The following is a 72,089-nucleotide window of genomic DNA, read 5'->3' as shown; positions in this document are numbered from 1 at the left end:
GAAAAATACACAATGACAGGCAAAACCTGTTTGTATATGCTTACAGGCTCTTAGGGATATCACTAACGTTAGCTAAGCTACAGTACTTTAGCACAGAGGTTCTGATGGATATCACTAACGTTAGCTAAGCTACTTTAGCACAGAGGTTCTGAGGGATATCATTAACATTAGCTAAGCTACTTTAGCACAAAGGGCCTGAGGGATATGAATTAGCAAAGCTCATTTAGCACACAGGTTCTGAGGGATATCACTTATATCACCTAAGCTTGTTTAGCATTTATCCTCTGTAGCTCTGTCCCCTATAAAATTATTATTATTATTATTTGGCTAGAAATGCAGAGAACTATTGAATGATAGCAGCTATATCTACAAGAATGTTTGCTGAAATGTTTCTACACTGAAGCAATTCAGCAAACAGTCAGCCAGCATTTCCAGATATAAATAAACTTAACAATATTTTTCTGAACTATGTAGATGTTTTATCATCAAGATTACACCTTAAATCACTAGCACTTTGTTTGAATGTGACCAGCTTTATACAACCAGAGATAGCCAAACTGATGAAAGTTTTTGGAAGATGGAATAAGATAAAAAAACAAAAACAAACAAACAAACAAAAAAAAAAATGTGGATTTCATACACCAAAGCAATGGGTTATGAATTGTGGCAAGTAATATGAAAATAAGACATCTTGTAAATCTATCTATGATCTCTTCTTTTATCAATTTTGTTTTATTTTATAAGAGTAAAGGTAAATACATTTCATAACCCACATCCAATGTCTTCATCTTAGGCATGACACAGTTCCAGTTTGGTAACATTCAAACATTCCTAAACATTCCAAAAGTAGCTGATTCATTACTTTATGCTGATTCAGTGTGTGATTCCCCAGTGACATTTTAGAATTCAGAGTATTTCAGGAGTGTCACATAACAAACTAGAACCTTTGAACAAACTTGTACAACATTTCTGTCCAATTTGTAGTTTTCCGCTGGGGTAATGATAGCTCTGGCCTACTTATTAGAAGTGTTTGAGTTCAAATTCCAGCACAGTGTCATAGTCAGGCCCTTAGCCTCGTATAATCACAGACCCTCTCTGACCCCAGCTTGCTAAAAAGCAAAAATTTCACTGTACTGCATTATTTATGTAATAATAAAACACCACAGTGCCATTACAACCCCATAGTTGATGATTTTCCAATAACATCACATCCCAAAGTGTTTTATTCTTCTTATACCACATCAAAAAAAAAAAACAACAAAAAAAAACACCATAGTATTTTATCAATTTATAGTTACATTTATTTTCTGCAACACAAATTATTTCTTTCTTTATATGGATTAGAATGAGCATAAATAGTCATTCTGTTATCTCTGATTGCTAGTGACTGTCAGGGGCAGGTGCCTGCATTGGAAACAAATCAGATCACTCCATCAGACCTAAATGCAGGGTTAGGATAACAAAATGGGGATTTAGTAAAAATAACAAAATCACAAATACATGGAAACACTATGGAAGTCTAGGTGACAGAAATACAAAATAGCAAACACAAAACAAAGAACAAAAAACAAGCAGCCGGAGACAAAACTCACACAAGACATAACACAGGTGAGGACACAAAACATAAACAAAAGCACTTAAACCCTGTCGGAACACACCCTGGTGTTATGACAGGGAATTGTCCAAGCCATCCATGTCAGACACTGGAGACTCCTTCCAAGAAAGCAAATCATCTAAGTTTATATGTAGTACCTGCAATGCAGGTTCCTATTTCTATTGTTCGAGCTACTGTTATAGAAATTGAATAAACACTTCCTGACTGAACAGAATTTAGAATTCAGCAGTTTTTGCTTATTTTATATGCTTTTAGACCTTCAGAACAGGTTTATTTTTCTTCCTAATATGTGTCAAAATTTCTGTTATAATGCTGTATTGTCTGGTATGAAATACCATTTCATGCATCAGTACTGATGTGATTTTCATCTGGTTAACCTTTTTTTGACTGGAATTTAATTCACAGGCCATGTCCATTAGTACCTTCAATGACTTTTCAGATAAACAATGTTTGCTACTTGTCCTTCTCTATTCCCATTAATATGTTTCCCCTATCGTATCATATTTCAAAGTGCTTTTGTTGCCATTTTAGTTTGTGATAGTATCTACATTTTTATTTTTTACATTTACAATTTGTAACGCAGTTGGTAATTTAATATCAGTTTACAAGGTACTTAACCTTTGTTTGACCTTTGCTGACATTATACTGAAACTGTCAGATATCAAACTCTAATATATAATGTGTTCAAAACAGGACTTTTACGCTTAAAGATTTCAAATTCGACCTCGAACCCATGAACTTGCTGGAGGAAATTTGTACAGGGGAAGAATGGGCAAAATTCCTGCCTGTTAAAGATTCCCCACTTGAAACAGATGCCAAAGACTACTCACAGACAGAGGATTCTCATGATTCAGACGATGATATCGGATCTCAGAATGCAGTCATGAAGTCGGAAGCAGGAGACAGAGAGCAGTCAGAGATCACTCCAAGTCCAGCCAGTATTACTGACAGTCAGGTGGACAGGGCAATCCAGGTCAGAGATGAAACATCAGATTCACCCATTTCTGCTCTTCACAAAACACCAATAAGACATGTTACAGAACCACAAAGGATATCTGACCAGCCAAAATATGAACCATTTAAAGGTGATGAAAATGACCTTGTGGTAACATATGTCTATGATAAAAACAGCCTGATGAAGGACAGGCCACTTGATTTGTCTGTTGTCAAGGTGAGGCACAGTGTAAATAGCTAAACATTTTCATGGATTAAAATTCAAACAATTATTGTAATTTATTGTAATTATTGCAATTATAGGAATTCACAATGAATTGTGTTCTTCACTAATCATCCCCTCTTTTGTCTTTTACATAGTCTTCAGGAGTACTTGATAATTCTGCTCTGAAGAGTCGAATCCAATTGAGCAAAAAAAGAAAACATCGACCACCAGGAAAGAGAAAAAAAGGTGACAAACTCAGAACTATGAATCAGTAGATGTGATATGCATCAACGTGTGTGTGTGTGTGTGTGTGTGTGTGTGTGTGTGTGTGTGTGTGTGTGTGTGTGTGTGTGTGTGTGTGTGTGTGTGACAAGAGCTTGGCATAATTGAACACTCAATTTCTGAATTTCTTTCTCTCTGCAGAGTCTTTTCAATCCCCTCCTTCTTTAAATGCTTCTTTCTTTGGCTCCTCCAAATTTTATACTTTACCATGTTCAGAATCCAGTGACTCCCTGACAAATGAATATTCCCAAATAGCTGTACATGGTAATGAGAAGGTAAGTGCATCCAGATCTTACCAGACTGTCTCTAATAAATAAAGAAACACAACTGGACCAGGAGCAATACTGAAATAATAATAATAATAATAATAATAATAATAATAATAATAATAATAATAATAATAATAATAATAACAATCATAATCATAATTTTTTACTTTTCCTAAAGGTACTTCTCCAAAGGATATCAGAAACGGCAGAATCTAACTGCAATGAAAATGACAGTGCAGAAGGGTTTGTGCTTTATAAAAATAATCAGCTATCAAACAAGGCAAAGTTGATGGATGCACCCCTTGATTTTTCTGCTGTCAAGGTGAGGAGTAAATTTTGTTGGAATGTCTCTTCATTTGCCTGCACGATAACATTTATTTGGGATGGGAATAGGTTGTATAGATTTATGAGAAAATTGACTGTACCAAATATTCACTAATTAGCAACATTTATCATGGGAAGAACCAAATCATAGTAGTAACACAGTGTAGGAAATACACTATTGTATGTATTTCTTCCTCTATTTTACAGTCTTTAGGTGTGCTAGATAACAGTGCACTGAAGGATCGAATCCAGTTGAACAAAAAAAGAAAACATCGACCACCAGGAAAAAGAAAAAATGGTGAGAAATGAGGTTAGAACAAAACAGTAAAAAGCAATGGGATAAAGGGTTTTAATAAAGGGGGAAGTTGATTGCAAAATGACCAATTAAATAAAATTCTCACTCTCTACATATTTCAGAAAATATCAAAATTAAGTTCCCCATTCTGAACTTTATTCGCCAACGCAATACTACTACAGAGTCCTTTCAGCCTTGCCCTTCTTCATATCCTTCTGTCTTCACCTCCTCGGCACTTCATAAGGATTCCAGCGATTCCCAAACACCTATTCCTGGTAATGAGAAGGTCAGTGTATTTAGATTTCTTCAACCTGGCAACTCGAATATGAAAGAAATAATTTTTTTATAGGTTAATTAATTAATTAATTAATAATTAAAGGTTAATGTGAATTCCAAGAGACTATTAAATTCCCAAAATGATTAAATTCCCAGTGACTATAAAGTCTGAGGATTTTCCCTCTCTAACATGCAGCTTTTTACAGATAATCAACTGATTATCAAATGACTATAGTCAGTATATTATAACGTGATCAGATATTCATAATTAATCTTGTATTTCTTCCTGTTCCTGACTCTGCAGCCAAAGACAAAGGACAAACTCTTGAAACCCAAGCTATGGAAGATAAAGATAAGGTAATTCAGAGAATGTAACAAGAACCAGACTCAAGCAGGTCCCCGCATACATGTGACCTGGAAAGGAACTGAAACCTACAGCAATATAAACTGTGGATATATCTATATATTTATATATATATATATAAATTTACATTAGGCCACATAAATTCGTCTTGGCAAATTGGATATCAATCCGCTCTTTCACTCCCGCTCAGAATGCAAATATATTTTACCTCATTTTCGGGGTAATTGAAATGGAACACGCTTTGGTGTGTGCGGTTTTCAGAATGCAATCAAAAAGAAGTCGAAAAAACATGTTACGACGGTTATGCTAAAAAAAACAGCATTTACTCTTTGCTGCATTTTCCCTGGTGGCAGCAGTGCATTTTAAGTCCCAACGAGACACCTGTGTGAAAGATCATTTATATAAATTATCACACACTTGGCTGATTTGGCTATGTAAGTCATTCATTCATTCATTCATTCATTCATTCATTTTCTACCGCTTATCCGAACTTCTCGGGTCACGGGGAGCCTGTGCCTATCTCAGGCGCCATCGGGCATCAAGGCAGGATACACCCTGGACGGAATGCCAACCCATCGCAGGGCACACACACACTCTCATACACTCACACACTCACACACTACGGACAATTTTCCAGAGATGCCAATCAACCTACTATGCATGTCTTTGGACCGGGGGAGGAAACCGGAGTACCCGGAGGAAACCCCCGAGGCACGGGGAGAACACTCAAACTCCACACACACAAGGCGGAGGTGGGAATTAAACCCCCAACCCTGGAGGTGTGAGGCGAATATGCTAACCACTAAGCCACCGTGCCCCCCATGTACTGTAAGTCATTTAAACATAAACAATTAAAAAAAATGCAGAATAAGTAAAACAAATCTATTTAAAAAATCAGCTTTAGCTTATTTTAAGACAAATGCTATCAGACTTTTAGAACATTGCAGAAATGTTATATTACATAAATCTTCCTGCTAAGCATCAACTCTTCTGTTAACAAACATTGTTTGTCTGACCATTGCATGCATCAGTGCTGATGTGCTGATTTTCATCTGGTTTATCCTTTTCGTTTTGACTGTAATTTAATCCACAATTAAGAAGGCATTTTCTTTATAACAATCCCCACTAATATTTAATTCTGGCTTCAAACTCTGGGCCACAGCTCTTACATGACTTAGATGTTTGTACAACACGACACCAAACTATTTCCTGAGGAAGACAGCTTTAACAGACTGTTTTATGTCTTTTGTGAACTTCCATTTTATTTGTATATCAAGTTTGATGAAACAGTGTCACAAAGTATTTTCAGAAATCCAGATATACAAGATTATGATCCATAATAAAAAAAATTGAGGTGATAATGACAAGGAAAAATTCCTGAGACTTCATGAGGAAGTAACCTAGAGAGGAACCAGACTCTAGTTTGGGTAACACTGGATAATATATGAGAAAGTATTCATTACAGTATACAGTTGTAGAAGAGTTCTTACATACACTTCTCCAATTTTTAAACAAAACAGAAACTACAAAGAGATACTGAACTACTGGAACTGGCTTCAAGAAAGTGTGTAGTTATTGTATTTATGCATGCATGTTGCACAAGTCCAGACTATCACCAATATGTCATGGTCATTAACTACTTTTGTGGTAAAGAGGATATTGTGTAAGCTCCTTTTTTGACCAAGCTGTTTCTTTAAATGCAGAATATGATCAAGATACGATCCATAATATGAAACGAGTGTAATAATATGTACAGTGATCATGTATATAATATATTACTCAACAAACAATGGCGATTTATTATCTAAAGACTAAAGCTCTATTTTGTGGTAAACCCGATCATTCTTGATCAAATTTCAATGCACAACATATTTTTGTTTAATATTTTATTGGAATTGTTCAGGAGATAAAAAAATTATTTACTGGACATGTACCATATATTTATATGTACAGTACAATTTTTCGCATCCCAATCAGAAAGAAATTCTATTCTATTCTATTCTATTCTATTAATTCTATTTCTTTCTCACAGCTACTGAGAGTGAAAAGCATTTGCATTGAGAATGTCAAAATCCTTCAGGACAACTGAATGAATTCTTCTCTTTTTAAATATCCTCAACTAATTTTAGGACGAAACATTTAAAATAAATCTGTGGTACTTTTTCATGCTACCAATATAGTTTATGTAGTAAAGTTATAATGCAGCTACTAAAATCTCAGGGATAAATTTTTGTCACTCATCATTCCACATGCAGCACCGTAGGAGTTATTTATGATCACTTCCAATACTCATGTATCTGGGAAACCAATAGGAGGCTAGTTGTTGGATATCTTCTTTACAATGTTGAGACACTGCAGCAGAAATGCACATAACATGAATGACATCTTTGTTTGCACTGCTAGCTGTTGGGACGAGAGCAACGGGAAAGCTTAAGGAAAACGTGCTCATCTACACTCTTAAGAGCCCATGGAATGAATGTCATGTACAACAATCATTACAAATATCACTTGGTATGACATTGTATAGCCTCAGAATTACTTTGATTGCAGAGCTGACAGGAAGGCAATGGCAACTGTACTTCAATGTGGTGAGAAGAAAAGCGTCTCAGATGCATCCCATAACATTTTGAAACTTGAGATGGATGGGCTTGGAACAGCAGAAGACCATATCAGATTTCATTCCTGTCAGCCAAAATCAGGAATCACGTTACAGCCACCATAGACTCGCCGTTTTCCAATCTGCAACTGTCTAGTTTGTGTCCAAAGGGACCTCAGATTACAGTTTCTTGGCTGGCAAATGGTCTCATGATGCTGTTTTCCTAGTCCAGCTGGTCAAAGGATCAATGTGTTGTACATTTTAAGATGCTTTCCAGCTCACCACAGATGTAAACAGTGGTTTATTCAGTGTATTACTTTCTGTCAGCTTGAACCAGTCAAGACATTCTAATATGTCTCTCTTTCCAGGCTTAGAACCACCATTATACAGTATATAAACTCTGGTAACTGTTGTACATGAAAAAATCCCAAGAGATGAGTTTTTTCTGAATTACAAAAAACAATTATGTTTGTTTTATTTAATACAAGGATACCTTTACATGTATATTAGTACACTTATTTATGAAATATCACTGCTTTGACTCATTGTGGTTGCATTGATATATTTACTAGTGCAGATTATTCAGATTACACATACTATAGATTACACAAGTGGTCAATCACATGTACTAAAACATCCAACTTTTAAACCACTGTCTTATTGCAAGTTGGATTTACAGCATTGAATTCCCACAGCTTACTAAGGTGTTTTACAATTTCTCAGTATTTCCCAAGATTCATATCCTTCAAGTACATTCTTTGAGCCATCTCTTTTTTTGGTCTTCAGCAGATCCATATCATAGTTGAACTAAGTTCTCCGGCATTAGGATAAGATTTTCCAAAATTTGTTCATCTTAAAATGATTTATTTAATTGATTTACAAAATATAGTGGAAATGATTGAATAGTGACATTAAACTTAACAAAAAAGATCACATGATTTAAGAGCACATGATGTTTTTTGCAACGACAAGCAGAAATACAGATTCAAGTTTTGCCTAATCACATTTCTGTAATAATCTGAGCCACAATGCTGTTTTTCTCTAAATCTTTCATGTGCTCAAAAGTCCTACTATTTTATGTAACAGTATGATTTTTTATACACATGCAACAGAATTTTTTGATTACCTAAAATGAGAGTTAGTACAACAATTTAACTCAGTATCAATAATACTTATGTTAACAGACTTTAATTAATTAATAGCTCATAATCAAGGCTTGAACTCTGTTTCAAATATTATTAAAGATTGTATTAGCATGATACCTATCACTAAATTGTTAAATAGTGGTACTACTTATGTAATTGTGGTTATTCAAATGTACGTCTACTCACAGTGCTACTTTATGCATTAAGTTACTTTGGTCTTCTATTGCTATAGGCCTGAAAATGACCATGCAGATATTACATCTGACACTGAAGCGTTTAAATATAAGGTATCCGAAAAGTAATAGGGCAATTACCAAGATGGGTAGCAGTTACACTATTTCAGTATTGTTGAATCTCATTGATGTTGAATTTTTAATTCTTATTAGTCAGAAGGTTTTGATTAATGTTCTTTAACAGCCGCTATTTTTTTTGATAGTATCAACATACACAATGACTTTCAAATTGGTTCATCTATGTAAATGGACTTAAAAATGTGTGTAATAGTCTCTAGTCAGATGTAAACCTGTGACTTTATGTTTTCCTCAGATATCAGAGAGAGAGAGAGAGAGCGCTACTGTAAGTGACAGCAGGAGAAATGATGTCATTTTCTAATTAAAAGAAATTTTAGTGTTGGTAAATTTCATCATTGATTATTTTCCTATGACATCATGCCTTGATTTAATTTATCCTTTTCAAATTCATTAGAAAAAAATTATCTTTTTTAAATGTTACGATTTCTCAGTAGACATACTCAGTTGTTGTACTCTAAAGTTTATTTTATATTGATGGTTATAACTATGGAAAACAGTTATTACCAGCATCAAACAGACAGGACCTTTACTGTGAATATCTGCTACATATTAAAAACTAAAAATATTTTTTATTTTTTCGACATTTTACACACACTGTATCAGTCGGAAATTTGAACATGACCTTACAATGTTTTTGTTTTAACCTCACATTTAAAATTTGTCTTCGGGAAAGTCAAGGGTATAATAAAGAATCTAAAATATAAGACGATTTTGTTTTGTTTAACAATCTTTGGTCACTGTCGAACTGTATATACTGTAAGTTGTTGCATAGGTTTAAACTGGCATATATAGTAAATCGTCGATCGTTAGTGTTAACATTTTTTTGTGTGTGAATGTGAAATCTCTGCTTAATTACTAATAGGACACCTCATATATTAAAATCAGTACTAGTATGTGACACCTTCCAGCTATTTACAGTGCATATTTGTGTTAAGCTACAAATGAAATTGTGCAGGGTGTTTAAGTTTTACTAGAAGTAGTTCTGAAGATGTTGCTAACCATACTGTCCGATGGAAAAAGCCCCTGAGTCATTAGAGAATTTGTCTTCTGGTCTGACTGACAGCTCGCTGAGCTCTCTGTTCCGGTAAATGCCGCTGTTGTAGGAGAGTGATTTTTGAATGTGTGCATCTGACACCTAGAGCAAAAGAAGAAAAACAGTAGCTGTTGATTTCATACAAAATAGGGGAAAAAATAGAACCTAATAGAAATCTCTAAAAGGAAAAAACACACCTCTTCAAATTTCCTTGCTTTGTACAAGTCAGCTCCTTTCAGGAAATTCAGAAGAATGATATCACAAAGAACAGCCCCCTAAAAACAGCATCCATTTAAAAGCATATAAATTGAAGTCAGTAATATATAAATACATCCCACATTTACATCCCACATCCCACAAAATGACATTAAAAATCTGTACAAATCATAACACAACTAAAAGATATTGTATAACTGCTAACGTTGTGTTCAGACACACATCTGTTTTCCAATGAACTAAAAAAACAGAAGCACCGTATGTTGGTTACCTAAATTGCTGTAATTTCCCCTCAGTCATCTACTGAAAGATCTCAGCAGTACGACATTTGACAAAAAAGCAGTGGTTGTCTAATAAATTCTTTGTTTTATTTCACCCTTACAACCAAACATTTGAGGTGGTGTTTAACACCTGAAAACTACATGCCAAGATTTTCCAGTAGTAACGATATTAGTGATCTAATTTCATTTTACAGCCTTGTTTGCATCAAATTAGTTGGTCCTGTTGCTAAAAGAAACTACATTTCCATTGCTGGTGCCCAGCTTTTTCAGGGTTATAGGCCCTGGAGATCTTGAAATCCAGTTTGATCCCATTTGGGCAGATGACCTGTAAAACCTAAAGGTCAAAACAGGAGACTTCTAAATATGTTTTTGTCCAAGATTAAATCTAGGAGGGTTACGTTAGTTTCTTTTGCATATGCTACAGGTGTCACAAGAGAATTTTACATACATGGATCAAGTTAAAAGCGCTTACTGAAGAGGAACAAATGAAATAAATATAACGTCATAGTATTCAACAGCCAGATTCATCGCAAAACATCAGTAAAGTCTAATAACATATCAGAAAATTTAATCCAGCAACAAAAGGTGAAAGGTGGAAAAAAACATTAATTTAATTATGAAAAATATTCATAATTAAAAAGTAACTGATTTATTGGACTACACAAATATGTACATTCAAATGAACACATACTTACCACACCCACAGAAGTGAAGGCAGCCACCATATTGATTAGAGTTGGGATCATATTAAATTTCCCAGCCTGTAAAGATGGCCGAAAGGTATGTGAACTGAAGGCTTATTCACACACACACACACACACACACACACACACACACACACACACACACACACACACACACACACACACACACACACACACACACACTCACCCAGAATTTATTTATCGAAACATTGAGCCAATTTCTTTGAAACTCACATCTCCATTGACCATCACATCAAAACGGATAGCGACTGCCTTCAGCAGAGTCCGGTACTCTGTCCCGTTCTCCATTTTAAAGTACTTTGCAAACCTTAAAGCAAAATTATTACAGAGTAAAATAAATGTCCAGCCACAAAGTTTCCATGAGACTAACTGTATCAATGAGACATGACCCAGATGACTGTACCATTTACAAGTGATTTTTGTAAAGGAAACTAAGGTGCATTCAATCTCAGTTTGTACACACCTAAAGTTGTACCCTGGTGACACACGGGTTTTCTCAGACATCGCATCCAGACGAGTAAAGGAGTATGCAGGCTTACATTCATCTTCTGATTTATCCAGATCACATAACCACGCTATCTTTATACCTATCACTCCACCCTAAGTGGGAGGGAGCGATGGTGGAAGGAAGGAAGGAAGGAAGGAAGGAAGGAAGGAAGGAAGGAAGGAAGGAAGGAAGGAAGGAAGGAAATAACAGTTAAAGGAGCAATTTGCATAAGGAGCAGATAACAATAAAACCTTTCCCTTTCCTCAACCAACCCCATGAGACTATGGTAATTTACACTGAGCATGTTTGCTGTTGTCTGTGATTGTACTTGGCACCCCTGCACCATTGGTCTGGTTTCAGACTTACTTGATTCTATCAAACCCAGGTGCCATTTTGCGCAGTAAGTCGCCTTGTCATTTCTGTGTCCCATAATGTTCCCTTGCCACTCATGGCAGACATGTGCCATGGAAACTTATGATGCTGTCATCAGTTAAAACCCAAGTACAGTTAAATTTACTTCCCAATCAAGTTTGAGTTGCATTCACACTCATGGGAATCTCATTTTAGTTCCAGTGCGATCAATCTCAGACCACCTTCTACAGGCAGTCTTGGGTTTGGGACTACAGAGCATGTCCTGGTCGATGTGGCAGCTTTCACAATTTTTTTTTTATGATTAAAACTAAACTGCGAGTGTGAAAACCCCTATATACTGTATGCCTCATGAGTTGCTTTTGGAGGAAAATAATATTAGTTTCACTGTATGCACTGTGGGTTTAAATAGAATATTGAAATGAAGAAACTAGTCAGTGGTGTAGTGTATATAAAAATCTGATCTTTTTCCATTATAGTTCTAGGAATGCTTTGAAAAGTAACAAACTGCACCTTTAAAGTTGAATACAGTGTACAATTGTATAAACATCAGCATGAATTGAAAGCAAACTGGGAAGAGAATGCAGACTCACTTCAAGAGCCAGTTTGGTGAAGTTCTGATGGCTAAAGCGGATCACATCTTTCACCTTGAATATAGGGCAGTAACTGTTTCGGTTAAAGTCAAAAGTGCAGTTCTTTATATAAGTGCTGTTGATGTTGGGTAAGAAGTTTCCTCTGTGTGAGAAAGAGAGAGAGAGATTGTGAAAGACACTACAGGTACGTATGTGTGCAAGACAGATAAAGAAAAAGATTGTTAGGTTAGAAGGTTAGATTTTATTATACTCTCACTCTGAGAGGCACAATTCCAAGTTTTTCCATTTTAGATACAATTTTGATCTCAGATGGTCTGATTCTTATGTTTAAAGTTGTTTAAGACAATTCCATGACAACAGCCCACAACTCTTCTACATCAGAAATTAAACATTGTACGAAAATGCATGTTGCATGCATGCATTGTTCACAATACCAATTCTTCTTAACCTGAAATATTTTATAGATAACCTGTTGTTGCTTAGTATAAATACTTCAGTGGTTTGATTGGAAAACAAGTCAGTCTTATACCAATACACTGATTCAGACAGCCAGACAGTGGGTTCCATTAGATTGGTGCATCTCTACTTATGACCACAACAAATACAACTACTATGACTACCACTATCACTATTACTACTACTACTGCCACTGCTATGACTACTACTACCAGTACTAATACTACAACCTGTAGCCTCACTACTATTACTATATGATAATAGTGGTAGTAGGAATACTGATAAGCTAACATATGCAAATGTGCCAGGCCTCACAGGTAATGGGTGTGTTTGCACAACAAAAGCAGGAGAACAATGGAGCTGAAGGCCTGCTAGTAGGTGTTAGGTCCAGGGAATTTACGCAAATTTGCACAGGGTTAGTAAATCTAGTAAATCACTACTGGTGGTAGTGGTAGTAATAATTGTGAAAATTAATTAAAATGTGAAAATTAATTATTTCTACACTATTCATCACTATTACCAAAGAAACTAATATGAGCTAACAAAAAAAAAAAAAGAGATAAAAATGTAAGTTGCGCTGGATAAGGGCATCTGCCAAATGCAGTAATGTAAATGTAACGAATAATAATAATAATAATAATAATAAAAATAACAAAAAAAATAAAATAAATAATAATAATAATAATAATAATAATAATAGATGTAAATAGTAATTTCATTTTAAACTTTGTTTCTTTAAAGCTGCTTTAAGACAATATCAATTGTTAAAAGAATTGCTATTCAATTGCTTAACAAGTAAAATTAAATAGAAATTAATAATAATAATAATAATAATAATAATAATAATAATAATAATAATAATAATAATAATAATAATGGGTCTGATAATATTACTATCAAACGAATAATGCAATTTGAGTCTCCTCACTTTGTGAAGTTGAAGCGGGGAAAGCGAATGCTATTCTTGATAAATATGGTGAAGTTTTCAACCTCCATCATGGGTTTTCTAAGAAACAAAAGATCCATTTATCCACACATTATAATTATACAAGGTAAACAATTAACACATACTGATAAATTAATTAACATTCATTACAAAACAACATTCCATGTGCTAGACAATATCTATACTCTAATGCATTCACCGATCAAGCAGTCGTAATATACTTACATAGGGATGTCATCTATCTCTGCTGGACACCATCCTCTGATCTGACACATTTTCGTAGAACCATAGCTCACACACTTTCCTGTCAACAAACCTGACAGGCATATATGTAGGTGTCAGTACATGTGTGCCCAGACACACATACACACACAATTAACAAACAGACATAGATGTATGTGTCAATACACACAAACACAGTATTATCTATTATTAACTATTATTGTTTTAGTGCTCTCTCTCTCTCTCTCTCTCTCTCTCTCTCTCTCTCTCTCTCTCTCTCCCTCTCACTCTCTCTCTCTCTCTCTCTCTCTCTCTCTCTCTCTCTCACTCACACACACACACACACACACACACACACACACACACACACACACACACACACACACACACACACACACACACACACACACACACACACACACACACACACACACACACACACACACAGAATTAACAAACCTAACAGACATGAATGTGTCATTGCACTCACTCACACATGAATATACACACAGGCACACCTACAATTAACAAACTTAACAGACATAGATGTATGTGTCAGTACTCAGTACACACACACACACACACACACACACACACACACACACACACACACACACACACACACACACAGACACACACACACACACACACACACACACACACACACACACACACACACACACACACACACACACACACACACACACACACACACACAAACAATTAACAAAACTAACAGACATGTAGGTGTCAGTGCACTCACACACACAGACACATTAATTACAAACCTAATGGCCATAAATGTATGTGTTACACTTACACATGTATGTGTAAATCTAACAGTTATATATTAAAGTTATACACGTTATGCATATTCAGTTTGAGTGGTTCAGAATTAAGGCATCTTACCATTTGAGCCTGGCTTTGACATTAATGTTGTGCAGTTGTCATCATTCTCACATTTAAATTTTTTCTCACTCTAAAACACACGCGTACACAAAAAAAAAATTACATTCTTACAAAACATGTCAATACTATTGTCAGTTGTATGCTAACTGTGATAATAAGCTATAGGGATGATAAATTTACTGACCTCAGGACACAAGCCCTGCACCTGGTTCTCTGTGGTGATGAGTTTAGTAATGATGCAAAACACAGAGGCCCCCTGGAGGATAAGCAAACACACACACACACACACACACACACACACACACACACACACACACACACACACACACACACACACACACACACACACACACACACACACACACAATGAATATCAGTACTGACAAAATGAGAAAGGCTTTCACTATTACAATTTTATAAAATTGTATTATTTTAAATAAAATAGTTAAAATAATAAAGCTATAGATTTCTTTTGAATGAAAGATAAACAAAGAATATACCTTTTTGTATTACTCATGAGTAAAAATAATGCAGTTATATAGAACAAATTCCCAAAGCAATTAAATGAATTAGAATTCAAAAATGTAATTTCCTATATATTATTTTGCTATACTTTGACCATTTTCACATGTGCAGTGGGTTAAACAAACTAAATTGCTTAAATTGTTAGCATATTCTAGACCTGTGAAGGGGTGACAAAGTCTGCTACATCCATGGTTTTATTGTGGTGCTCGCCAAATCCTTTAACCTTAGTTGTCACAGATGATTCGATAGCAGTGTCTCTTTCTTGATAGGCCTTCTCATATAAAAATACCCAACTGTCAGGAAGAAGAAGAAAAAGGAGAGAGAGAGAGAGAGAGAGAGAGAGAGAGAGAGAGAGAGAGAGAGAGAGAGAGAGAGAGAGAGAGAGAGAGAAATAGGAGATGGGAAGTGTGAAAAAAAGAGCTGCATTAATTCATGCCCATCTTCAAATATGTGCACTGTCCATTAAGCTTCACTCTAATTCTTAATTCTTTTAGTATTTCTTAATCATGTTAAAATACTATATACACTAGCTTTATATGTACTCTCTGTCTTTTTGACTAAAGCAGGCATTTTTAAATTAACAATATTATCTGGTTATAGAATTAAGTTAAGCATGGAGGAAGTCAGTGGTGCAGTGTCATGGATAATGCACACACAAGATATTTTAGATTCAATCATACTCTAAACAATCTTTAAAAAAATGTTTTTATTGATACATGCACACTGTGAATTAACAAACTGTGCATGAAGAAACGCATCTTAACTACTTTCATCCAATGTTGGCAAATAAAATAACAACTATTTTGTTTTCTATTAATCAAACGATAATTAAGTAGACTTACCCAACAAAATAAGATATTATAAGCAGCTGAACAACTCGGTTGATGATGCCGATGGTCCAGCTCTTCACCACCACAGACTTTGTTGTCTCATAAGTGAAGAAATCTTTTATACAGCCCCACATTTTTCACACACCAGTGTAAAAACAATACACAACACTGTTGTGATCCAGTGTCTTTTCCTTTGATCTTAAAGAGCAAAATGGTAATATCCAGTTCACTAAGTTTTAACTGTAGTCCAAGTCATGAAACTTTCATCATAGGAACAAAAACATATTATGAAAATACTTTCTTATTAGTATCATTGGATACTGATATCAGGACAAAAACCAAGAGTAAGACGGAAAGCTGTTTGTGTGTTGCGGGTCTTCTTTCAGTGTGCTGCAGATCCTCCCTCCCTCTAGCACTTTCTTTATATTCCCCTCCTCTATTCTCAACGTGACATACAAGCCTATGCTTACCCAACATGCTAAATTAGTCAAAAAGGTATAAATAATGTTTTGGCCAATTCCATTAAAATATTAGCTGTAGTAACATAATTTTGTATTTCAGCTCTAATTATAATTTTTTTGTTTCAGTTTTTTAAAAATTTTTTTATTTTAATTTAATTCAATTTATTTGTATAGCACTTTTTACAAATAACATTGTATCAGCACAGTTTTACATAAGTATAGAAACAGAATCAATTTGAAAAGTTTAAAATTAATTTACTATCTCACGGTGGTGAGGAAATACTTCCTGAGATGATATGAGGAACCTCTTCCTCAAACACAAAACACATCAATGAGGCTAGATTTCCTAATAATGTGTACATGAAAACAGCAAGAACATTTATAACTACTGCTTCTTCATCCAAGGCTCTGTTTTTCTCCCACTCAGATTCCACTGCATTAACAATTTTATCAGGTATACCTAAAAATAAAGAAAACTATTATTCAGATATTTATACCACATTGTTGATTTCTAAAATGTAATTATCAGAGGGAGTGAAAGGGTGTAATTTATCTACATCTCTGACAATAGTGCCAGCTCTAATTCAAGACACAGTTTAAATAAAAGTGTTCCCTCTAACATGATATCATTTCAATGCTTACAAGCTATACAGGGACTTAAGTATTGGATGTTTCACAGAAACTGATTTTAAAACCTTATCTAATTGGAAGGAGTCCCTTGTGTCCGCTCTTTGAAGCAGAGAGGTCAAGCTCTTGCTTTAAGTTTTCAAGTAAAATTTCATGGTAATTTTCAGGATCACATGTCCTAAGGTTATGTGTCCCATGTGTTGTGTGTGTTTGTGTTTGTCTGCACATATGTACTGTATGTGTGTATTCATGTATAATGTTTTCTGTAATGGTCATTAAAGTTCAGATTTTAAATGCAGAATTCTGTCCATATAATCCACAATGCTGAAAATATCCAGATGTAGACTTCATTAAATTCAATTACATTTTATTTATTTTAAGTTTTTAACAATGGGCATTGTCCCAAATATATTTTCTTTAAATATATAAGTGCATGATATAAATTTATCCCTAATGAGCAAGCCAGAGGAAAAATTCCTTGAGACAACATGAGTAAAAAAAAAACCATCCTCATATGCATGACACCAGAAAGTGTGCTTATAAATATTTTTTCTTCTATATCTCTGTACTATATGGTCAAAATTGCATAACCAGGAAATTCCTTTTAGATGTAACATTAAATCTATCGATTTAAATCCAAAAAAGGATGAGATATAAGGATGAAACTCAACAGGGAACACATACTGTATAAACCATACAAACATATAAACGTACATACAGTATAGCTGTCCAAACAAACAGGTCTAAGCTCCTGTAGTCAAAGTTTGTTTCTTATCAGAATATCATGAGGGTAAATTCACACACACACACACACACACACACACACACACACACACACACACACACACACACACACACACACACACACACACACACACACACACACACACACAGATGCACAGATACACACGCCTGTTTTTGGTACAGTTCAGTACAAATGGTTCTCAAATGTGGTTATTTCTTTCACTGGCCATGTGAATTGAACAGATTTAAACCAAATCTCAAGAACTCGCAAACAAGTCAGCTTGGTATATAATGCAACTTAGAGCTAATGTGTTCTGAAAAGTTCAGGAGTTAAAATGGCTATGATTTTGTCCTGCATTGAAATTGTCCCCTGGCTACAAAATCTTGAGAACCCCAATAAAAATCCAAATAATACAAATGAATGAAATTAATGATTGTTTTTTAGATCATACAACAAAATCCTGCATTCAATACAGGTTACTGAATAAACAAAGACATCACAGCAAATTCAGCATTTCAGGAGTAAAAGTCATTTTAAAAACACTTAGAAATGATTTAGTCATGGGATGAAATGAAGCACTATATCCAACCTTTACAGTGAATCCAGTAATAATTCCCCAAAAGACACCCCAACAGACACTAATGCCAAAGTGCAAGAGGCACATCTTGTAAAAACGTTTTTTATGCAATTTCTCCCACAGAGCAAATACCCATACAGACACTGTTTGTGCATTATATCCGAGTCAATTATTTAATAGATACATGTATCCGATTATCCATTTTACAAATTACCCGCATAAAAGGAAAGATCACATTACACCCATAATAAATTAAACACACGATGAGCATGATGGTCATTCTTTAATATGGCCATAAGATTGACCATTAAGCTTGAGGTTTTGCTCAAGTATGTAGGAAGTTCAAAAGAGCTCTCTCTCTCTCTCTCTCTCTCTCTCTCTCTCTCTCTCTCTCTCTCTCTCTCTCTCCACCCCCCCCCTCTCTCACACACACACACTCTCTCCCTCTCCCCCATATGTTCACACACATTTTAAGCACGAAACAGGACAAAGCACCAGATTCCAAGAAAAGCTGGGACACTAGCACTATAAGCAGGTCATAGACAGATCATGATTGTGGTTATTCAAAAGCTATGCTGAGTGCTTCACAACTTGATTTGATTCTCTTGAAACAAGAGCTTTAGAAAAGGTAGAGCAAAGGAGAGAGAGAGCGATGCAGGGGTAATGAAAGTGTGAGGGGGGTGGTAGAGAAAATGCACTTGACTCAATACAAATTGATGAATAAGATTGCAGTAAATGCAATAAGGAGCAAAGTGGTTTGAGAGCAAGTGCTGGGAGAAAAATGGACAGAAAAAAGGAAGAGGTGGATGAGAAATGTATAATTTGTAGACAGAACATATGAGAGGAAGACAATGATCAATCACAACATTTTAAACCTTCAGTAAATTCAATGTTGTGTGTAAGTGACCTTACAAGCACAGGGATGACAAACGTATGATATGATAGACAAACCAAGAGAGATAATAATTTTAAAGGAAAGTGTGTATAAAATTGCTTAAACAAATGATGTTTTTTTTACCCAAGGGTCATGCTTGATACATTTCATAATAGACTAAATAATAATTAACAAATGAGAAGTAATTATTTCTATATATGTCGCTCTCTTTGAGGCAACTATCTGCTGTGTATCTTAATGACAATAAAAGCTGCCTTCTTTGTGTGTGCGTCTACACGTGTGTGTGTGTGTGTGTGTGAGAGAGAGAGAGAGAGAGTAAAAGAGAGAGAGAGAGAGCGAGCGAAAGAGAAAAAAGAAAACACTTAAACTAGCACTTTCCTCCGGTTTTTTTTATTACAGTATGTAAATACTGTATATACTGTAAATACACATACACAACAGTATGTGTATATTAAAAAAAAACAAAAAAAAAACCAGACCAGTGATTTGGGTTATCATATATATATATATATATATATATATATATATATATATATATATATATATATATTGCAACAAAAGTGAGTACCTGCTAAGTGATGTTAAAACAGTGTCCAAAGTGTCAATATTTTGTGTGAGTGCCATAGAGGTCAACCACTGCCTTAATCCTCCTGGGCATAGAATTCACCAAAGGTCCATAGGATGTTCCTAGGATTCTCTTCCACTCTTCCATATTAACATCTTCAGCTTCCTCAGTGAGGCACTTGTCATCTTGGTTGTGTGCTTATCAAATTGGAAAACTGCAGTTTGGCCAAGTTTCTGAAGAGAGGGCATCATGTTCTGCTTCAGTATGTTACAGATCATATTGGAATCCATGTTTCCCTAAATAAAGTGCAGCTCCCCGGTGCCAGCAGCACTCATGCAGCTTCAGACAACGATGCTACCGCCACCATGCTTGCCTGTAGGTAAGACACAATTTTCTTGGTACCCCTCACCAGGGCGTCACCACACATGCTGGACACCATCTGAGCCAGACAAGTTTATCTTAGTCTTACCAGACCACAGAACATCGTTCTAGTAATTCATGTTCTTGGTTCTTGGTTCTCAAGTTCTTTATCAGAAACTGTTTGCAAGCTGTCCTGTGAGCCAGCTTCAGAAAAGGCTTCTGGGACGACAGCCATGCAAACCGAATTGTTGCAGTGTGCAGCATATGGTCTGAGCACTGACAAGCTGACCTTCTGTTTCTGCAACCTATAAAGCAATGCTGGAAGCACTCATGCATCTGTTTTTTGAAGACAACTTCTGCACCTGACGTACAGCACGAGGACTCAGCTTCTTTGATCGACCCTTTACTGATCTTCTTATAGCCTAGGCCATCTTTGTGGAGAGCAATAATTCAAATTTTCAAATCCTCAGAGTGTTCATTGCCATGAGGCACCATGTTCAACATGCATTGTTGACATTATGAGAGAATTCTACTCAAAGCAACAAATTTCAACTGCTATTACACAAGATACACAAATTTGTATGGTCCTGTTAGGCAGACAAAGACATGAACATGATGAATAGGACAGCTGTTATCCCTTTTTTGTTGCCAGCTATTTTGACAGTAATGGCTGTAAGTAATATTCAGAGGACAGTAAATATAGAGCACTATACTAGCAGCACATTGTCTACTCTAAAATATATCATCTGATATTGCAGAAATTTCATTTCTGTAATATCGTCGCATTAGAAGATATACAAAATGTTTTGCTGAAATTTGAAATATATATATATATATATATATATATATATATATATATATATATATATATATATATATATATATATATACAGTACACACACAGCATAAATGTGCTCATGGATATTTACAGCATTTGGCATGATATCTATGATATAATCTGTCTATTCATATATCTATAAATATATACTGTATACGATTTGCTTGTAATATAAACTATAATCAAGGCCTCACCTGGTGACAGTATAGAAACAAATACTTCATGTATATTACGATCAATGTAACAAACCTCTTTCTAGTAGACACACAGATCCTGATATAACCATTAAAGAAAATCTCTTATATTCAGTATCAATGCCATTAATAATTTGAAATTAAATGATAATATAATAAAATAATAAAAGAAACAAACCTCTGTTAATTGACTTCGAGTCTGTTTTTTTACTTGTTTTTAAAGTGCCTAATGGATTAGCTCCATTATACGTTGGGCACCCTGGGGTCCAAATGTCTGAGAGCATGGGTGAAAATGCCTTTCATAATTGATTTTCATTACAAATTATATTAGTGACATCACTTCAGTAAAAAGTAGAATCTGTGAAATATTTTTATATATTTTAATGAGTTTCTTAGTATTTGCTTCGTCCCCTTTTTTATTTTAATGACAGCATGCACTCGAGATGATACTGATTACACAAGTTTGTGTAAAACCTAACAGTGCATTTTCGATCAACCCGATCACATGTTGCAAGGCGTGAGTGGCATGCAGAAAAGAAAACCTTTTTTACATGTTCAATATCACACATTTGCTTATATTTAAGACACCTAGAAATAGGCATACATCTCATTAGGCACTTAGCAGAATCCTGAATATTATATTTAAAATATTGAACATTTACTTTCTTTGTTAAGTAGTTCAAAGTTCTAAACCATCTGTTTATCTCCAGCAGCTTTATACTTTAATTTAGCTACAAACTCATTGATTTAACTTTCTTTGAGGTATAAACTCAATGTTATGAAATCTCTTTTTCTTTCATCGCCATGGATGAATCAAAACATTTCAGCATAAATGAGACGGATGATGATTATGTAATATATACTGCTCATGGATGAATAGATTAAGACAGGCCATGTCAGCAGAAAAGTGCAGAAAGAAAGTTTCAGTGATGAGGACAGAGACCCTGACCTAACGGACATGAGGATTCAAGTCAAAATGGAGTGATCAGACAGAGTTAATGCACACTAATGTGTGTATATGTGAGCGTAGTATCAAGTTGCACTCACTTGGACACTGACAGTCTCCATTGTCTGCCTCTTTATCTCCAACATGGTCTTTCTGGTTCCACTCTGAAACTATAGCATCAACAACCAACCTTAAATCTTTCCATCCTCTGTGACCGCACTGCTGTGCCTCCGTTCGTCTGGTTCCCTGTCTTCCTGTTTTACCCCATTTCTTTCACAAACCACATTCCAAACAGGCTTCTCTTCTTTCCATTTCTCCTTGTCAAAAACCACAATGAGGCTTCCACTTACTGACAATATGTTTGAAAAGGTTTGTGGTGTATGTGGTTGATGGTGCAACGGAGCCAAGATGCAAACTACACTGCAGACAACAATACAATTAATATACCATAAAAAAAACAGACTCAGAAAGAAGAAACAAGAGAAATGTGTTGCTCCTTATATAAAATAGGGATTTAATGAGAACTTACAGTCTGTTGCTCAAAAATTGGACTGAACACATTAACATTTTGGCTTATACTGAACATCCACAAAAAGCTGTCAGGTCACAACAAGCATTAATAAATACCAGTTTGAAATGACGAGGGCAATATTGAACACCAGAAAGATGAAAACACTTAAATACTTACAGAATATATTTATAACACAATCATCAGCAATGATGTAAAGGTGCTCTGGGGTTGTAATAAATTATTATTTGTTTTGAAACATCATTCTATAAAGAACATAAGATGACAGGGAAATAATAAAAAGACAGGGGGGTGTGATTATTTACCACTTACAGTATGTTCATGAAGTGCTTCATTCCTCTCATACCGCAGCAATATGCCAATGCTAAACACTTTATTTATTGAACAATGGAATACACACCATATTTTTGTCTATTTTAAAGGTTTAATGCTGTAAAACCTTTGCGAAATGTTTATTTATTCATTTATCTCTTAAATGATGGCAAATACATTTTTTTTGTCTGCTTAAACAATCTGTTTGTGTAATTACTTACATTATAAAAATTTGTTCCTTCATCAGACAGAAAAAGGAACAGCTGTACCTCTGATTGTTGCAAAGTGCTGGCATTAGGGACTCCTTCTAAAAATGTTCTCACAGAAGCTTCACATTTACATTAATAAAAAAAATCTGAATGTCCACTATACAAGTCCCAGTAAATTGTTACTATAGAAATGATAACGTATTACAATGACTATGAGCATTGAAATAAAATAAAAAAAAAGTCTTGGTTTAAAAAAACTCCTGTGTTAGAAAATTATTGAAACACCTTCAGTGTTGTCTGAACACATGCTTCAGTGAAAGGGATAAAACTTATGGAAAATCTGACCTTTTGTACAAAGGAGTAAACAAGATCGATATTACACATTTGCTTAAATTCACATTGTGACCGAGAAGTTGTTTAACATATTCAATAACATCATCTTCAAATGTTTTTGAGATTTTTTCCAACCTTAATGTATTCACATAACACATGGTACTTACTAGAAACATCAGAGTTAAGCAGGTTAGAAAGTAATACATGTTAGTGTTTGTTATATAAAATGCATACTAAAATGGATAAAATTAAACATGGAGAAAGAATATGAAAATGAAAACACACGTGGACAGGGCACGACGACTCCATTGTCCTGTCTCTTTCTTTCATGCTCTGTCATGCTGCTAGTGTCTTAGTCTGAGACAGACTCCTCTGAGCTGGGAGTGCTGCTTGCTTGTTTCTCCTCATTATCCGAGCCCTGGTGTGTGTATCAAGACACAGACAAACATTAGACAATTAGAAATGCTAAAATTTAGCAAGAGGTAATGATACTTTAACATTTACAGCATTTAGCAGACACCCTTAAAGTACATTTGAATCTCACTTTTTATACAATTGAGGGCTAAGAGCCGTGCTCAGGGGCCCCGCAGTGGTGGAACTAAGATTCAAACTCACCACTGGCTGACAGTAGGACAAAATGCAGACTTTTCCACACTTGTGTATATATTAATCATGATTAATTACATAACACTTTTTCAGAAAGTCTTTTTTCAAAATAAGACAGACAATTATTCCCAAATGTGGATGGGTTCCCTTCTGAGCCTAGTTCCTCTGAAGGTTTCTTCCTCATATCATCTCAGAGAGTTTTTCCTTGCTGCCGTCAAATTAATTGAATTTGTAATTTCTTTTCTTTATTAAAAAACCTTACACCTAAAATGAACCTTAACATTATCATTATTTTATGTGTGTGTGTGTGTGTGTGTGTGTGTGTGTGTGTGTGTGTGTGTGTGTTCCAACCTTGCGTTTACGGCCTTTTCCACGGTTGGACTCGGACGAACTCTCCTCACTGGAGATGAACTCAGGACTTTTAAAGCTTTCGTTCCCGGCTGGCTTGTTCCTCTCTCTTTCCCTCCCTCCACCTAACTTCTTTTTCTTTCTCTCGTCACTTTTTCCTCCTTTCTTTCTTGGCCTTAATTGAAATAAAAGGAAAAGAATATATAACAAATGGTTGTTTCCCCATTACGGGACATTACAGCTATTAGAAGCTACTATTTAGCTAATATTTGCATTACTGCAGGCTTCCATCATATCAGTAGTGCAGATAAAAAAAAACTGTGATCCCTAATGCACTGTTAATTACTACATCTGGATCAAAGCTGATGTTTTGTCATGTCTTGGATTAAACACTAATCCATTGTCATGTCTGACCATAATCTATGGAGCTAATCTATGAATATAATGTGATTGGTTATACAGTAGTAATCATTTTAAGAAGCCAACTGTGACTGAAAAGTGTGAACAGAGTTTTTTGTGAACAGATTGTGTGAAGTACTTTTTTGAGGTGCCTCCACTTTTTTCTCTGTACTGTTTCATCGCTCGCTCGTATTCTTTCTTGGCTTCCTCAGATTTCCCTTCCCACTCCTGTCAAAAAGTGAACACAGTGAAACGTAAAAATGAAGCAAATACAATTCAAACAACAATGAAATTTTTAAATGTAACAATTTTAAGCATTTTAATCTCTTTTTCATGTTCGTGGGAAAGAGCTTAAAAATGCTTAAAATAAAATGTTGTCATGTTTATATTTTTAAACATCAGCGCTCTATTTTTCTATAGATGTTTTTCTATTTTTCTTTTTTCTGTGCACTTTCTAGGACATAAATCCCAGAATTAACATTTATTAATATTCACGCAATTTATTACAGTTTGAAAACAAGATGGGACAAAATTAAATACATTTATCACCTCTTTCTTTTCCTTGCTGATCTGCTTCCACATCTCACCAGCCTTCTTTAAAATCTCAGTGACTGAGATTCCAGGGTTTTCAGCTTTAATGCGATCTCTGCTGGAGTTGAGCCACAGCATATAGGCACTCATTGGCCTCTTAGGGGCGCTGTTGTCCTTCATCTTCTTCTGTACATGCCCAGGAACCATATAGAATATTAAACATATTAAACACTAACTCTTTGCTAGTAAGATTTATATCTGCTCCAACAGAATGTGTTTTCTTCAGTGATTAGATTTCATACTCAGACTTTTAGACTATTAGATATCTACTGAAAAAATAATTGTCTGTTTTTAATTTCTGTCTTCTTTTGTACCCTGGCACCGTAGCAAATGACGGCTTCAACGTTTTTGTCCTCAATGATTTCTTTTAGAGATTCTTTCACATGATTTAAACATAATTATTTTATCTATGTTAACAAAATGTTAGACATAGAAGTCAACAAACAAAGTGTCCACAGTTCGCATGCTAATGTGTAAAATCCTTACACAGCATATATAGCATATGCAAAAGATCGTATTCTAACTAAATTAGCATAAATTTAAAAAATACAAAACCTTTTAAAGCATATTGTTCAGTTTAACTGCTATGAATTATTTAGTGACTTCACTGAAACACAGACGAAAGGTGTGAGCACTATTAGTCTGTACACACTTAATTCCATAAGGTTTACACAATAAGGTTATTTCCACCAAAATGCTTAATATATCTACACCCCCTCTGTTTTCACCTCCTTTTTGTGCTTAGCCTCCTTCACAGTTTTGGCTTTTTTGACAGGTTTCTTTTTTCTGTCTTCTTCACTGTCTGCACCTTCAGCACTACTTTCACTGGCTGAGGCTTTACTGTCATACCTGAAACACACAGAGTCTCACACCTTGTGAAAAGGCACAGCAAATATTTTTTTAGTTTACATGCCCACTACTGCGAAGCAATGATTAGGTACAAAAGAGATTAGAGATTTTAATCAAAGCCACATACTCTTCTGCGACATCATCATCTTCATCTCCAGGGTTAAATGATTCATCTGTGATGAGAGAACGAGTCAGAATTTAGACCCTTAAAATCATATATATCTCTCAGTGGCTGGGTCAGTCATCACTCACCGCTGCCAGCCTCCGAGTCATCGCTGTCATTGGCCTCTTCACGGATCTTCCCTTCCTGCTTCATGCGCTCCAGATACGCGTCATGCTGATCCTCATCAGAGTCACTGTACATGTCATCTCTGACCTTCATACCCTGACATTATGGAAATTAAAATGAAATATGAAATAAGTGTTCAAACACTAGGAAATGTATTAAATCTCAAGGTTAGTCATTCTCACACAAAAACCCCTTTACCCAATTAATATTAACACACATTACAGCCATTATTATTATTATTCGCACACAGTGGTCCCACAGCCTTTTCAAAACCCTTAAGCAATGGTTGTGGTCATAATACACATTAAACTGACACAAATCTGCAGGTTCCTTGATATACAGTATATACATGTCCATTGATACATGTATTCCAAGACTTAAAACTCTGTGTCTTGAACACAACCATTGCATCCCAAAAATGTTTCAATCAAGACCAAGCAAATTTTGCACCAGACTGCTTTGCAAAGCATTAAAGGGCATCTGCAGGTATCACTGGATTAAAGTTGTATATTTTAAATCATTTGCAAGGCCAAGTATATTTTTTCTCCAGTTTTCTCCCTTCTTGGCCAGACAGGTGTCCAGCCCCCTTCCACATACTGTATATCCACTCAAAGATGCCTATGATTGGCTAGTGACTATTTATTGACAGAGGAGAGAGAGTATGCTCCTACCCAAAGAGCACAGGCAGTTTACTGGAGGTTCTAGGGCAAAACCTTTTGTACAACTTGGGATCCCACATCAAATAAAGACCAATTTGAAGGGATTGATCTAAGGTTAATGACATATTTTGTACAACAGCAGCTCTGACAGTAATACTAAAGGTATTTCAAATCGCAGGCTTGTAGTAAATAGCTCATGCTAACAAAATAATTGTTTCTATAGTACTGTATATATATAGTAATATCTATATATATTTTGTCACTAAAACAAATTTCTCTCATGTGAAAACATGCCTGGCAATTAAAGCTCTTTCTGATTCTGATATAGTAATATGTAGTTATAACTCATTCACAGGCTTTTGGTTGAAATTCTCTGTATTTACTTCTCTAGATCAACTTCAAGTAGCTAACATGTTTGTCCCCACCATTAAAACTCCTTTATCCAGAAAATAAGGTCAAATAAGTTTCCAACACAGTATTTTCTAGCTTAAAATGTAAGACCATCAAAATGTAATACGAATTACGAAACACTTTCATTTGAAAAACAATTTCATACTGGTAGGATATGAAGGTCCTGCAGGCACCCTGTATCAGAAGACACGTCTTGATGTTATTTGCTCTAATAAATGAACATATAGCAAACATTTAATTAAAGGACCACTCAAACTACAAGTCTCGTACCAACCTTTTTCTACAGGAACATAAACGTACACACACAAAACAAAGATACAAAGGAGAATGAGTTTCTGAAGTACAACAACCATGCATGGGGTTCACATTCTGAAGATATGACTGATGTATGATTGATGTCAATGATACGCTGGACTCTAAATGTCCTACCTCTTTGAAGCCTCTGTTCTTGATGCTCAGTTTCTTAGCATTGACAAAATCGAACAACTTCCCATACTCTTCTCTAAAAGAAGGAATAGAAGAGGAGAACAGTAGGTTGATCAACCAGCACATTAAAACAGTGCATGTTTTCAGTGGCAGTATTGACTGTAATTGTCTGTCAGTGCATGTAAAAGTAGTGAGTAGATAATTACCTTGCATAAGTCTTTATATTATGGTTTTTATAAAGATCGTGCAGTATTAAATCAAGCCTGGATATAATTACTCATTTATAATCAGTTGTAATATTGGTAGTTTGGTGTGATGGATATAAATTCATTAAATCTTTGACCTACTGAAAGTTATTGTAAAGAGTACTGCAATTTTTTTACATTGAAGATAACACTCAATGGTAATAGAACCAAGTAACAGACACTGGAGTAGGTTTAAATGAATTAAATCAAATTGCATTATATGGTCATATATTTTCAACTGCATATAGACTTAAAATGTGAGCCATGGACAGAAAGTACTGCCAATTTTGCAGGATTGTCTCCTGGTCATGGATGGCTGTGGCATCACTGGGCCTTTGAACTTGATTGAACGTGATCTTCCAGTGACAGGGCAAACACTTTATTTCTTCAAGTCAATTTTCTCACTGTTTAGGTAACTATATTAAAATTCTTGTCCGTTGAAATCATCCATGTACTATAGTTGTGGTAGATAAAAATAGGTTGAAAAGCAAACTGGTAGTTCTTTAAGACCTGCTCTGTAACTGATCGATGACAAAGAATGACTTCCATAATACTAAAGCACCTAATCACAGTATCTGGAATGTTTTCTATTACAATTAAAAAATTATCTTTTAAAACACAAATTTGAAGAGATAATTGTGATCATGTGAAATAACTTTCTACCTCTCAATACTGCTGAATGTGTACTGGCTGCCCTGTTTGGTCTCAATTTCAAAGTCAAACGAGCGTGTGGTTGTGGTGCCTCTGGCAAAGTTCACACAGGAGATCTCCTCGAAGCGCAGATGCACTGGGGGCTTGTGAACGTAGATGAAGCCTCTCTCCAGAGGATACAGCAGACCTGAGCTGGCCTTATAGGAGCAAGTGATACACTGAGCCCCAGAGTGACTATAAAGAGACAAAAAAGAAACATATTTAACATACCAGCATTAACTAACTAACAAATTGTAGGAATCTAAGTGAGTTTTATCTTTTCTTGTGTAGATGTGTTTGTGTTACCCCTGAAAGTTTCCAGGTACTGTGATCTTCCTGTTGACAAGAGCCTTCATAACCCTGCTGACCATCTCATATAGAGAGCCAGACATGTTCTTAGTCAGCTTTCCTTCAAATCGCCTCTCTACCTCTTCCCTGCAATGGAGACAAAAGTCACCGCAAGAGCATCTACAACTGCTTACAAATATTAAGCACTTATTGAACAACTCTGTTTAATGCATCTTCTTTGTCCATGTCTTGGCTGTCTGTAAATCATGTTCTAACTTAACATGTCTCGTATGAACCACATTCAGGCTTTAAAGTTTTTCATCTTACTCTTTCATCTCCAACTCTCCAACTCTCGCTCACTCACTCGCTCATGTTGAGGGTGAGGTTGATATCCTCGTCCTTGGAAAATAGCAGGATGAGAAAGTGATAGCGGGTTTGTCCTTGTTTAATGGGAGGATCCAGACTGATCTGTTTAAACAGAGATAAGTAATACACAGAGAAAATATAAAATAAGATTTTTGGGCTCATAAAGTCTCAGAAACACTGCTTTCACAGACTGTATCAGCCTTCACCGAAGTAAAGGCCATGACTAATGAACTTCTGGGGTTTTGATGAATTAATCCAAAACAATATTAACATATGAAAAAACACATAATGTACTTTTTTTTAATTTATGCACCAATTACTTCAGAAACATAACAGATAAAACCTTAAAATAGCTACACCACAGCTAAAAAATGTGGTACTTATTGTGTATGAAGCTGCAATCTCTTCAAGAGAAGGCACAGTATCACCGTTTTCTTTAAAGTAATGTAAACTAAGCACTACAGAGTTAAACTCCTTCACTCACAAAAATAGAATAAATTATGAACATAATTAAAACAGTTCAAACAAAAAAATAATACTGTCGAGTCTCTCCATATGTAAACATTTTGACCTATAAAAATAACTTTCTTTAACAAATCCAATACAAAGCTTTGCCATTTGCTGCAGAATCTGATATCTGATATATTTTCTATAATATCCTCGCCATTTTTGCTGGTATTGGCTGATACTGACACTGGGTATTGAATCAGTGCTAACAGTGCTCTAACCTCTACATTTTTATTACTTCAAATACTGCCTACAGTACATTATTCTCCAGCTATGGGTCAATATCTGAATGGAATAAATGACCTAAGCACTTACGTCCTATAAAGGAAAAATAGATATAAATAAGTTTATGCAAATGAATGTTTGCATAATTGTATAATTACAGCCTTTTTTTGGTTTCCTATCATAGAATCATAGGCTTAAAAAAACCATTAATATGCTTTTTTTTGCTTAACTGTTTATGTTTTACCTTTCAGCTACAATATTTACGATATTTATCCATATTACTAATTCTTCATGAAATGGCTTAAAATGTTCCAACTTTAAACCAGTCAAAACAGACTAAAAACATTCATAATTTTTTACCGAAGCGTGCCATAAATTAGATCAGATAACACTTTGAGACCCTTCACTTACCACGAAGAACATCTGTCTCTGGTCCTTGTGGGGGAGCAGGAAAAGACGCAGCACTGTGGTGTAGGGGATCTTGTAGTCAAATGTCTTACCATGCAGATGCAGGAAGGTGGGGTAGATACGTATATCATACCTGCCCAGAGAGAGTAACAAGACATTTCATCCCACCTAGGCAATTTTTAAACTTAATCTTAACACTTTATTTGGAATTTCTTTCTTTCTAAGATGGAACATATGACATAAGAACTGCTTTGACCAACATGCAGTTTGGTATTTGTGTTTGTAAGTGTGTATGTACTGGTGTACCTTCCCCTGGGTGTAAGACACTGCAGCTCTCGGAAAATACACACAGCGTCTCCTGTAGCCTGAATCACATCTGCCTTAGAAAGAATATTCTGGGCAAATGCCTGAAACAACAGCATAGTTCATCATTTACCATCATTTATCACCATTTATCATCATTTAGTATACTGTGTCACAGCCTGTATAGTTTAGATCGTTAACTGTTAAAGTCCTAATATAAAATGCTCAAAATTATACCGAACAAAAGTATATTATACATAGAATTATACATTATACTTTGGGGATGTGGTAGTCTAGTGGTTAAGGTGTTAGTCTACCAGTCAGAAGGTTGTGAGTTCAAATCCCAGCTCCTTCTGGCCTGTAAGCCTCAATTTCTCAGTTGTACAGTATAAGATAAAAATTTAAGTCACTCTGGATAAGGGTGTCTGCTTAATACCTTAAATGTAAATACATATAAAGAAAAAAACAAGTGTTTGAGTTATTTGGGGTTGTATTTCTATTTTTAATTTTGAAAACATATTTTCTCTTTTTTTTTTTGATGTTTCAAGTTTTAAAATATAACTCCTGTTGTAGTCAGTCATCTATTGGATGCAATTCCAGTTTAAGAAAACACACATATGTGATTATTTAAGTGCTATAAGAACTTCAAGACACTATCCACTGCAGCATTCTGCTGATGCTGCTGCAGAGGCTTTAGGACGCACACACATTTTACAATAACTATACGTCTGGGTTATGTGTATGTAAGTGGTGTCATATTCCATATACAAACTCTGGATATTTAACCATAATGGCTGAAATATATCCACATGCCACTAGATATTTCACACAGACCCATTTATGCAGTTGATTAGATAGCAGACAAAAAAGAAAAATTCAACACCCTAACAGAGTCTTATAAAACACACATTAACAAGCAGTATTTTTACATGAATTATAGATAACAATCACCACAATATAGTCACTTTTCTTCTGTGTTTTGCACTATTTTGCACCACTTTAAAATCATGCATCCTTGCACCACCCAAAAACTATCATTACACTTCTGTGTGTCCATCCATATTTATTCTGTCTAGTCTCTGTGTGTGTGTGTGTGTATATATACACATATATATATATATATATATATATATATATATATATATATATATATATATATATATATACATACATACATACATATATATATTCATAATGACATTCCTTTTGTACAGCTATATCTGTCATACTTCATACTGTATCATATAAAAACCACACTACAGTATATATACCCTTATTCAGTTATATGTACATATTACTACACCTTCTGTATAACCTCATACCCTTATTTATTACACTGCCACTTGTAAATAAGCCAACTATGCACTTCTGGTTAGATGCTAACTGCATTTCATTGGCTCTGTACATGTACCTTGCACAATGACAATAAAGTTGAATCTAATCTAATCTAATATTATATTTAATATTTAATGCATCATTTTCAGGTTACTGTGAAAATACAAAGTGCAAATTCAATAAATGGTCTTATACAAGATGGCATTTTTTATATTAGATCTAATGTGTATCCACTATGATGATTTATCAATAACTGTGTTGATTATATTATTAATTCCAATCCTTATATTCATTAAAAAGTAACCCTGAAGCTAGCTGCAACCGAAGGTTTTTCTTTAGCACACAGTTAACGGTTACAGAATTTAGTTTCACTGTCTCCTTTTTGTGGAGAAGTGTGCTATCTACTGGTCATAGTAGGAAAAATATTAAAATCAACTTTAATGGATAAGATACCTGCTTCAGCAATAGTGTGGTTAAAATAAAATCATGGGGACATTTGTGAACTAGATTTTGCTCATTTTACACACACACAACACACACACACACACCCACACACACACATACAGTACACACTGTCTCACCTCTACAGGGTCCGCCCCCTCATCTCCTGTACTGGGTGGGACATAAAAACGCACCTCCATGAGCGACACCTCTGTATCATCATTCTGATGAAACTCCAGAGTGACTTCATTTTTTCCAGTGGTACACTGTGATACACTGGACAGCGGAATCTCAAACACAGGAGTGTCACTCACTTCAAATGACAGCAGTGGGCCTAAACATAACAGGCAGGAATAAAACACACAGGTGCAGTGCTGTTAAATGCCTGCCATTAAGCAAGGCTACAGTTGTCACAACTTTAGTTTATTATTACTCAATAACAGCATACCCCAAAGTGTACAGAGAATTAATCAACTTCATGTTTCTAAAATGATACCTTGACATTAAAAAAAGCAAACTGGTGCCTATTATGATATATTATAAAAGCTTTGCTGACCATTGAATTTAGCAGTGCCCCAGTTCCAGCCTTTCACACACATGTCTTTTTCGGTCAGCTCCACTTTGTAATTATCTTTAAAATACTCCGAGATTTTTTCAAAGTCCTGAAAAACAAAGAGGAAAAAATGTAAAATGAAGCTTATATACTGCTTCTGCTTTTAAGTTCTACAACCTTCAGACTCACGGTGTCTTTAAAGCCATCATATTTGTACACGTGTCCAGTGCTGGTGGACAGTTTGATGCTGTGACCCAGGCAGACCCTCCTCCACTGGGCCTGACTGAGCTCTGGGACAGGGATACTGTCCACTTTACCCGTCTTACTGTTTTTATAAACCACCATCTGCTTACTGAACCGCAGACGCCCGTCATTCTACAGCAAGAGACACAATTTGGAAAGTAAGAATAAGAGTCCATGATTGAAAACCAATAAAATCTTATCATGTACATGTTTGTTTCCAAATACATAAGTGAGACATATAAAGACATTTGAAAAACAAAGATTTTTGCCTAATTATTTTCTTTTTAAAAGCATTCTGTCACATAATTAGAACTACATAAACATGTTATTATATTATTATATATTTTCCGAGCAAGTCGATGATGTTTAACATAATGCATCTGACTAAAACTCTTGTAATTAAAAGGATGAATTTTAAGAAATAAAATACTTTTGGGATGCTGATATTGGAAAATTTGACAGGGTGTTGTGATATGGCCCACGCAAAGCAGAGCTACTGTTACCACCCTGATTATTTTCCAAACACAGTGAGTGTTTGTTTTTTATTAAATAAAAAAATAAAGTTATACTATCTATCCTTTTACAGTTAGTACATTTAATGATGTGGAACATCTGCGACACAATTTATCCCTATTATAATGTGGGTTATAAACATCTGTTCCCACACCAGCATCACTACTTTTCTCACTCTAGAAGTAAACATATTGACAAAAGCCTGAAACCGCAAAGCTCAGTGTGCTCCGTCCTAAAGACTTTCCCAGTGTCTGAAACTGTACAGTTCCACCTTCACCTCTGACTGACACTGGAGACTCCTTCCATAAATGCTGCATAAATCACTCCATACAGAAAAAAAATCACCATATAAACAATAACAATAACAGAATTTTGTTATAAACCAGTCAATGCAGATCATCTGCCAAACACAGTCCTGTGTTGAGGTGTTACATACGTTGATTTACATACGGTAACAAAATTCTACATCCGATAACTTTTTTATTCAACATTTTAAAAAGAATTATGAAAGAGGATTTAAGAATAAAATGCAAAATCTAAAAGAAATGTAGTTATTTGAGTATCAAAGGAGTTCAGAAAACAGAACAGAAATACATTTGTGATAAATAATTATAATCATCAAAACCCAAGACACATTTATCTAATTACATATGAACCTTAAAACTTTTACAAGACCTACTCACCCAGGAACCCTTGACCTCCTGATAAATGTCACTAAACTCCAGAACATCACTCATGGTAGCGCTCTCTCGTCCCAATGATCACAATCTGCATCAGTAAGAGGAAAGTAATCAGCGTTCATTTCAGTGCTTGATTATTTTTTAACATTTCTGCTTTTAAGAGGTTCATGAGCAGGGTAAAGATGGTTTATGGTGGTGCTGAGTTTGCAAGACCACTTATACTGGGTATCGTATGTGCCAAATGTCAGGGTAAAATAATTTGAAACAGATCAGATGTTCAGACAATATAGTATATAAATATAGTAAATATTATATATATGTGACAGGACTGATGGTATTACTGCAATGTTTGTGCTCTGTGTAGTAACTGACAATCTGAAGGTGGAAAAATAAAATGCCTGAAGTGCAAGAGTTCAGCTCAGCATAGCTCTCTCAGTCACCTCTCCCTCTATAGTATAGTATAGTATAATCTTTCACATCATACAGTGACACCACAGGCTAGCTAGCTGAATATACGCAGTGCAGCTAGTGCTAATAACGGTTTACTATGCAGCTAGGCTAGCTTCTTTAGCCATTTCATTGGTGTTTACTAACAACCCATTTTAGCTTCTCTTTTCATATCCCAGGGACGGTGAAAATAACTAAACAAATGCTTTCCCGCTCGTTAATCATTAACAGGCTGAATAATATCGTTATATAATATTATCAGCATTACGCTTTCTTCGGGAACGAGATAAAAACAGCAGTAGACCTGTTCCCAAGAACTGGGAGTCGATCCCACAAAAAAAAAGAATCGGTTCATCGGTTTCTCGCAGTGGGGAACAGGAGTCAGGTCTAAAGCTTTGGAATCGATTCTACACCGTTTTTTTTCTACTTTGATTTCTTTTGTTCGTGGTTTAGGGGCTGAATAGGAATTAGCAGACTATATGTTCGGTTATATTACTGCATAAATATATTCATAGATATTAGATTAATGATTGTTATATCTCGGTTTTCCAAGTCATATTGATAATATGGAGTTTTGTCTAACAATTTTTTCAAATGACATAAATGGCTGAAATGGTTTATAAACATTATTAGAAATGTATTGTTATTTTCAAATAGAGCTGGGTATGTATATTAACAGGATCCATGGGCAAACTCCCAGCTTCTGCATACAGATAGGTTAAGAATTTTTTTCAATTGAATCAATTCAACCCTTGGAATCAGAATCAGAGTCGACTCCAAATTTTAGAGTTAAATATTTAATTCGAAATGTATTACTATTTTCAAATAAAGCTGGATATTTATATTTGACAGGATCCATGGGAAAACTCCCAGCTTCTGCATACAGAAAGGTTAAGAATTTTGTTTCAATTGAATCAATTCAACCCTTGGAATCGGAATCAGAGTCGACTCCAAATTATAGAGTTAAAATAACGTGCGTAGACGTACACGCCAGCGCGTATGTAAATGAAACGTCATGACGTATTCGTCGTCCTCCCTTTCCTTGTTTTGTAAACGAACAGGCCAAGGAGGTGAAACCCACTGAAACCAGTTAAAGCTGCTGACTGAGATAAAACTAAAGGTACTAAAACTAAAGACGTCGTTTTTTTAGGTTTACTGTGCGTGCAAGTACGTGTCAGATAAATTACTTTGAGATCGAGAAATATAACAACAACAAAAAAGCCTAGATCAACAAACAAAAGCTGGTCAAGCTGTTCTGCCTTTGAGCACTTCACAACAGAGAAATTATGACACTGTAAATCCTGCAATGTTATTATTATTAGTTAAATGTAATATCTATGATTTCCTATAGACATGAAAGCCAAACGTGGCCTCATCACAGATACATTCAAGGTAGTGAATAAAGTGAAGAGAAGTGACAGAAGGGATAAGAAACCTCCACCTCCCCCAGCTGCAGGTGAGACTATTGTGTGTGTAGCTTAGAACTTTGCTTTTGCAGTCAGGTTTTTGAATTCAACCCATTTATTTTGAATAAGAGGTTCATAGTTATATAGTAATTACCATGTTGTACCATCTTAGATGCAGAACCTCCAACACTGAGTGAGAGAGAGATCGAGCTGAAGGAGCTGAGGAGGTTTGACTTGGACTGGCAGTTCGGACCATGTACAGGTAACTAAGAGGGATTTGTATGTTTATAATCGCACCTTCCAGTGTCACACATATGAGGATGAGGTTCTCTTTGAGTCTGGTTCCTCTCAAGGTTTCTTCCTTTACCGTTCATGGGGGTTTCTCCTTGCCAGAGTCACATCAGACTTGCTCATTGGGGATAAATACAAACACATTTAAATATATCTAATATTAAATCTTGTATTTTGTATTATATTAATATATAATTATACTTTATAATATTCTTTATAATAACCTTTTGTTCTATGTTTATAAAGCTGCTCTGAGACGATGTCAATTGTAAAAAGCGCTATAGAAATAAATTTTAATTAAATTGAATTGCAAGTGGTTTCTTAGGTCAGCTGATGAAAATAAAATGTAACTACGTTCAAAAGTTAGTTGAATTGTTCATGATGTTTTTTGGGTTTTTTTGTTGGTAGAGGAGAGGGAGTGTGTTTTTATATGTGGAAGAAAGAAAGTGAAATAATTTAGTTAACAGTCGGTGTACAGTTTGTATTAATTGTATGAAAACAAACCTGAGATGAATCCTTCCCAGAACCATCCCTTGCATACAGTTAATATAGCGTATTATTCAGTTAATATAGCATAATATTCAAATCAGTTTTCTGTTACTTGTTTACAGTTTTCTGTTACCCTGTTTAGTTACTGAGCTAAAGGATTAATATTCAACGATTAGTTCCAGTCCACTAATCTGATCAGACAAGCTGTGTTTAAAGAGCATTGACATTTAGTAGAGCAACTGGTTATACACCTCTACTCTGAGTTTTCTAAATAATTCTTGCAATAGTTCATTACATTGCTACATTTACTATGGGCTGTCAGACAGTCATGAGTACAGTCAGACAGTCAGTGAATTTCATGGCAATATACAAAGCTCTATCCAGCTGTGGCTTTGTGTGAGCAAAAATATACACACTATTATTAGCATGGTTGTGATTACCTGAGATCGAATTGTAGCCATTCTGATATTTCGATAAATGATATTGCTTAAGTATTCATAATAATGAATTATTCTGAATAATCCAGTTACCATACAAAAACTAGACAATGTTATATTATTATAATGATAATAAAGCAAGTAATAAGCAATAAATAACTCTAAGCATTTTCATGAAGCCATGACATATTATTTTACTAACAAAGATTTCATTTTTGTTCTTCATCACACAAACCAAGATATCTCTGTTCTTTCATGTACCTGTGTGTAGGGATTAGTCGCTTGCAGAGATGGGAGAGGGCAGCTATACATGGCCTGAACCCCCCACAGGAGATTAAAGACATACTGCTGAAAGAGAGTACAGACCCAGAATACACACACAGGTGCTTTGAACAATTTATGATGACATGTCAACACACACTTTCACATGCACGTGCACACACACGCACCCATACACACGCACCCATGCACACACACGCATGCATGCACGCACACACACTCACACACACATACACAGAATCATAAAACATTGGTCAAAATTCAATAATTTTTTGTTTTCTTTTGTTTTTCAGTCTCTGGCGTGACTACCCCCTGTGAAGAAACATGGGTGAAGAAAATGAGACAGCTAAAGAAACGATTATCATGGTTATTGTGATTGGACATGTTTGAATGTTGCTGTTTGACTGTTTGCTTTTATTTGTCCTTGCTAAATTTTACACTACATTTTTTAAAAGTGGAAGTTTATATATTATAAGTTTAATTAAAACCTTCTTTGTCTTAACGTTTTTGATCTTTATGACCAATATTTTGTTTTATTGTACTGCGATATGGGATTACATTTTACGCATCTGCTTATTGTCCCTAATTTTGAACTTCTGCTGCTGGTACCAACTCTCCTGTTGCCCTGTTCAGGATTTACACTTCTGCAGGGCTGCTGTTGGTGTGAATTCCTCCTGCATGGCACTGAGGTACACTGCTTGCCAACTGTTGAAATTGAAATTGAACTATTATCTGGCACATGATACCTAAGCTAAATCTGGCGATGTTGGTATACTCTGGCGTAAGCACCACTTACATCCCTCCTCAAGGCGCAGTTTTACGTTCATCATCTGAGGCTGTTTCTTATCCTACATTTCTTTGTAAAGCCCACAGGCTGGTGTATAACCCTGCTGGGATAACTATAACAACTTGTCTGTACTCACATTTAAAGAGCATTCATGTGTTTTCTAAACCCCAGAGCCTGTTGAAATCGGCATTTTTTTAATGCTCGCTCAACAAAGCTGTGACTATACCTGACATCATTTTGGAAGAAAAACTCGACTTTTTAAGTCTAGTTGAAACATGGCACAATCAATCGGATGGTCTTCATACCATCTACATAAAACTAAAAACAATTATTCAATGTAAATACTTAAACCAACATTGGGTTATGATAACAAGCCCCTGTGTAACAAGTTTTTCTTGAAGTGAGTAATAATATAAAATATAAATTCTTATAGCAAATCATGTTTGTTACAATCACAGAATGTTCTCGTACTGTCGTAAACCAATTCCCACAATAATCCAACAATGTGCCATTTCTTTAGCTTTATCCAGACCAGATAGTGTGAGATTTGGGGAGGACCAGGATGAAAGCTATATATGTTCTCATCATGGAAAAAGAGAGTAAAGAGCAAGAACAAAAGAGTGCTCTTAACAGTAAGGTCATGGGGGATGCTGGTCAGATAAATATAGGCTTAAATCTATACAAGTATGAATTCTCAAGAGAATATGATAGTAATTAGCAACATCTATAAGGAAAGATAATTATGGTTTCTTAACTGGGTCAGACTGGCCTTGAGGCACCACTTCCATGATGACAATACTGGATTTTTTTTTTGTCAGATGGCACACAGCATCATGCTGTTCATACACACATTGAGTGTGAATTGAACACATGGATTGTCTTTACAGGAAAATTTGGTGGACACCCAGCACTGCTTATCACCTGAGAACACCATCTTTTGAGTTGTTGAATTTATTTGTTTGTTTATAAGCAAAATATTACTAATAATTTTACAAACTCCTAGACTTAATAAAAACCCCTGGATTTGTATTAATAGTTCTGTAATTGCATTATGCTTTTTTTTAACAAACTATGGGTAGTTCCAGGACCGGGTGTATTTACTTTGCATCTATGGGGTGGAATTCTTATGCGATCATTTTAGTGTAACTAGCAGATTCGTAACATATATAATCTCAAATAAGTCACTTTCAGTTCAGTTCAATATTCAACTCATTGTATGATACGCAGTGCACAACGTTGCCAGATTCTTAATCTTAACCCTTTAATGAGGTCAATGTCCACGTGTTATCGAATGTTTAACGGAGTTCATTGGTTGTGAAATGTATCTATAATTTTTATTTTTTTTAGTTTAATATCCATATAGCAGGTTTACAGTTTGGTGATGGGTTTGCGAAAATCGCCTTGATCTGGCAACCCTTCTGTCAGAACCGCACATCTATGTTAATGGGGGAAAAATGCGTTTTCCATTTTAAGTAGATTTTTTAATTTTATTTATTATAATAATAATAATAATAATAATAATTATTATTATTATTATTATTATTATTATTAGATTTTATAGCAGTTTGTTACTATCTGATACATAAAAATAAAGTAAACAATGAGTGTCACATCACCTGTTAAGCGGTGGAGATCAAACGGGGTAAAGAGATGAGTTCCTACCCTCCAACCGCAAAACAACCAGGAGGCGGGACTCCTGTTGAAGCGATCAACGCGGTTGGTCAAATAGATTTCACGGGGTGATTCGCTGCATGCTGATTGGACAGTCGGTCCTGCGACAGAAGGCGTTGTTAATAATATTCTGTGGCCTGGCACTAAATAAAACGGTGCTCGTTTAGACAGATGTAATAAGGCACGAGATTAAAAGCGAGGTGTTGTGATTGTACGGTTTTACTTTCAAACAAGCCTTAACTGGAAGAAAAATGTCGGGGATTTAAATTCGCCTGGATTCTATACAGATCATGCCGAATTGTCTGTGAAATATAAGCTAAAAATATTGTTTATCTCAACCGACTCTGTATCAGGAACCGACTCCCTGGATAATTATAATACAGCCGGTTTATTTTAGGACATTTAGGTGATATTGTTGTGTTGTATCACTGCTGTAACGGTGCAGGAGAAGCGATAAGAAGTGAAGTGGTGAGTACACTGTTTTCTACTGTTAGCTCTAATACAATCACTCATACAGGGGAGAAATAACCCACATTATAGAGCTTTAGCATTAGCAGTGCGGTTGTCGCTTCCCTGCAAACATGGCTTCAAGCTAAATAAATCATCTCTGCTGTATATCAGGGCAACAATAATATTTACATGTTTCGGTCATGCGACAGCCTGCTGCTTAGCTCTGGGTTACAGCATCCTTGTTGCTGAGATTTAATTCAAGTCACTGTTGAGTTGTATTTTATGTTGTTTTTTTATTTGTTTATGTAAATATTAAGGTAGATAGAGAAGTAGGGACAGACAGACAGACAGAGAAGTAGGGACAGGCAGATAGATAGACAGACAGACAGATAGATAGACAGAGAAGTAGGGACAGACATACAGATAGATAGACAGAGAAGTAGGGACAGATAGATAGATAGATAGATAGATAGATAGATAGATAGATAGATAGAGAAGTAGGGACAGACAGATAGATAGACAGACATACAGACATCAACAGAGAAATAAGGACAGACAGACAGACAGATAGATAGACAGATACATAGATAGATGGATGAGTGGATAGATGGATAGATGGATGTTGGATAGATAGATAGATGGATAGATAGATGGATAGATAGATAGATGGATGGATAGATAGATAGATAGATAGATAGATAGATAGATGGATATTTCAACAAACGGTAACTTTTAAGAATTGGCTGTGCTAGATTCACCAAAGGTGAACAAGTATAAATCTGATAGTAACAGGTGCACTAGAGGAGAACTGCAGAGCACAGACCAAGACACTTTACTGTCTTCACCTGTGTGTTCTTACATCACTGCATAAAGAATGCATTCATCTTCTGTAATCTTTTCATCCTAGTCAGTTATCCATTGGATACAGAGCCTCTTCTGGGACCACCACAAGTGAGGTGGGAATGCAGTGGATGTTAATGGGAGGTCTATCACAGGGCATGACATATAGATAGATTCAGTCACTCATTCATGCATATTTTTTGGGATGGGGAGGAAACCTGCAAACCTAAAAACATCTCTGAGTTCAGGAAATGAGCTCCAGATTATAACCAGGAACACTAGAAAGGTGAGGTGGCTGCTGCCTGCTGCACCACCACGCCGTGCCTCACTTATAACAGCAGATCAAACTATCAATTCATTCATCTCCAGAAACCATTTTACTGAAGTCCAGATTGCAGTGAATACTGCATCCTGTTCCAGGAATACTGGGGGTGAGGTACATGTAGATGACTTGCTGGGCTGTAGCTCATTTTATGGAGAAAACTTTCGGTCTATGTTCTTTTCATCACATATAATCACAAGCTCTAGGTAAGTATCTAGCCAACAGGGATTGTGTGGAAACAAACAAATCTCTACAGATGAAGAACCGTTTCTAAAGACATACCAACAACAACACAGAATTTCTGCCATGTAGCTCCAGGGTTCCCAGTTTGTCTGTGATCTTAGGTTACTGTCTATACGTTGTTACTCTTGTTCTTTCCATGATTCCCTCTTGGTTTTCTGGTTTCTTTCTACCTACCAAAAACTGAAAAGTGGATACACTTAATTCCACAGTGTTTGATTGTGTTCATCCACAGGGCACTGGCATCCCTTCCCCATGGTGTATTCCTGCTCTGCACACATTGTTTCTGGGAGAAGCTCCTAATTCATAATCCTGACTAGGATAAAGCTGTTACTGAAGATTAAACTAATTAAATGTAGAAGCATTTGAATATGGATACTACCTCCAATGTTGACTTTCTAAGTAGGTCTGTTTTGTACATATTAGTTGAAATACTCAGCATTGCTGCTGCACCTGTTACACTCATGCTAGTGAAACACACACACACACACACACACACACACACACACACACACACACACACACACACACACACCCACACCCCACAATGTCAGTTTTGCTGCTTAGCTGATGGACCGTCATCTTAATAAAATCTGGTCAACAATGGTGCTCTGTTGGTACTTTTCCATTAACAAATGGACTGAACATGACTAAAACAATGCAAATTCTTGTATTTTTTTCAAGTCACTTGAATTGAAAAACATATTCTGATCCAAATTTTACATAAGAGACCATCTGACTGCATGTGAAAGCAATGTAAATACTCCTAAATAAATACTTTAACAGTATAACACACTGTAATTAATTTAATACTGTTGGTATTACTTTAGGCCGTTTTTAATATCACGTTCAGCATAGATCCCCTTTTAGGAGGATGTTATGGCGCATGTACAGTGAGGACTGACTTTTTGCCCACAGGGATGGACAATGCCCATACTAAGACGGTTGAGGAGGTGTTGGGGTTCTTTGGGGTGAACGAGTCCACAGGTTTGAGCAGTGAGCATTTGAGGAAGAATCGTGAGCGATGGGGTCCCAACGGTATGCCACCATTATACATACACCTTTATTAAAGACAGTTAAAAAATTTTATTTAACTCATTTCAATTATTATGCAATAGGATGCAAAGAAATTAACTGTAAATTCATCTCTTTTCTCTTCTTACCGGATCTAATAAATTGTCATGCAGAATTACCAGCAGAAGAAGGTAAGAAACACAATCCTCTGGTCTGAGTCTATTTAAGGCTATTAATCATTATCATCAAGTCCAGATGTCATGTCAGTTATTTACATGGAGAAATGTCTGTGTATTTTAATAATTTTATGGGAGGCTCAGTTATATGTATTCACATCAGAATATTTTTGATATTTTGCAGCACATAACATACAAAACTGAGGTCATGAATTCAACAGAATCACTTGTAACTTAGACACACTTGCTCAACTCCATGCATATTTCTCCCATAACCTCTGACTAGCACTTAAGTGGTTAGGTCTAAGGTTTCAATACTGAAATGCAAAATAAAAGTACTGCTCGCTTGGAACTCAACTCAGAATAAATCTTTTGGGCTTTTTTGGTCTATGTGTGGTCTATGTTTGGTCAGATTGAGTTGTGTGACATTTCTGTTTAGTTTAACTTGGTGGATCGTCAATTGAATCGAAGTATAATTTCTGTAGAAACACTGCATAAACTTAAACATAAATTTCTGTTGCATTTTGAAAAAATTTAAAACTATCTGTTACGAGTAGAAGATAGTAATGATGATTATGATGGTGTCTATTTAATTTGCATTTCCTTTGAATCCGAATTCAAATCTTAGTACATTTGAGCTGAGAATGATACTGTTTCAACTTTGGGTACATGATGTAACTATATCTTAACATTAAATACAATTTCCACACATGTAAATGCATAATATTAGGATACAGTACATGGCCAAAAGTATGTGGACACCTGATCACTACACCTGTATGTGTTTTTGAACATCCCAGTTCAGATGCGTTCTCCTCTTTGCTCTTATAATAACCTCCAGACTTCTGGGAAGGCTTTCCACTAGATTTTGGAACGAAGCTGTGGTATCGTACAATATCACTAACCATGAAATCCTACCTGTGTAACAAACCTAGTTCACATTAACAGTTTATTTGGAATCTGCAGTCACAGTAAAAGCTTTGCATGTAAACATAGAAACTATGTTTAAAGAGTGTGTTTGTAGTTCTGGCTAAGTACGTAAGAGAAGAGGACTTTGTTGATGTTCTCCTAATTCAGTCTAACTGTTCCTCTCTCTATTTACAGGGAAGTCTCTGTGGGAACTGGTGCTGGAGCAATTCGAAGATCTGCTTGTGCGGATTCTGCTACTCGCAGCCTGCATTTCCTTTGTAAGCACTAAAGGGAATTGACACATCGCAACTGTGATGCTAAAATATTGTCTCCCATCTCAAGAACCCCTCCCACACTTCACTGCGCATTTAGTAATCTTATAAGCACCACCGATAAGAACCTCTCATATCAGAAGCATTATTGTCTAATTGCTGCAGTATATTATAGCATAATACACCTGTGCTCTTTCTGCATTTACTAATTCATCATGTTCTGTGGAAGTTAATTCGATTTTATGTCTCTGTCAGACCCTGGCCTGGTTTGAAGAAGGAGAGGGCACCATCACTGCTTTTGTAGAGCCTTTTGTAATTCTCCTTATCCTTATCGCCAATGCCATAGTGGGCGTGTGGCAGGTAAGTGTGTGGCAACATATTTGGCAAAATATTTGATTCAAACATCACCTATAATCTATTAGTGCTACATGGAAATTATATACATATTGAGATGCACCTACAGACAACTTTATTAGGAACACCTGTGTCATGTTACAGCAGTGCTTTGAGGTTACGCAGATGCAGGTGAAGAGATTCAGATTCACATCATATGTTCACATCATACAGCAGAATAGAGGAAAAATGTGGTCTTGGTGACCAGGGCATGGTAGTAACAAATACTGGGTATTTCAGAAACTTCTATTCTCTTGGGAGTTTCTAGAGATTGGTGAAAAAAACAGAAACATTCAGCAAGCAGCACTCCTGTGGATGAGGTCAGAGAAGAATGGCCTGACTGCTTCTAGTTAAAAAGAAGGCTACAGTAGCTCAAATAACCACTCTTTACAACAGTTTTGAGAAGAAAAGCATGTCAGGATCTATATAATTTTCATCCCTGTCAGCGAAGAAGAGGAATCAGAACATACAGTGGGCACAGGATTCACCCAAACTGGACAAAAACGTGGGCTTGTGCTTTTAAAACAACTTCACCATTCTACTCTTACCTCTCTCATCAACAAGATATTTCTTCTCTCTGGGTATTCTGTTGTTTCCACACCATTCTGTGTAAACTTCGGAGATCTCAGGAGAGCAGCAGTGACCGAAACACTCAAACCAAACCCACCTGACACCAACAACCGAGCCACACAGTAGTTCTGATGTTTGATGTGACACTTTTGATCTGTATCTGGAAGCTTTGTGCTGCTGCCTCAAGACTGGACAATTTTATAAATGTGCACAGGTTAGCTTCCATAATAAAGTGAATAGTGAATGACATATAACTAAATGTTCAGTCTTGTTTGTTTTTTTAGGAGCGCAATGCAGAAAATGCCATTGAAGCACTGAAAGAATATGAACCAGAAATGGGGAAGGTGTATAGACAGGACAAGAAGAGCGTACAGAGAGTTCGTGCCAGAGATATTGTGCCTGGTGATATTGTAGAAGTGGCGGGTAAGCAGAAAATCTACACACATCATATTCTCCTATGCTACAATGTTTTTGACAGCAGGTTCTGTTCCCAGTCTGAATACTCAGTAAATGAATGTAGCAGAATTAAATGAGGCAAACAAACTCATTAATCAGTGGTTGGTCAAATACTTTTTAAACAATCATGCATTCATAATTTATGTCTATAAATGTGTATCTAAGGCTTACAAATATAAATAGTAAGCCCTACGTTTCTTTAGACAAACATCAGCTGGCATATATTTTGATGGACTTTTGCCTTCAAATATTAAAAATGAGCTTTAAAGTTTTATTGTCTCACACCACCAGGGTTGGGGGTTTGATATCTGCCTCAGCCGTGTGTGTGTGTGTGTGTGTGTGTGTGTGTGTGTGTGTGTGTGTGTGTGTGTGTGTGTGTGTGTGTGTGGAGTTCGCATGTTCTCCCAGTGCCTCAGGGGATTCCTCTGGGTTCTCTGGTTTCCTCCCCAGTCCATAAACATGCATTGTTGTCTTACTGGCATCTGTAAATTGCCATAGCGTGTGAATGTGTGTGTGTGTGCATGCAATTGTACCCTGCAATAGACTGCCATTGTGTCCAGTGTGTATCCTGCCCTGAGTCTCCTGGGATAGTATCTAGGTTCTGACCCTGTGGGATAAGTAATTTATGTTGATCAGCTCAGTCTCAGAATTTTGAGCCTGGTGTTCAAATTGGAGATTCAGTCTCGACCTAAAAATTTCACGGAGTGTGAAATGTTCTTCAAGTTTAAGAACTTCAGCTGTCTACAATGTTATTAGAGTTTATAGGAAGAGGTTCTGTGCTGTTATTCTCTTTAGGACAGGTGTCAGTAAGCGGGTCAGTAATTTTTTTTTTAAACAAGTGTTTGCAGAAATAAGAAAAGCTCCACTTGAGAGAATGTTTAATTTCTGCTTAGACAAAATTACCCACAGCATGCCAATCATTTTAGTGGGAATTAAGATTATCCAAAAATACATCATGAGACATTAAGACATTCACAAATCTGGAAGAAAAAAAATAGTTTGCAGCTGTAATGTAACAATGCAATAGTATTCGACTGATGTTAGCAAAATCTTATCTATAGCCTTTATAAAAAAAAATTAAGTTAATGAAGTTTTTTTTAATGATAACAGTAGCAAATCATCACATTGCCAAACCATAAATGGCTCTCAAAATCCTCTTAAAGCCGAGTGAAATTCTCGCACAGTCAGTCTGTCAGTTGCAGCTGGAGAGCATCGCGGTTGTGTGTGTGAGCTGGTCTTTTGTTTGCTCTGAGAGGCCTATCAACATGGCCTGCTCAGGATCACTATAATCACAAGTGTCCATCTCTGGGAAGCCATAAATACACTGCTGGAAAAAGACCCAGTGTTTTCTTAAGGAGGTGGTGAAGTGGTATACTTTGGCTGGCTTGCTTGACCAGAATAACTATATGTGTTGATTATTTAATGTTCAGTAAATACATTAGGAAAATAACTTAAGTGAGATTTTTCGGTGCAGTCAGAAAGGGTTAAGGCCCAGGCTTGTAATTATTGGCATACTATTTAAGTTCTATTCTAAGAATCCCAGAGGTCATGAATAAAAATAAATTTGACATCCTTCTTTATGTGCCCTAATACAGCCGTCATGGGTTCTGAGTACTGAGTAGAATTGGTACTTTCACTGTGTACTGGCATTTGACTAGATCCCCAAAAAACGAGGAAAGGCATGAGAAAAGTTTCAGTATTTCAAATTTGAGTAGGTTCAGGCTTGTGTTGTTAAATGCTTTAGTAGAGTCAGACCCTTTAGTGATAAACTTGTAGGTTCAATGTAGTAAATTAAATCAATTTTACTGCTTTACACAATGAACATGGCTTGTTAGCAAGTAAGTATTAGATGTGTCAATGTAGAAACATTAAATACACATCATTACACTGGAGCCTCATATCTCAATGAACGCCTACACATACACCCACAAACACAAAGACACACACACGCACACAGAATATTAAGACAAGCTACACACTCGCACACAGCCTCATATCTCAATGTTCACCTACACATACACCCACAAACTGACACACAGCATCATACGATTAGGTATACACACACAGCCTCGTACCACAATGTACACACTCACACAAAGAGCTTCATACCACAAGGAACACACCGCACACATACCAAAAGGTACACTTACCCATACACACACACACACACACTGCCTCATTCCACAAGGCACACACACACACACACATACACACCAGAGCCTCATACCACACACACAGCCTCATAAAGCAAAGCACACACACACTCCTAACACAAAGGACACACACACAGAATCACACCACAAGATATACACATACACATTGCCCTATTCCACAAGGTACACACACATGCACTGTCTCATAACACAATTTACACACGCGCACACACACACACACACACACACACACACACACACATACACAAACACTGCCTCACACCATAAGGTATGCACACACTCAGCCTCATACCACACACACAGCCTCATAAAACAAAGCACACACACTACTAACACAAAGGACACACACACAGAATCACACCACAAGATACTGTATACACATACACATTGCCTTATTCCACAAGGTACACACACATGCACTGTCTCATAACACAATTTACACGCACACACACACACACAAGCTCATACTGTACCATCTCATACTGTAGTTGTACAAAGGTCATAGTCTAATACTCTGAATTCTTTAAAGACAGTACCTAATTTTGTTAAGCTAGTTTAGCAATCATTTATCTAGGTCAGGTCTTAACATGCTAGATATTTTGCATATTCTTTATCACCAGGCTTTGCTGTGTGTGTTGTAACAAAAGCTATATCACTCAGTTCTGTTATTCTGTAGTGTTTACATACCACAGACTATTTGCATAAGCTAATAATTACAAATTACTGGCACCCTGAAGGCTTTGTGCAGTTTGTGGAAATGGAAAAGTACATGGCTTCTCAGTAAGGATAATATACAGTACTAAGTGCTACAAAGTTTACAATATAGTTTCCCTAACAATGGTATATTTAAGGACATAACCACCCTGATTTAAAACCCTTGCCAGGCTCTACAAGAAATTTGAGTTTTGATCGGGAAAATCCTTTAAATGGGCAAGTTCTTTTTGCTGTTTTCTGTTATACAGTACATAGTTCTACAACTAGATGTTTTCCTCAACAGAAATATGCTTCCATTTTTCCTCTTTCTCATGGTGTAGTATTTTAGAGTCTCGTTATACTTCATAAAAATGAAGAAAATACAAATCTGCTTATGAAATACATCACTGGAGCTGTCACTCTGAGAACTCCTCCATGACCGTATGTCACCTCACCTGATGTAAAAGTAATTTGTGGCCTCTTTTTAATAAGCCTCTTCTCTGTGTTGGTTATGATGATGACATTATGGTACAGAAAGCACCATGGACATTTTGGTAGCCGATATCTGATTAGAAATTGAACCGATTAGGCATTTTGCTAGCTTGTGATATACTAAAAAACAAACTATTCCAAAACAACTTTTTTTTAGGATATAGAAATAATTTTTTATAAGATCACTTTTCCATGCATTTGCCTTTTCTGCAGTGGGTGATAAGGTTCCAGCGGACATCAGACTGACCTCCATTCGTTCCACGACTCTGAGAGTGGACCAGTCCATTTTGACAGGGGAGTCTGTCTCAGTGCTCAAACACACAGACCCTGTCCCTGATCCACGTGCTGTAAACCAGGACAAGAAGAACATGCTTTTTTCAGTAAGTGTGTATAATCCTGAATATAAGAATCGACTTTTTAAATGCTAGAACTCTTGTTAGAGTATGTGTAAAAAATGCTACGATGTGGCTGATATGTTTTGTTATTGTGCATATGAGAAGATTATGTGTGGTGTGTGTGTGTGTGTGGGTGTGTGAGGGGGGGGATCTACACATGTGGTGAATAAAACATCAGATGGGTTGTTTGCTCTCACTTGGTAGATGAAATGATGCCACAAGCATTTAGAGCTTTCATACAGATAACGACCAGTGTGCATCAGCCTTAAAGACCACACAAACATACTCTAGAGCTTCCAGTACTTCCCTCCAGCTGAGAAGCTCTAATGGCGCTTGCACGTCATAAAACCTCCAGCTCTGCTAGTATTAAAGATGCAGTTTGCGTTTTAAAAGTGTTTCTAGTCCACCATAATAAATCCTTGATTCACAACAATGACATTTCCTCAGCATTAACATTTCATATATGATTAGTTGCTCCAAGGCTGGGATTGTATGTTATTTGCCCCATTAATAACCAAATAACCAAGAAATTTCCAAAGTCATTTCCAAAGAATTCCGCATTCCCAAACTTTGCATAGAAATACATAAATCTTACATAACAAATACATACATTTTACATACAAATATATCATTTATATTATGGTGATTTAACATAGTGAATTTTGTTATGATCTTGAGGATTTCTTTGCCACACTAGCACTAAAGCCTCTCTGACAAGCGTTAAAACTCGCCTGATCACCTGGAGTTTCTACCACAAGCAGTTTGATCTCAGGTGTTGTGTGTGTTGATGCACAGGGAACGAACATTGCAGCAGGAAGAGCAATAGGTGTCGTTGTGGCAACCGGAGTCCAGACAGAAATCGGTAAAATCAGGGACGAGATGGCAGCCACAGATCCTGAAAGGACTCCTTTACAGCAAAAACTAGACCAGTTCGGGGAGCAACTCTCAAAGGTAGTGTGCTCCGTTTATTTTTACTGTCACTTTTGTTCTTATACTTTCTGCCTTCCGACACTCTCACGCTCTTTGCACAAGCTGCAATTTTTTCTCACTGCCTTGTTCATAACCAAGTTTGCAAAGAGTTTTTTTTTAACATTTGATTTTTTTCCCCTCATTTCCCACGTACACACTATCCTCCTACATCTATATCTTATTACACACCCTTTCTCCTCCACGATTTTCTTTATGGCAGGCTGTATTAAGATTTTAACTAAATCTGTAATTTTAGCTGTTTCCATGGTAACAGTACATGGTTTGTGGTGTGGTAGCTTAGTGGTTTATTTGTTGGACTACTGATCAGAAGTTGTGTGTTTGAATCCCAGGTCCACCAAGCTGCCACTGCTGGGCCCCTGAGCAAGGCCCTTAACCCTCAATTGCTCAGTTGTATAAAATGAGAGTCTCTCGGGATAAAGGCGTTTGCCAAATACTGTAAATGTAAAATGGTATGATTTATAAATAACATGATCTCTGTGATCTAATATAGGTTACTACAGGCCTCTGTTCATCTGCATTTTCTCTGTTTGTAAAAAAAAAAAAAAAAATTAGTGTCTGTATCTCTACAGAAAGCATCTTGGTATAGTTTGTTACTGCTGTTTTCTTTTTTCTTTTTAGTTTCCATGTACGTCATTTCGGATCATTAAGTGTAAGCTTAGTTCATGATCTGTATGCAGATTTTTAGAAGATGCACAAGTCATATAGCTACGTATAAAGCCTGTGTGCTAAGTTAGCCAGCTAGTTAGCTGCCTTAGATAATGTTAGCGATTAGCACAAATTGTGGTACTTTGAAAGGTTTAATTGCTGTTGAAAATAGAGTATGTTGATCAAAACGAGATTCTGATACTGAAATCCCACTCGTCTCTCTGTACGTTTATTCATATAATACAGAAATCTTTGAAAAAATTACCTTTCTGTCTTATTAATTGCTGTCTCTAGGTGATCACAGTGATCTGTGTGGCAGTATGGGGCATTAACATTGGACACTTCAATGATCCTGTACATGGTGGCAGCTGGCTCAGAGGAGCTGTGTATTATTTCAAGATTGCCGTGGCTTTGGCAGTAGCTGCAATCCCAGAGGGTACGAAATACACCACACTCTTGGTTGAACTCTTTCATTTAATAGAATTGTAACATAACAGAAGTGTAATTTTGTGTACCACTTGCATATGCACACACAGACACATTCATAATGTGGATATGTGTCTTGTCTATTAGAAATATATTTCACACACCCTCCTTAACAATCACCACTTTAAATAACCTGTTTCTGCATCTTATATTTTTCCTTATATTTGTCTTTCTATCTTTCTGTCTGTCTTCTGTCTTGTAGGTCTTCCTGCTGTCATCACCACCTGCTTGGCTTTGGGCACACGTCGGATGGCAAGGAAGAACGCCATCGTACGCTCACTACCGTCTGTAGAGACACTGGGCTGCACATCAGTCATCTGCTCTGACAAAACTGGCACTCTCACCACCAATCAGATGTCCGTCTGCAGGGTGAGAAAGGAAATTTCTATTTACCATCATGTTCTGTACACTTCATTACATTAATAATGATCCAATACTGTGCCAGTAACGGAAGCTTCGGCAGGTGATTCAGTCTGTATTGTGTGTTTCTGCCTTTTCGTATTATTAAGGCTGTCATTATACTTTAGTTTAACTACGCATGCTCCACTTTGCTTCTCCTCCTCATGTGTAATACCATGAACTGTGTGGCCCAAACAATATTTTAATGAATCCATTATAGACTTAAATGTGTAGTTATATGTATGAAAAATATATGACATAAGTAAGGGAGACTGCATTCCAAATGTTGGTGTCCATTCAGGAATTCACAACTTCATCTAGGGGCAAATCTTTGTTCATTGCAGCCACAAAAGCTTTTGATTTGCTTGCAGAGTTTTATTGTGTTTCTTTTATGGAGAACTGAATTGTCAAAATTGTAAGCATTAGATCCTTCTTTTAAACTGCAAATTACATATGCATACTCATGTTTGATGCATGTGATGCAGAAGGCTTTGGTTGAATGTGCATTGTGTTGATGTTATATGACGCAACTTGGCCCAAGACTGATTTTTAAAATCTGCAGGCTCCTCCGAATATTTGATTATTATAGGATTATACCATATATATATACACGTAATATGGGCAATAGTATAATAAACATGATTGTCATCTGAAATTCAGACAAATGCATGGATATAGTAAAAACTTTTAGAAAGAAGGTTGTTGTATGCACTAGTTTATGACAACACTAAGCTTTGACAAAGAATGTGTCCACAGTTCAATGACATTTGCATGATAATCGATAGCAAAAAATACATTCCTGGAGACATTTAATGTCTGCATGTAAACTTGCCAGTTAGGGTTGTTTTGGGCTCTGGTCTGCCCTCTAGTGGATATAGGTTTTAATGTTCAACAGATACAGTATACAGTATAGTGTGTAAATCCTTAAATTTGTCTCAAACTACGCTTGTTTAACTTTCACTTTTACTTGACATTTCTTTATTTTTGTTACATAAATTTTACAAACCTGTCACAGTAAATGTCTCGGGCAAAATCTTTGCAAGTGATATCTTGCTTAAACAATAAATCTAATTCTGATAAAAGACGATTTTATGTAATTCCAATTCCTACAGATGGTTTTAACTGATAAATGCATGACTGTAGTCTTATAAGTAGACTGCATAACGATTAGTGTAACTGTGTAATTAACAAATAAATTGTACAGATAAATATAATAACAGAATGATTGAGCACAAATTTGCAAATTTGGTGACTCTTTAACATTGTGTGTGCATGTGTGTGCTTGTGTGTCTGTGGACGGGCATGTATGCATGCATGCGTGTGTGTGTGTGTGTGTGTGTGTGTGTGTGTGTGTAGATGTTTGTCGTGGAGAAGGTCAAAGACGAGAGGTGCGTTTTGAATGAGTTTTCAGTGACTGGATCCACTTATGCACCTGAAGGAGAAGTGTGAGTGATTTTAACATTTACTTATAATACACACACAATCTGACTAACCACACTACAACTGACACAGCTTGTGTACCTGTGTATTTGGCCTGCTCATGATGTAAACATCATAGATTTAATTGTGAACTTACACTTATTTGCCTCTATGCCAGATATCCTCTTCTATTCTAACCTGAGAGCTCTCTTTCTCCACACAGATATAGGAATGATGCAGTGGTGCGCTGTAGTCAGTATGATGCCCTGGTGGAAATGGCCACTATCTGTGCCCTGTGTAATGATTCTTCTCTGGATTATAATGAGGTGTGTACATGTATATGTGCATATAAACACATAAACATACGTGTAAACAGAAATAGAAGCACTGTTGAGCAGATGTTTGGAAATCAGCTTTAAAAATGGAATTATTTTAGCAGTGCATTTTTATCTTTTTCTTACTTTAATCTGTATTAGTGAAACCCAAAACAGTATCACAATGAAATAACTGTTGTTCCTATAATGATGATTAACAATTACTGTCATAACATGTTCTCACCATATTTTTCTCTCTACCTCAAATACAAAATCCATACCTACACAGAGTAAAGGTGTGTATGAGAAGGTGGGGGAAGCTACTGAGACCGCCTTGTGCTGTCTAGTGGAGAAGATGAATGTGTTTGACACAGATCTGAGGAGTCTCATTCCTGTAGAGAGAGCTACTGCGTGCTGTTCGGTGAGAGTGGGTCTGAGTGAGTGGCAGTGGGGGAAAGAATGAGAGAGTGTGTGTGTGTGTGTTTGTGTTTGGTTAGGTTAAGTAATAGTCTAGTGTGTGCGAGTGTGTGTGTGTTGGGTGTTGTGTGTGAGTAGGTGAAGCTGGGTGAGAATGTGTAAGAAAAGGGCGTTTTGAGATTGGTGGGTGAGAGTGTGTGTATAGTAAGTGTTGTCCATAGTGTGTGACTTGTTTGTTTATTGTTTGTCTTTCTTGGTTTGCCTTCAGGTGATTAAGCAGTTAATGAGGAAAGATCTGACTCTTGAGTTTTCTCGAGACAGGAAGTCCATGTCTGTCTTCTGCTCACCTAACAAACTGGCTCGCTCTGCCACAGGAGCTAAGATGTTTGTCAAGGTCTGTTTGTTTTTACTCTTCCTGAATAAGCACTACTCATTTCCATCAGCTTTCTATTCGACAACATCTTTCTCCTACTACACACAGGGAGCACCAGAGAACGTTCTGGAGCGTTGCCGTTGGATCCGGGTTGGTGGTGGGGCACGGATACCCATGACCTCTAACCTTAGAGAACACCTCTTGGGCACAGTAAGAGAATGGAGTTCAGGTCGTGACACCCTGCGCTGCCTTGCCATGGCAACTAGAGACTCCCCACCTGACCCACGAACACTGAACCTGGAAAACTCTTCTGCTTTCTCTGAGTATGAGGTAATTGAAGCTAAGCAGTATGTAGATACTTCTGTTATACTGTACTGTGAAAACCTGAAAACCTTTTTTGTGGCAAACTCGGTACCATCCCTGCCACCATTCACCGGCTGGCATAACTGGTACCTCTCAGGTTTGTATCATCTACACTCACAAATTTATTTGACTGGATTCTGTACCTCAGCCTAATTTCTTGTTCCTAATTCTGAAATAAATTGGGAAAAAGCCCAAGCACAACTGTACATGTTTTAAGAACCACTAACTGCTCTATTCTGTTTTACTTGAGCTGGGTAAAGCCCCATCATTGGTTAAAAGGAAAATAATTTTTCAGTTCAGGACCAGCTCATGTGTACAACTAGAACGAACCCTAGTGCAGAAGGAATGGGCAATATTGCCTAATAATTATATTTTGCAACAATATGGAGAACATGCTTGTTCGTTTCACCTCAAAGCATGGTTAAACCCTAATTTGTCCCAACAGGACGAGAAATTGACTTAGTCATCATACTGTGGTAATATACGGATACCATCTCTCAGGTGATACAACTAAGTTGAGTAAATTTGTGTAAAATGGAAGGTTGTGCGTGTGCTTTACTGGCAATTGAAACAATCCGTTTGGTTGATGCAATGATGTTATTGTTAATAAATATGTCAGTCTGTATCTGAACAGAGGAAGAGTCTATGACACATTACCCATCATTGCTTACACCGTATAATTGCCAGGAATTTCTAGTTGATCTGTAATAATGATGAAGATGATCAAATAATGAGGAAAGCATCTTTTAGTTTACATATCTGTCATCAAGACGTTTATGAAGTAGCAAGACTGGGTGATGCAATAGAAGATTATTGACTGTAGTCTTTGCTGTGCCTTGGGGAATATGCATGCCTGAACTAATTGTCGTAATTTTGGAGGTATAGTTTATTTTGGCCCAAAGTAATGATCTATGAAACAGGTTATTTGGTTGCAAAACAGCTGTTCTATACAGTGAGATATTTAAACAGACAGATATTTTATTTTAGAGACTTTATGTAACTTGTTGGATTATAATGTGTGAGTATCTTACTGTAGGTTAATTTCTATACAACTGGGGGTTAAGGGCCTTGCTTATGGGACCAGCAGAGGATTCTTTGTGGACTTGGGAGTTGAACTAGCAACCGTCCAATTGGTAGCTCAACATCTTAACCACTAGGCTAGCACATTCCTGTAAAGGAAGAAATTCCAAATGGCATTAAGTCACAGGATCTGACCTGCTTGTTTCATGCTGAGTCTAATTTCCAAAAGTACCACAGGGCAAAGTGCAGCACAGGAAGGTGATGGAGGTCAATAAAGTGTATGTTCCTTCTCTGTAGTCGGAGTTGACGTTTGTGGGCTGTGTGGGGATGTTGGACCCACCAAGAAAGGAAGTACTCAATGCTGTGCGCATGTGCAGGCAGGCTGGTATACGTGTCATCATGATTACTGGTAAGTCTACAGTATGTATGTGTGTACAAATCACTTTAACTGTCTATTTTATTACAGCAGGTTATAAGAAATAATGATACTTGAAGACATTTCATTCACAATAACATGAAAAATCAACCCTAGCTAAACACACTTACATCTAATTTGTCGCTGAGTTTCTCTGCTCTGTTAAAAACGTCTTGCAGTCTTCAGTCCAATGATGATAACATCTTGTGTTTTCTGTATTGTAATTATATGTCTAGTCTATAAACAAAAGCTCATCCAAGAGGCCACAATAATACAACAAATACACAATATTTCACAGTTCACAAACAGTGCTTTTGAAATCCCTTAAAGTAGCTAATTTCTCTGTGACATGCAGGTGACAATAAAGGCACGGCACTGTCAATCTGCAGACGTGTTGGGATCATCACAGAGCAGGAGGAAGAGGAGGCAGAAGGTACGCCCTTTGGTGGAGGACTGACCGGGCGAGAATTTGATGAGCTGCCGCCCCACCTGCAGCGCCAAGCCTGCCGCACCACCCGCTGCTTTGCCCGTGTTGAACCCACCCACAAGAGCCGCATTGTAGAGTACCTCCAGAGCCTCAGCGATATTACAGCTATGGTAAATACAAGCATATTTGTTAGGGATCCGTGATGGATCTGCGCAGACTTAAGGCCATGTGCGTTTGTGTTTTGTTTATGTCACGTGATTGCCCCGTCTTTGTCTGTTCCTCCCGGTCATCACACCTGTTCCCCATTTTGTGTGATTGTCCGTGTCGCTATATATGTGAGCGGTGTTGCATTAGGCAGCGCGGCTTCATTGATAATATTGTTTGTTCCCTGTGTAGCGTGGTTTATGTTTGTTCTTCCTCATGTATTAAACCCCTTTCGTTTGAAGCTATCCTGCGTACAGGTCTGTCACCGCACCACCTCCATCCAGGGACCTGACAATATCATTTAGATTTTCTCCATTAATATCTGGCTTTATACAGTATATTGATCATTTTAATTGCGTGTCCATGCATTTATTCATGAATTCTTACCAAATATTTTATTTTTTATATTTCACTTCATATTTTGTATACATCTTGTGTATATTGCATTTATTTAGTATTCATTCCTGAAATTACTTTTTTTTTCTCCTTTATTTAATGTATATATTTTTTGTCACTAGTTTATATTAAGAAACTGGATTAAATACTAATACACCTTTGTTCCACTCTACCTCCTCTTTCAGACCGGTGATGGGGTGAACGATGCTCCTGCTCTGAAGAAGGCTGAGATTGGGATAGCGATGGGCTCAGGGACGGCGGTGGCTAAATCAGCCTCTGAGATGATCCTAGCTGATGATAACTTCTCCACCATAGTGGCTGCAGTGGAAGAGGGTCGTGCCATCTATAACAACATGAAGCAGTTTATACGCTACCTCATTTCCTCTAACATTGGAGAGGTGGTGTGGTGAGTACTGAGAGACAGAGAAAGAGAGATACAGCACACATGCATGTATTATGAATATGCAGCTCCATCTATTGTGCGTTGTACCACTATTACCCTGACTAAATCAAAACAGATGAATTTAAGCATTTGTTCCTTTAGCTTCTTTATCCTAGTCAGAGTCGGGGAAGATATGAATACACCCTAGATGGGATGATGCCCCGCATGCATACCCACATGTCCACATGCAGACATTATGGCCATTGTTAAAAAAAATGTTTTGTCTTGGTTATTTAGTGGGTTTAATAAAAGACTGCAAATAAACTGTAATAGTTTTATTTACTCAATAGAGACAGGTATGGTGGGCAGCTTTCATATCTTTTATTAGTTTTTGACTAAGTCAAAGGTCAGACTTTTTAAAAACTTAGACATTTCTCAAGGTCAAACGTCAGATTTTTTTTTTTTTTTACAACATTAGACATCTCTCGAGGTCATCATAATTAAGTTAAATGTAATTTAATGTAATTATATATAATGTTGAATGTAATTATATATAATGTTTACTGATAGGAATTATATGTGACTCCAAGGAATATAAGAGCACCCTCTCCCTCCCTCCCTCTCTCCCTCAGATTGACCAGTAATTAAAACCATGTGTATGCTCAGCGGTAGTTAGGAGCACACCCCTCAGACTGACCTTTAGTTTCTGGGGAGATTATGCTACGTATGCACATTCCTAACCATGTGTCTGCCCTGAGGGAGTTTGTAGAGCCCCTCAGAATGGCCGACGGGTAACGGGGAATTCTGCTATGTATGCACATTCCTATTCATGTGTATGCCCGAGGGAGTTTGGAGAGCCCCTTCAGACTGGCCAATAGTTCATGGAAGATTCTGCTACGTATGTACATTCATGTGTATGCCCAGCAGTAGTTAGGAGCGCCCCCCTCAAACTGACCTTTAGTTACTGGGGAGATTCTTCTACATATGCACATTCCTATCCATGTGTATGCCCCGAGGGAGTTAGGAGCCCCCCCTCAAACTGACCAATGGTTAATGGCGGACCGTATATGATCATACTTGTGCAAACGCAAACCCACACACACAAACACACTCACATACTGTACACCCACAGATGCACCCCAAATTTACTCTTCAAATACCATCTCTCTCCCTACATGCATAACACCTATTGATTCTTTGAGCACAGCTATGGCAGTTTGTCCTGATGCACCGAAAAAGCAACAATCTACTATGTCAAGATTTACAAAGGTTTTAGAGCATGAAATTAGTCAGTATTGGGAGATGTCAAGCGATTGTACAGCCGGCTTTCACTTCAACGCTGAATCACCAGACATAGCTGTCTGTACCTGGTCTCATCCACTGAAGCAACGCTACTGAGAACATAACTTTTGATCGGTGTGACTGGAACAAATTTTGTAAATGGTGTAAGTATTTTGACTACATTGTTTGAATGGAATTCTTTTCACCAGAGGCCTATAAACAAAAACGGAGGAGCGACAGTACCTCCACAACAAACATACTACATTGAAGGAACAAATTTTTCAAAGGACCAGCGTTCACTGCATGTTTCTAAAGAAGAATAAAAACGTCTCTCCGTTACGACCGTAACCCTAGTTCCCTGAGGAACGAGACGCTCCGTCAAAATGCTATGGGAATGCCCCTGCGTGACCATGCTCTGAACCATGTGTGCAATCTGAGCAATGGGCATTGGGACGTGATGTCATCGGCGGGTGACGTCGCGTAAACAGGAAGCTACAAATGGCTGCGAGATGGACAAGATGCTAGCTCCTGTGAGAGAAGGTAAGCGCCGCAGGGATGCAGGGAGTGTGGCACGGAGACGCAGCGTCTCGTTCCTCAGGGAACTAGGGTTACGTAACCTAGAGACATTCCCTTTCGGAACTTGAGCTGCATCGAAACGCTATGGGAACGAGTGTCCAATCACGCCACACTGACCAGACACTGCTTAGAGAGTGAGGGCCTCGGCACCTGCACGTAGGACAGAGGAGCCCGGGGTGGCTCTGAGGTCAAGGTCATAGAACCTGACAAAGGTCAGCGGGGTGGACCAACCCGCAGCGTCACAGATGTCTTGGAGTGCGCTCGGATCCTGAGCAGTGCGGGGAGGCCAGAGGACTCGTGATCCACTACCCATCTGTTCAACGTCTGATTAGCGGCCGGGAAACCCTTCCTTTTAGGGCCGTAGCAGAGGAGCAGCTGCTCCGACTTTCTCCACGGACTCGTCCTGAGGATGTAAGTGACCAGTGCTCGCACTGGACACAGGTGGTTCTGTCGTTCCTGTTCGGGGGCTGTAAACGGAGGAGGGCAGAATGCCTGCAACACGACAGGTCCCTTCGGTACGTACCCAGGTTTCGGATAGAGAAACACTCTTGCCATGCCAGGGGCAAACTCCAGGTGAGACGGGGCCACGGACAGGGCCTGCAGATCCCCGATCCTCTTCAGGGAGGAAATCGACAAGAGGAAGGTGGTCTTAATAGACAGAAACCTAAGGGCCACTTTGGTCAATGGCTCGAAGGGGGGCTCCGATAGAGCCACCAGCACAACTGCCAGATCCCAGACAGGCACTCTGGGTCATGTCCCGGGCCTCAGGCTCCGGGCCCCGCGGTGGAAACGTGCCACCAATGGGTGCCTACCCAGCGACTGCCCCGCCGGCGGAGTGCTATATGCCGCGATTGCAGACACGTAAACCTTCAGGGTTGAGGGGGTTAACCAAGCGGCAAACTGTTCCTGTAAGAACTCCAGAACTGAGTCGATCGGGCAGTTAACTGGTTCCAGGCCATGGTGCTCACACCATGATGTAAACATCGTGCGGCGTACGACCTCCTCCTGGAGGAAGCTCTGGAGTGGAAAAGGGTCTCTACTACCTCGGTAGTGAGACCAGCCACTATGAACTGTGCCCCCTCAGGGGCCACAGCCTCCACAGCTCTGGGCATGGGTGCACCAAGGTTCCGCCCGTCTGTGAGTGGAGATCCCTCCAGGGAGGAATTTCAAACAGAGGGCCCCCGAGTAGCGACACCAGATCCGCAAACCATGACTTGCCCGGTCATTGAGGTGCCACCAGGAGGAGACGGACTCCATCCCGGCGAACTCACTCCAGAACTCCAGGGAGCAGTGCGATCGGGGGAAAAGCGTACAGACATAGCCTCAGCCACGACTGCACCATGGCATCAAGAGCTAATGGGGCTGGGTGAGAGAGAGAGAATCAGAGGGGACAGTGCGAGGTCTCCCGGGTCACAAACAGATCCACCTGGGCTCTGTTGAACCTCCGCCATATGAACTCCACCTCCTCGGGGTGGAGACGCATTCCCCAGGCCTCGGCCCCAGCCTCAACAGGGCATCTGCTCTGACATTCAACTGTCCCGGGATATAAATGGCCCTCAAAGAGAGGAGTCTGGAATGAATGTATGAATGAATGAATGATGGTTTATAACCTTTGATCTTGAGAAATGTCTAACATTGTAAAAATTATGACATGACTTAGACCTGTCAGAAACTAATAAATGATATGTAAGCTGCCCACCATACCTCTCTCTTTCTCCCTCCCAATATCTATTGTGTTATAAAATCCTGTAATCTGACCCTGATGTTTCAGTGCTAATCTAAAATGACAGTATTTTCCACACCATTAGGCACACCGGATTATAAGGCGCAGTCTCAATTACGGGCTCTATTTCTGTACTTAACCCATACATAAGGTGCATCGTATTATAAGTATGCATGCTAAAATATACGGTCTACAAAAAAGGTAACAGAAGCAAAACAGTAAGTTCAGTTGAACTTTATTCTACTATTTAACAATACACACACATTATTTTTTAATCAATCTTCTCCCTCAAATCCATCAAAGTCCTTATCTACTGTGTCTTCTTAACTTGGCGCAGTACATTTTCTTGCTTCCTCCACTTCCGAACCATAGATTCATTGATGTTGAATTCTTTCAGCTGCTCTATTCCCATTTACAACCGCGTAACTGATAGTCTGTAGTTTGAATTGTGCCTCGTAAGCATCTGATTTTTATTAACGGATGGCAAACCAACTTAAGGTGCATTTACCGCCACCTACTGGACTGGAGTGTGGAGGGCATAATGGTTAGGAAAAAACAAATGTTGTTTTGCAACATACCGGTAGTATGGCGGAGGTTAGCGTACGTACTCTATGTATTACATCCCTATGTTAGCGGGAAATGGTCCGACAGTCAATCAAGCGGAGTGCTTACCAAAGTCGCACAACAACATTTTTACAGATTTTTTTGGAACTCGGTGCACACATAAGGCGCACCGGATTATTACGCGCACGGCCGATTTTTGAGAAAATTTAAGGCTTTTAGGTGCGCCTTATAGTGCGGAAAATACTGTAATATAAATCTATAAATTTTTGTTCTATACTTGATCTCTCACCCTCAGTATTTTTCTGACTGCTGCTCTGGGCATGCCTGAGGCTCTCATCCCAGTTCAGTTGCTATGGGTGAATCTGGTGACGGACGGCTTCCCTGCCACTGCGCTCGGCTTCAATCCCCCAGACCTGGATATTATGTCACGACCACCACGTTCTCCCAAAGAGCCCCTCATCTCTGGCTGGCTTTTCTGCAGATACCTTATCATTGGCTGTGAGTGTACATTGCATTGCAATGCTTTCAATTCAATTTAAGTTTATTTCTATAGCACTTTTTACAATCGACATTGTCTCAGAGCAGCTTTACAGAACGTAAACAAACAGAACATAGAACAAAAGGTTATTATAAAGAATAATATAAAGATTAATAGAATGAAAAGTTCAAGATTAATATTAGATATATTTAAACGTGTTTGTATTTATCACCAATGAGCAAGTCTGAGGTGACTGTGGGGAGAAAAAACTCCCTTGAACTGTAAAGGAAGAAACCTTGAGAGGAACCAAACTCAAAGGGGAACCTCATCCTCATATGGGTGATACTGGAGGGTGTGATTATAAATATACAGTCTGATAAATGTTGTATTGATGAGGATATTGTTGTCCTCACAGACCACATGGAGTTGGCATCTCCTCTTTAGTACAGCAGAGTCCAACTGGAGCTGGTAAATCTGTAGATACCTCAGAATCCTCACAGAGTCGGCCTCATCTACGTGGAGGTCCAAAATGTTTATGGCATGGAAGACAATCGGAGCTGGTACAATTTCTGGATGCCTCGGGATGGGTAGAAAGAGAGAAGCAGTGGAGAGGAATTAATGTAGCTAGCTGCTGTTCATAATATTACCAATATAGATGATAATGTGCATTTGGTCAGATGTATTAGAGCACAAGATTACGGGAAGTATTATGTGTACAATGATTTGAGAAACAATTCCTGTTTTTAGACAAATGGGTGTGATACAGTCCTAATTGATCCCAGGGGCACCCAACATCCAAGAGTCTGTTTAGAACCGTGTTAAATTGCAACAATTTTTCTTAGTCTGTTAATTTTTAGGCCTACATTATGTGGGGTGTTCTTCATACAAGTCCCTGGGAAAGTGCTGTTATTATTAGAGAGAATAATGTGTGAGCACATTAATATAAAAATGTGATTACAGCCGGTACAACTTTCAGAGCAGCTGTTATCGGACACACCGAAAACAGCTACATGATAAGGCCCGGCATGCAACACCGTGCAATCGAGATAGGTGATATTTAGCTCCTGTGGGATGAATGCAATCCTGGTGATTGATGGATGGAATGTTGTAATTTCCTCAGCTTTTTTCTAACATTATTTGTACATTTGATAACGGATTGGAGAGGATTTTTAGATATACCAAATGCAGAAACAGAGCAAGCAATGGAGGAAGTAATTATGCGGTCTCTTATTGCTCTATACTGTAGTTTAACATTGTGCAATGCTGAGTTTCTTTCGATTCTTTAAGAATTACTTTGCTTCTTTGATTTTTCTATTTTTTTCTTCCCCGCTGAGAGTGCTGGAAATTATTTTGCCCAGAAATTTTTCAAGAGACAACCACATTAACAGTTGTATTTTGAGAGCTGGCAGGGGGAGCAGGAGGACTCCAGTTGTGGTATGATTGTGGCAGATTTAGGGATAGCTTAAATGGACTCTCATTTCTATTAACACACACACACACACACACAGTGGCCTATACTGTATGCTCTTAAGAAGTTACGATTTGATTTATTCTTGGACTTGATTTATATGATTTATTCTTGGACTTTTCTTGCTACAGGTTATGTGGGAGTAGCTACAGTTGGTGCTGCGGCTTGGTGGTTCATGGCAGCACATGATGGCCCGAAACTTTCCTTTTATCAACTGGTCAGACAAACATTTTTTTTTTCTGTAAACTTTTGATAGTTGCAGTGAAAATAGTTGTGTTTTTAATGTTTAAAAAGTGGTTTCATAGTAGGATTAATATTTTTACTCTCCCTCTATCAGTCTCACTACATGCAGTGCAGTGAGGGGCATGCAGACTTTGCAGGAGTTCAGTGCTCTGTATTTGAGTCACCATATCCGATGACTATGGCTCTGTCAGTGCTGGTCACCATAGAGATGTGCAATGCCCTCAACAGGTAAGTGTTTTCCTCTCTGTGGATATTTGGTGCAGTCCATTGGTTCAGTTCAAGTGTGAGCACTATGAATGAGAAATATCAATACCAACAACAGCAGTCATTTGTAGGATCATTTAAAATGCTGAAAAACAAATATTTCAAGCTCACCTCCCTCATACTCAGAAATACAGAGATTTGTGTTTACCCTCTTCTGCCACAGCAAATTTAGCATAAATAAGCCATGGGAATTTAAGTGAATTAGATAGATAAATGGGCTAGATAGCTAAACTCTGCAGTTCTGCATCCATGCTGTGAACAGCCATTACTGTACCCTTTACTCCTAAGATAGGAGTTGCTGCATTTCTATTGCTCTGAATGGACAAATAGATACAGTAGCCACAGAATACATATACAATTGAAGTTGTCTGTTAACTTTCATTGCTTTGCCAGCCAGAAGCCTGTAGCTTATTCATGTGTGTGTGTGTGTGTGTGTGTGTGTGTGTGTGTGTGTGTGTGTGTGTGTGTGTGTGTGTGTGTGTGTGTGTGTGTGTGTGTGTGTGTGTAAATGAAGCTGGTGGCAGTGTGCAGATGGTTTTGGCTCTTAGGTCATCTGTTTGTTAATAAATTTTGGTTTAAATTGAGATCCTTGTTTTCACGAATGTCAGCTGTTGTGCTACAGAACATACTCTCAGCTCACAGAGTTCCCACTGTGGCAGCTCTAGCTTTATGTGGGAGTAGGAGAAGACAGGAGCACTTTTCAATAGACTGCAGTTCTAAAGACGAAAGCAATTGTGAGCAAAGCTCTAAACTATCAGCAAGAATAAATATAGCTGTGGGAACTATAGTTGTTAGACAAAAAGTCACATCCACAAATAGCAGTTTTTTATACTGTTTTTTACTCTATCACAAAGAGGAGGCAAAGGCAAAAGTTTTTACTGAATAAAAGATACGGCTAAACGGTGTGTCACATTTTCGGAGAAATATTGCTCATCGGACCTAGTTGCAGGATAACATACCTCGCTTTTTATTTACATAAAACACTTAACGCAACATAATTTAATCATAATACAATAAGGTAAATGCATGGAAACCAAAATATGTGATATGCAACAATAACTGACAAAGATGATGACAAAAGGCCAGGTATAAATAGAGCAACACATTAGGGTTAACGAGAAACATGTGACAACCGGTGGGAGAACACGTGACCTTAAATGAGCTCCCCCTCTGGTGGTCTGGCAGAGAATTGTCCCAGTAGTTCCTAACACAGTGATAGACAAACTATGACAAAAAACTGCAAAAAAAAAAACAAAAAAAAAAACAAACCCAGTCAGGAATACACAAAAACTGGATCATGGCTGTGGCATAACAACAGAAGCTAGATAAAGACTGTGAAACAAGGGTGTGAATTAAGGTGGCTAAACACATAACATGAAACAGGTGAGCATAATAAATTATAAACATGGAGCGCACAACACTGGTGATCTGGTGGAGGAAATGTCATCTATAATTGTGACATCAACAGATTTTTCACCTGTAGGAATGTTGTCTGATCTTGCCTTTAGCATGTCATGTCCAAACAGAACACAGCAATGACGTGCTGATATTCCTGCAAGATGATGACTGTAGAGTGCATGGGGTCAAAACTTGGGCTTGACTTTCCCATTCCAAAGAAAATCCAAACGTTTTGATTTTGAAACATAATGTAATTTTAAAAGCGAAAAATGAACAGAAAACAGATCAAAATGCTAGCATTGCAATTACTGATTACAAAATATGTTCTGTTAGTACCCTTAGAAAAGTTATTATAAATACTGGCTCTGATAACTGTGTTTGTGTGTTCTGAAGCCTGTCTGAAAACCAGTCTCTCCTGAAGATGCCTCCCTGGTCAAACCCCTGGCTTGTAGGTGCTATCTGCCTCTCCATGGCCCTACATTTCCTCATCCTCTATGTGGATCCACTGCCCGTAAGTCTATAAACTAGTGTTTAGTGTTTCCTTGTGTAGTATTTGGACTTTTATATGGACCACATTTTGTTCTCTTCGTACTCCTACTTGCCTGAGACAAAGAAACACAAACAGAACACCTGTTCATATTGGGGGTTTTGGGGTGGGGGTCTAGTCAAAGTATCTTTGTAGTACTTTCCAATTAAATGTAATATTTATAACATAATGAAGAATTGTAGACTTTCTGCCATATGTTATGATTACATTATATTTTACTTTTCAGTTTCTTCCTTTACAATATCATTTCGTCACAATTATTTCACCAGGAGAGGCTAACTCTGTTTAGAGGAGATAAAAGATCTATATTAGTTGATTCCTTGTTGGCTTTGCATGTGATAGCTGTTCATGGCATTTCTCTATAACTGTTCAAAATAATGCAAGTGATGCTGTTAATGCAAGTGATGGAGGGCATCATTAGGATGAGAAAAAATAAAGATCTATAAGAGTGAAAGCAAGAAGGACTGCACTGGTGAGCTCAGCAACACCAAAAGGCCTGGAAAATGCCAGAAGACAAAACTGGAGTGCAGGCTTACAGAAATATTTCCTTGATGAAGAAAAACCCTCTTCATAATATCATGAACACTCTTAGTAGGAAGGCATGTCCTAAGAAGGTCTTCTTAAATGTAAATACAGAGGGGTGTAAAGCACTAGGTGTAAAGCACTGGTAACACTCAAGAACAGAAAGGCCAGTAGGAGAGTAGAGTACAAGATTGTTTGAATATAAGGAATCAAGATTCATTCATTCATTTTCTACCGCTTATCCGAACTTCTCGGGTCACGGGGAGCCTGTGCCTATCTCAGGCAGGATTCTAAGAGATCCTTAAAGCAAATGAATTTATGTTGAATGTTGAAATGGCAGAAGTCTGAATGAAGAATGAAGTCAGACTGACCTCAGCAACTAAGCATGCTTTTCACATTCTGATTTAAAACTGAAGGCAGAAAGACCCAGAAACAAGCAGCAACTGAAGGCAGCTGCAGTTATAGACTGGAAAAGCATCTCCAGGGAGGAAACTTGGCGTGTAACAATGTCTTTTTGTTCCATACTTCAAGGCAGTCAATGACTACAAATAATTTGCAACTAAATACTAAAAAAAATACAGATATTTATGATTGTTAGTTTATTAAATTTATAAAATGGCTCTAATTCCTACACAGTTGTTGCAATTTTTTTGTTAAACTTTTTGAATTATCTGTAAGTTTACACTTTATTCACATCTTGATTGCTTCATTTGTAATTCATTGTGGTGGTGTACAGAAGCAAATTGACAATAATTGTGTCAAAGTCCGATTATTTATGGGCCTGATTATATATATGATGTTTACATGCATATATATGCACGTATATGAATGAATAAACTAAAGGAGTATTACATTACAGAAACATTTTGAGTCAAAGGATTGTCAAAGGAAATGTCAGATTGTGACCTTTTTTGAATCAGTGATATTGGATCAGCATGAGCAAATAGTTGGTGAACTTTTTTTTTTTTTAAGTTGCCGTAATCTGTCAAGAGAATTGGTCAAACTGTGTGTGAATGAATTGAGCTGACTCATGTAACATTCTGTGATTCATTGGAAAAGCAAAACTTTACTACATTTAATTGTTTTACTGTAACCCTATGACAGCATACGAAATGGGATCATTAGGCTGACTATTTCCTTTCCCCTCAGGAGAAGATTCCTGCACACTAATTCTCTGATTCTATTTCAGATGATTTTTCAGATCCGACCTCTGTCCTGGCCACAGTGGGTTACTGTTCTGAAGATGTCCCTGCCGGTCATCCTTATGGACGAAGCACTAAAATTCTTGGCTAGGAACTACATTGAACCAGGCAATGATCTCGAACAAGAGGAAGAGGAGAGACTGCACCAGGGCCAGGGTGGCAGCGGGGTATTCGCAAGCCTGGCTGTCAAAATACAACAAGGTCTGAAGGGTGTCTCCTGGGCATTTGTCTTCATCTCCGCTCCCCTTTTGTTTTGGATCTACAGCCTGGACTCAGATATTACAAACATCTTCTGGGAATAGGTAGGGTGGAAAATGTGGGAACTATACGTTAGAAATTTTTACTGGGAGAGTGGGAGGATGGCTCAAAATAAGGGGAAGGGGGTGTAAGTAACAGAACCAAAAAAGGAATAAAGTGAATATATACGCAAAAAAAAGATGAGAAGGAGGCATTTTGAGCATGGACAATCAGAATTAGTGGGAAGATGAGAACAAAAACCAGGCATTTGTCATATTCAGTCCAGACCCATTTTTGTGTGATTTTGTGTGTGTTTTTGTACACGTTATCTTTAGCTCCTTTTCTCATGCTTAATTTGTAATCTTTTGATGGAATTTAAAATATCTTCACACAGCTATACATTATTTCAGGTTTAACAGAATTATTTTCAAATCACTATTTTAAATTATTTGTTATTTCAACAAGTCCTGCATACAGTACCCCTTTTGTAGGCAATACAGAACATTCACATCCATGAGCGATTCAAAGGTGAACAATACATCTTCACAGGTACTGTATTTTTCTTATAGCATTCCTTATGTTCTTTTTAAACATATGTTTAGAATAGATATAAACAGCCACCTCCATGGTAAGAGATTTTTTTTTGTTGTCTGTAAGGATAAGGAAAAAATAGTGACATAAGTAGGAGAGAAGATCAAGTTGGTCAGAAGCTCAAAACAAACTAAATTTGAGCTGACTGCATGTAATGTGAAAAGTGTATCAACAAGTCTGGAGTGTAGGATTTTTATTTATTTATTTTATGTTTTTTTAGAACCATTCCTGCAAATCATTAAAAAGGGAAATTTACCGTACTGAGCTTCATTCAATAAAAAACCAAAAGTGACACTTTGGAGACACTCTGAACAGTCAATCCCACTTCCTGCCTTTATCATTCATGTATGCGTCATCAGGCAGAACAGACCAGAAAACTTGCTCCAAGGTTGGGATGACAATATTTCTCATGAATTCCCTGCTCTTCTAATGCATGTTTAAGGAAAATAAGGTTCACATTGTGTATTTTATTTTTTAAACATGTCTTTATTAATTATGTCTGTAGTAATAAGATTTCTGCAGATGACTTACACTGTCACAGTTAAGTAAGGAATAGCTGTAAAGCTCGAGGTTATTCCTGAAGTCTGCAGAGTCAGGAATAAAATAAAATAGTAAAAAGTGTTGAGAAGATCAATTGAGTCATACATGTTATTGCACCACTATGTATGTAATCTCATCATCATAAGAGAGAGGTCTACATTGCAGTTGTTATCATAACTAACATTTCATCACATTTATGTTGAAAGTATTTTTTGTGTACTATTGTCAGGAAAAGAAAAGGCTGTGACTGCAAAATGAGAAAAGACAGAGGAAGTGTGTTCTATTTTTGCCCATTATTAGCCCATCCCACTTCATCCAGGGTTTAATTTAAATTTAGTTACATTTGCATTTTGTCTACTTTATCATGAAAATTCAATAAAACAACCAGACAGAATATTTATATAGAAACCATTTTTATTTCGCATTGTTCTATGTTTATTTTAAAAAATGTTTTTCACAAAATTGCTTTTTCTTGTTTTGTGCTATTAATTTAATTGGTACCATTGTCATAACTTTTCATTGATGGAAAAATGCTCAGTGGAATGGGAATAAACAGTTCATTTAAAGTCATTACAGAATTGCTGAAATATTCTCATTTATTTACACAAACAAAATATACTAGATAGCCCATTTTACAAAAACGGCATTGGGGATTAAAGTAAAAAAAAAAATCAGAAACATTTATGCAAAATTTAAACACATTTAAACAGCCTTCATTATGAATTAGCAGCATAAATAGCAAATATTTAAATCAGCTCAAACAATTTTGGGATTCTTATCATCAGAAAAACAGGAGTTTTCTAATAATTATACAGAATTGTAGTTTGAAGATGGACACATGCTCTGAAGTGCATCAGTGCATGCAGCAACATCTTGGGACCATAAATTCAAAAGGGTATCAATCCTAGACCACATAGGCAAGTGTGAATAGGGACACACAGCAGTCGACAGGACACAGTTGGCAGATTTGAATCCCTGTAAAAACAAATTAGTTTTGTATCTGGCCCTTAGAATTTTCTCCATGTACTCCCAACAAAAATAAGGTTTTACCTGCAGGTTTTCCACTAATCCTTTGGTTTCTGCTTTCATGTAGGAGACTTCAGGAGACAAGTCAAGTTCACATGCCTGGTAGTCACTCAGTCTCTGTACAACTGCACACTGAGGAGGATAGAGAAGGAGAATAATATAACTAGATATTCAAATATTAGTCATAGAGTATAGGCAAGATATTTATAAATTTCAGCAGAATTCTCTTAATTCTCTTTAACTAGAAAATAATTTAAATTGTTTTCCACTTTTCATTGACATTGTAGGTTAGATAGATAGATAGATAGATAGATAGATAGATAGATAGATAGATAGATAGATAGATAGATAGATAGATAGATAGATAGATAAAGTAATACCTGATCTGTGTTTAAAATAGGATTGCTGTCCCTTTGCTTTGTCAGGTTTATGGGCTGTAGGAAGAAAATTGCAAGTTGAGAGTTATTTAAGAGTTAATTGAGAGTTATATAAATGCAAGTGACAATAATTAATAAGCCTTTTGTAAAAGTTAGTTTTAACTGCAGTGCTTAAAACACACTTACTGTCCCATTAACTGACTTTCGAATGATCTGCAGCAAATTGAGAATGATCTCAATCTGCCTCTCTGTGTTTTGACAAAATGTAACTGGCATAGCTGATGCAGACAACACCACATGCAGCATCAGAACACTACACATTGCAACATGCACTGTAAAAGAATACCATATAAATGTATTATAACACAAATGAAATAGGCCAAATGATAATGTTAAAAGCAAATA

The 72,089-nt window shown here is 37.1% G+C and overlaps 5 protein-coding genes across 7 annotated transcripts; 3 read left to right on the top strand and 2 right to left on the bottom strand.

The window, feature by feature from the left end:
* Nucleotides 1-2,227: 2,227 nt before the first annotated feature.
* Nucleotides 2,228-5,125, top strand: si:dkey-9i23.6. The gene is made up of 7 exons (XM_027145800.2): nt 2,228-2,786; nt 2,930-3,020; nt 3,198-3,331; nt 3,504-3,647; nt 3,857-3,947; nt 4,067-4,230; nt 4,525-5,125. Exons 1-7 carry the CDS (start codon nt 2,349-2,351, stop codon nt 4,579-4,581), a joined length of 1,119 nt encoding a protein of 372 aa, XP_027001601.2. The 5' UTR covers nt 2,228-2,348; the 3' UTR covers nt 4,582-5,125.
* A 3,961-nt stretch (nt 5,126-9,086) lies between these two features.
* p2rx3b (purinergic receptor P2X, ligand-gated ion channel, 3b) lies at nt 9,087-16,755 on the bottom strand. The gene is made up of 12 exons (XM_027145799.2): nt 16,241-16,755; nt 15,556-15,691; nt 15,058-15,129; nt 14,874-14,943; nt 13,968-14,058; nt 13,725-13,802; nt 12,341-12,482; nt 11,355-11,491; nt 11,105-11,198; nt 10,862-10,927; nt 9,867-9,944; nt 9,087-9,771 (listed from the first exon to the last, which is right to left on the bottom strand). The coding sequence occupies exons 1-12, from the start codon at nt 16,360-16,362 to the stop codon at nt 9,631-9,633; spliced, it is 1,227 nt and encodes a 408-aa protein (XP_027001600.2). The 5' UTR covers nt 16,363-16,755; the 3' UTR covers nt 9,087-9,630.
* A 6,171-nt stretch (nt 16,756-22,926) lies between these two features.
* On the bottom strand, nt 22,927-36,027 carry ssrp1b (structure specific recognition protein 1b). 3 transcript variants are annotated; one of them, XM_047812627.1, is made up of 19 exons: nt 35,910-36,027; nt 35,198-35,282; nt 33,948-34,133; nt 33,762-33,867; nt 33,346-33,539; nt 31,433-31,533; nt 31,130-31,259; nt 29,985-30,088; nt 29,639-29,767; nt 29,306-29,527; nt 28,401-28,473; nt 28,246-28,251; nt 26,865-26,997; nt 26,740-26,785; nt 26,492-26,612; nt 25,722-25,889; nt 25,312-25,400; nt 24,777-24,948; nt 22,927-24,237 (listed from the first exon to the last, which is right to left on the bottom strand). In XM_047812627.1, the coding sequence occupies exons 2-19, from the start codon at nt 35,249-35,251 to the stop codon at nt 24,172-24,174; spliced, it is 2,100 nt and encodes a 699-aa protein (XP_047668583.1). In that variant the 5' UTR covers nt 35,252-35,282; nt 35,910-36,027; the 3' UTR covers nt 22,927-24,171. The 3 variants fall into 3 exon arrangements, with proteins under 3 accessions (XP_047668583.1, XP_047668584.1, XP_027001819.1); XM_047812628.1 differs by having other exon boundaries at nt 35,946-35,995; XM_027146018.2 differs by lacking the exon at nt 28,246-28,251.
* Nucleotides 36,028-36,494: 467 nt separating this feature from the next.
* pold4 (DNA polymerase delta 4, accessory subunit) lies at nt 36,495-39,045 on the top strand. Its single transcript, XM_027146019.2, has 5 exons — nt 36,495-36,761; nt 36,993-37,097; nt 37,220-37,309; nt 38,536-38,647; nt 38,837-39,045. The coding sequence occupies exons 2-5, from the start codon at nt 36,995-36,997 to the stop codon at nt 38,859-38,861; spliced, it is 330 nt and encodes a 109-aa protein (XP_027001820.1). The 5' UTR covers nt 36,495-36,761; nt 36,993-36,994; the 3' UTR covers nt 38,862-39,045.
* A 2,060-nt stretch (nt 39,046-41,105) lies between these two features.
* On the top strand, nt 41,106-70,851 carry si:dkey-28b4.8 (sarcoplasmic/endoplasmic reticulum calcium ATPase 2). Its single transcript, XM_027145965.2, has 23 exons — nt 41,106-41,469; nt 43,772-43,891; nt 44,041-44,058; nt 45,148-45,230; nt 45,480-45,584; nt 46,472-46,610; nt 50,216-50,382; nt 51,193-51,348; nt 52,327-52,468; nt 52,721-52,887; nt 54,274-54,362; nt 54,560-54,662; nt 54,940-55,071; nt 55,336-55,461; nt 55,549-55,770; nt 57,121-57,232; nt 57,594-57,835; nt 58,451-58,671; nt 63,087-63,289; nt 64,869-64,954; nt 65,075-65,208; nt 67,036-67,153; nt 68,901-70,851. Exons 2-23 carry the CDS (start codon nt 43,774-43,776, stop codon nt 69,213-69,215), a joined length of 3,198 nt encoding a protein of 1,065 aa, XP_027001766.1. The 5' UTR covers nt 41,106-41,469; nt 43,772-43,773; the 3' UTR covers nt 69,216-70,851.
* Nucleotides 70,852-72,089: the final 1,238 nt, after the last annotated feature.

The sequence above is a fragment of the Tachysurus fulvidraco genome, chromosome 4, assembly GCF_022655615.1.
Source record: "Tachysurus fulvidraco isolate hzauxx_2018 chromosome 4, HZAU_PFXX_2.0, whole genome shotgun sequence".
Classification (NCBI taxonomy): domain Eukaryota; kingdom Metazoa; phylum Chordata; class Actinopteri; order Siluriformes; family Bagridae; genus Tachysurus; species Tachysurus fulvidraco.
This window is presented reverse-complemented; position numbering and strand designations above follow the sequence as displayed.

What these genes read in the sequence shown, in the direction of transcription:
- ssrp1b (XM_047812627.1), bottom strand. Translation starts at nt 35,251, where the DNA reads ATGAGTGATGTTCTGGAGTTTAGTGACATTTATCAGGAGGTCAAGGGT. An exon ending in GTACCTGGAAACTTTCAGGG is followed by an intron (nt 29,528 to 29,638) that starts GTAACACAAACA and finishes GTCTCTTTATAG; the next exon opens with TCACTCTGGGGCTCAGTGTA. An exon ending in ACATTCAGCAGTATTGAGAG is followed by an intron (nt 28,474 to 29,305) that starts GTAGAAAGTTAT and finishes TCCTTCTTTTAG; the next exon opens with AGAAGAGTATGGGAAGTTGT.
- pold4 (XM_027146019.2), top strand. Translation starts at nt 36,995, where the DNA reads ATGAAAGCCAAACGTGGCCTCATCACAGATACATTCAAGGTAGTGAAT. An exon ending in GCAGTTCGGACCATGTACAG is followed by an intron (nt 37,310 to 38,535) that starts GTAACTAAGAGG and finishes ACCTGTGTGTAG; the next exon opens with GGATTAGTCGCTTGCAGAGA. An exon ending in GACCCAGAATACACACACAG is followed by an intron (nt 38,648 to 38,836) that starts GTGCTTTGAACA and finishes TTTGTTTTTCAG; the next exon opens with TCTCTGGCGTGACTACCCCC.
- si:dkey-9i23.6 (XM_027145800.2), top strand. Translation starts at nt 2,349, where the DNA reads ATGAACTTGCTGGAGGAAATTTGTACAGGGGAAGAATGGGCAAAATTC. An exon ending in TTGATTTGTCTGTTGTCAAG is followed by an intron (nt 2,787 to 2,929) that starts GTGAGGCACAGT and finishes TCTTTTACATAG; the next exon opens with TCTTCAGGAGTACTTGATAA. An exon ending in ACCAGGAAAGAGAAAAAAAG is followed by an intron (nt 3,021 to 3,197) that starts GTGACAAACTCA and finishes TTCTCTCTGCAG; the next exon opens with AGTCTTTTCAATCCCCTCCT.
- si:dkey-28b4.8 (XM_027145965.2), top strand. Translation starts at nt 43,774, where the DNA reads ATGGACAATGCCCATACTAAGACGGTTGAGGAGGTGTTGGGGTTCTTT. An exon ending in TCGCAGCCTGCATTTCCTTT is followed by an intron (nt 45,231 to 45,479) that starts GTAAGCACTAAA and finishes TGTCTCTGTCAG; the next exon opens with ACCCTGGCCTGGTTTGAAGA. An exon ending in AGTAGCTGCAATCCCAGAGG is followed by an intron (nt 52,469 to 52,720) that starts GTACGAAATACA and finishes TCTGTCTTGTAG; the next exon opens with GTCTTCCTGCTGTCATCACC.
- p2rx3b (XM_027145799.2), bottom strand. Translation starts at nt 16,362, where the DNA reads ATGTGGGGCTGTATAAAAGATTTCTTCACTTATGAGACAACAAAGTCT. An exon ending in ACTTTGTCACCCCTTCACAG is followed by an intron (nt 15,130 to 15,555) that starts GTCTAGAATATG and finishes CTTATCCTCCAG; the next exon opens with GGGGCCTCTGTGTTTTGCAT. An exon ending in CCTTCACTTCTGTGGGTGTG is followed by an intron (nt 9,945 to 10,861) that starts GTAAGTATGTGT and finishes TGCTGTTTTTAG; the next exon opens with GGGGCTGTTCTTTGTGATAT.